Source organism: Pseudopodoces humilis, chromosome 3 (genome assembly GCF_049639895.1).
Source record: "Pseudopodoces humilis isolate 2021_Gansu_Grassland_sample_001 chromosome 3, ASM4963989v1, whole genome shotgun sequence".
In the NCBI taxonomy this organism is placed as follows: Eukaryota; Metazoa; Chordata; class Aves; order Passeriformes; family Paridae; genus Pseudopodoces; species Pseudopodoces humilis.
In genome coordinates, this window is record NC_142202.1 from 24427873 (window position 1) to 24499961 (window position 72089).

Here is a 72089-nt window from a genome sequence, read left to right on the forward strand (position 1 = left end):
GCTCTGTTTATTCACCACACATCACATTGACATCAGTGCTAGCTCCAGCTCAGGAGAGCAGCTCAGGCACATAGCCAGAGCTCTGCAGGGCAAGCCTGCTCAGCCCTTGCTTGGAGCAGCTTTAGGAGCCAGGAGCCACACCCTTGCTTCCTGTCAGAGCAGAACAAGCCTAGAAGTCACAAAACCTACCTACTGGTAACAATGCCAGAAACGTGCATGTGTGCACCCAGTCCAATAATAATTAGTCTTTCTGGCACCAAAGCCTCAATCATCTATCGCAGGCCAAACTGTACTATGGGAGTGACAGTCCTCCTGAGATACACCCAAGGTGTGAGGAAGCGCCATCAACCTTTCCCTCATCTCACCTGAGATGCTCTCCTGTTCAGAAAAGGACTGTGACTATTGCTCTCATCTTGGGCTAGGGGAGCAGTCTCAGTGAGGACTTTGGAATATTTGATCCTCCAAGACTAACAGGATTCATGAGATCTGAACCTCATGCCAGATAAAAGCTCAATGAGTCTTTTCTAATCTGTGCCCGATCTAAGCTCAAGGTTGCAATTCCTGGACAGTACCAAAAATACAACTGCAACATTTCTGAGAGCTGAGCTCATAGTGCTGGATGAAAAGCCACAAAGGCTGCAGCTTCTGTGTATGCTAAGAAAATTGTACATGAGAAGGCAATCTGAATGACAGTTTCAGCTCTCCCAACCTTCCTCCTACCAGAAAGCCCTTCAGCCCCACCAAAAGTCCATATCTCTTGCCAAAGATTAACCATCACTGTCAAAAAGACTTCCAGAGTTTTCCTGATTTAAATATCTGAAAGGCAGTAGAATCTCAGCTAATTACTCACAATTTCTATCACTATGATATCTGCATTGTATTTTTAATAACACAAGAACACTGAAATAATTATGAAGGCTACAGATAAATTGAAATCTGATATCCCTGCTGCTTGTAAATATTTCTTCACATTTATTTGTCCTTTGAAATAATTAAGCACTTAAACACTATTGTTTCCTTACATACCAGAGCACATTTCTGACATGAATAAACACAAAGTGAAAAGTAACAAACTGCTGATCAGGAAGATACATTTGTTCTGCATTTTGAAGAACATCTGTAGAATTCTGAAGGGCAGAAATCAAAACCCTGGAAGACAGTTTACCGTGGCTAATTCTTAGGAAAAAACCCAACCATTAACAGGTATTTAAGAGGGCTAGGAGATTTAATTTTTGCTATAAGCCTCAAAGATTTAATTTTCAGAAAACTCAGCTAAGGATTCTGCATTCTTAACAATTCCAAAAATTTAGGTCAAATTGCCTGAAATCAATGATTATGAAAAAATAGACCCTAAATTTTACCCAAGTTCTTTACATGAATGCCTGATATTTCCCTCTCCTTGTTTTTAATTTTAGATTCAGTCCACTGTTCGCATCTCCAGGCATTAGCAGACATTTGATTGTTATTTTTCCCTTATGTTCTAACTTTTAGGTCCTAGGCCAAGCTGTGGCTTCAGCTGTGCAAATGTAAACCAAGCAACTCTATTCACTTGAGTGAGTTTCCATTAGCAAAGGCACAAGCAAGACAAGCTCTCACACCTGATGTGCCTTACCACTTTAATAATCTCATGTTGGGATCTCAGAAAGGAGAAATACTCAAGTGTTCATAAGACTGCACTAAATATGTGTCTAGGTCTATTCTAGCTCCTGCTTTTACTGAAGCACCAATTAAGAATTGTTGGGGGGGGGGGGAGGAATGGGCTAGATTATTTGACCCAAGGTTCTAAATTTACCATTTGACTATATATTTTTCTTTAAATACACTGTGACTCAGACATGCATTCATTGAGATTTGTGTACACAGGTTTCATACACTCAGCCATGTTTGCTTTCTGTATAAAACAGAAGAGGTCACTGTATCTGAAACAAACCTGAACTTACAGCTAGAATAATAAGTAACTTGAATGCAAACAAATCAAGCAATCTTGCCCTAAAGTCAGCATGAACCAGTTGATTTTCCCTACTGAGCCCCTGCACATGAGCTAAGTGGAAGACAGAAAGCACCTACTTTAGGGAAGACAAAGAGAAGTTTTTAGTCTGATAAATGCAATCTCACACAAGAGCCACTCTGCCTGACCAGGTGACCCCACTTCTCCCTCCCCAAGGTCCGCATGCTCCAGCAAACTCTGAGTCCCTTCTCCCAGCTCTTGGAAGGAGGGGAGAAGTTTGCTATAGGGAGAAAGACTTTATAGCTCACCAGCTGTGTGAACAAACTCAGACATATTTGGCTTCTGTGAACTTGGCTAAATCAATGAAACATCAGAGCTCAAACTTGATGCTTTATTTCCTTTAGTCTGAGGTTCTGCTCGCTATAAACATGATCTGGAACAACACGTGTGAGACTGTAAAGCAAAAAAGAAATGAAAACAAAATGTGATTGTACATGAGATCAATTCCATGCTGACGTGATAATACGTTCAAAATTCTCATTTCTGTAGAAAGCTGACCACAGGCACTTCATCAATCAGTATTTCGATTTGTAATGTGTTCCGTATGGTTCTCTGTCATTACTTAATGGGGAACATCCCCTCTGAAAACATCTGACTCTGAGCTCTGCATCGAGAGAGCTGCTCGTGTTTCAACCACGTTTCCCAGAAACTGAACACTCAGCAACATATTCATTTTAGTGACAGCCACCACTAATGAGAAACAGCCATGGGTTCGCTGAAACTTTTACAAGCCAAATAAATTTATATTAGCAGCAACAGCAAAAAAAAAATAAAAATCTCAGATTCACTTACATGACAACTGAACCTCTAGAATCTCCAAAATCTTGATTTTAACACCCTAAAGCTCATACTGGGTTGGTGCTTGTACTTCTTTATTTTTTATTTTATAGTTTATGTCTCTAGTTTTTGGGGGGTTTTGTTGTTGTTGTTGTTTTGGGTTTTTTTTCCCTCTTTTAATTTCCAGCTAAGCCAGTTCTTCAGGAACAGGAAGCTGGGACAAGAACTGGAGAGTTTATCACAAGCTGAGAGGTAGTGGGGAAAAAAAATAAGTACATCAGAAGTAAAAAGGTCATACAACACTCAGTGATGGCATTAGATTGGGAGGACCTAAAGAAAGCAATTAGAAAATCTGTGGCATTTTGTTGGAGAGCTATATTATTTTCCAGCATCAGTTATCTTTGCTCAGAATGTCAGGGAATTACTAATCTCAAAATTTCTTGTGCTTTGTTGTTTTTGTTTTAGGTTTGGGATTTTTTTGGGAATTGGCTTTTTGGGGTGGGTAGACATTTGTTTGATTTTTTAATAAAGAGGAGCAGCTGTGAAAAATTTTGATTTGCCAACATATGAAACTTTTAAAAAATTACCGGACCCACAAGACATGCAAATTGTGAGGAAACTAAAATCTCAGACTACATGAAAACAACAACTTTTTCAGAAGACTGGAGGGAACAAGTGTCATACCTTTATTTAGAAGGGTCTCTACTGGCTGTTAAAGGCATCACTTTGAAATAGTCATTAAAAACAAAATAACAAAATGACTGGATGTTCAGGATGCCACAGAGTCAAATCAGCAAAGTTTCTACAGAGAAAACTGTGTCTCACTAATCTTCTAAGACTTATTTAAATCTACCAACAAGACATTGACAAATGATAATTTATTTCCATTGTGAGCCTGACAGGCACAAAGCAGGATAGCAGGCAAGATACAGCTATGGTAAGAATAAGATTAGCAGCTCTCCCAGATTGTCCTTTACTCACAGGGACTTCAGCAGGATTTGTTCCAAGAGTAAATGCTTAGAAAGAGAAGGAAGAGTTTTACAACTGCCCAAATTTATGTTATGATCTTTGTCAAGGCACTGTACAAAGAATTTCTAAAAAAATTAAAATAGTATCATAATTAATAGTATTTTGACAGCTATTCAAATCAAAGTCAGAGATGAAAAGTCAACTCATATACTAAGTTCAAAGCTCATTCAAGTCTCATTTTTTTTAAATATACTTCAAATAAATGCATTATGTTTCATCACACTAAGAAAGTTTACATTTGTCTTCTAAATTCACTGCTTTTAAAACAGTGGTCCCCCCTGGATCCCAGTTTAAATCCAATAGCAATATTTCCATCTTCACTATAGATACCAATAATGTTCTGGGTTGTTTGTAAATAAAGAAAGAAATGAAGTCCCAACCTCTCAAGTGACAGCAAGGCCACCTAACTTTTTTTAGACTACTTACCAGACTCAAATGGAAGAGTCAAGAATTCCATCTGTCAGGGCAGTAACCACCAAAATAAAAAAAACTCTTAGAAAAACATGGTGTGAGAAGCTGAGTCTCTGAAAAAGCATATCTGAGCAAGGACTTTTATAGAAAATCATAATGTTTCAAGCACTTTGAAATATAAGAGAGAATGAAATTAGAAAGTATAAATCAAAAATCTTGCTTGCTAAAGAAAATCATTTGAGACAAAAGATGAGGAAAATACTAAAGTTAGAAATTAAAAAAAAATAATTCAGAGAAAGATGTTAAACAGAGACCAAAGCATTTGGATGAGCATTTGCAGGTTTACATAAAAACATTAACTGACCTTCAAGACATAAGCAGTATTATTTTACAGAAGAAAAAATGACAGACAATGAAAAACAAACAAAAAGAATTTACAGGTTTGTTGATAGATTTCTGGAAGCAAAGCCAAGGAAAAGGGAATACAATGTTGTAATGTGCAATTAAATCATGCAGGGCCCTAAGCCCAAGCACCAAGGCTAGGCATCAACAGAGCATCAGAAAAAGGAGAGCAGACTCTCAGGGTACATGTTAAGTATCAGGCTAGTCCAGATAACCAGCTTGCAGGTGCAAAAAATACAGTTGAAGTGATGTTTTCTCAGAACAAGCAGCTGATTGGAAGCACACCTGAAGCTGACTTTTGGTGTGTGCCTCACCAGCTTGCTGATCACTCACATTATTTTCCTGATTCTCTTGATCTTTCGGTTGCCTTCATTCAGAAAGTTCATGTCTGTTGAACTAGGTCTCCTTTCTTTGATTTCATCTCTTAGCTGTCACAGAATGACTTTTCCACCTGTTAAAGAGCTTGCAGGCTTTATGCATTCCTTGTTCCTATGGGGTGTTTCAGTGTGTTTCCCAAAGATGTCATCAGAGGTAAACTTCAACAACGGCTTGTGTTCAGGAGTATTTTCTTCTAAGCACTCACATGTTTACCTCTGAAAAACAGATTATGCCATATTTGATGCTGGCTAAATTTTGAACTTTGAAACTTTCAGAGATGTTCCATTTTTTAATTTTTTTTTTAATAGGTTAAACCTCTCAGGGATGCACCCAGCACATTTCAGCTTTTTGGAACCCAAAATCTGCAGCAGTGGTAGTAAAAGGTCTGCTGTTACCAATGTCCTACCTGATCTGGCGCAAAGAGAAGAATTATCCCAATCCTCCTGCAGTGATAGGGAGCAAGGTAGAAGTGTTGGGCCATGCATATGCATAGTACTTGTCTGTCAGAGAGAAATTATTCAGTGTTTAGTATACAAAAAGGTAAAAGTGAGATGAACCACGAATTATAATAGTAAATGTTAAGCTAGCTTGCTCAGATATAATCCTGTTCCCATTTCTTTTGAGAAAATTAGAAAGGCTACATATATATATGCAAGTATTTCTAAATAACAGCAGCAGTTAATAGCAATCCCTTGGTACCAGAAAATGTGCAAAACATGTTGTTTTGTTTTTCTTTGGATTATTGCATTTGTATCAAAAGTCATAACACTGCCATCCTTGTAAGAAGTGAACAAATTGAGAGAGCCAAACTCCGGCTAGTTGCTTGTGAGCACAATTTCAGAAAACTGATCTTTGGATACTCTACCTACCCAAAACTGTCTTCCTGATTTTAGGCAGAAGGTACAGAAGGTACGGTTCAGAACTTTATTTCTTGCAGGGAAAGATAAAAACCTGATGTTGGAGTAGGTAGGCACACTGATACAACCAATATGAATGGGAACAGCATTAGGCTTGAATTTGGAGAAATGGATTTCCGTTGTTTGTTCTTTAAATTAGTTCAAGGCTTCTTACCACAGGTAGAGAAGAAGAGCTTGCAAGGACCCATTTTCAATTTAATGCTGAACTGAATGGAAGTTCACATTGCTCCTGAACATGACCATGTTCCAGAAAAATACCTGTGAGTTACTGACAAACAAGGGAAAAATGGGTAGAAGGAAGTCTTTATAATCCCTTCAGCAAGTAGTTCCCTTGTTCTGTTTCATACCTCTCACTGAAGCCTGGTGAGGAGAGGAAACATGGTGTGTGCCTACCACATTTCATTTGCCAGGTACCTGCAGGGCACCAGCCTTGGGCTCCTGCTGCTACCACAGGCTTCCCATTGCTGATAATTAATTATTTATAACTAACAAGCACTGTCCCTATGTTTCCATTACTTATTAGGTTTATTGTTGTGACTACACTGTTGCAGAAGGCTAAAACCCAGCTCCAAGTTGGTTTTTATTCACACAGAATTACTCTTAGTAGGTAAAACCTGACTTTGGCATGATTATTTGATCAGCATTACTCTTTCATTTCCAGAGCTATGTGGCTACACCATTCCATCCACCACCAGTAATAAAATTACCTAGTTATTTAAGCAAGGACAGATAGGCTGCCACTCTCTTCCTTCAATCTGAGGATAGAGAAAGTAATTTCCAATCATATTATTGTTTTGGTTTGGTTTTTCTTCATTCAAGAGCGAGGGAGAGGGTGACTCACATTCTGTTTGCAGTGCAGCAGCTGCCTCCTACTGTCCCCCTGAATCATCAGTTTGGTTGCAGCATTTCTGCCTTGGTCTTTATTGTTTGCAGAAAGGGCCTGATTAACCAGCCCTGGGTTTCATAGCCTAATAAAACATTCTTGCACAATTGGGCCAGACGGCTTTTGTTAAGAAGAGATGCAATGAAATCTAAGAATTGGATTGTGAGGGGAATTTGCACTGTCAAAAGGAATTTAATCACAATTATTATTTTCACTCATTTTGGCACTGATTTAAGTACTTGCTTTGATATAAGGTTAGTATAGGAAAGGAGAACAGTCATTTTTAAAGAGATGTTTCTGCAGCCATAGCTGAATATTTTAAATATCTGCCATCAATGACATGTCAGACTCTTTGGTACTCTGAACTTTCACTTAGTGTAGTTCTTAAAGATCAGTATATACCTGTTGTGCTCAATATTAATAAAAAAGTGGCATAAAAAGTAGATGTATAAACAATGAAAATTTGAAAACTTTGAAACAAATTTTTGAAATGTCAATTGAAAACTATCAAAAGATTGATTCAAAATTTCAGGTATGGCCTCCTGTCACAGTCTTATTTTCCATGGTATCACCAACAAGGAATCCCTGCAAACGGTTGCTGATGACACAGACGAATCAGAACATCAGAAGCGTGGGTTTAGGTCCCACATGTGAGATTACAGAATGTAATTTTGATCTTCTTTTCATTAAGTGTATTGACAAGAACCTCCTAAGCACTTCTGGGTCCTATCCCAAGCTAAACTTTGTGAATGTAGCTTTGAGTGCATAAAGTGATTTAGAAACTTAGTAAAGACATCCTGATTTTCAATACATTAGATTCACTGTGGGGATCTGAGACTTATGCCCCATTATTAAGCCTGACCTTTAGCATTCCCTGATGTTCAGCATCCTTCAGTAACTTTGAGAAGGAATTTATGCCATACTGCTTTCCATGTGTGACTAACATAGCAATGGGTTGATTTTCAGTTCTTGTTATGTGACCTCTCCTTGAAATGTGCTCTTCATCAACAGCTATTAGTGACAAAAATAATTATCACCACCCTAATTTATGTTATTAGTCACATGGAATTACAGGACATAATTTAACATTGCCTCTCCCCATAAAAATTGCAATCGTCCCCCAAAATACAAATTAATTTTATGTCTAAGGAAGATTGCTAAGCAACAATAAAAAATGCCATATTTATTAGGATTAGCCCACTTAAAGGGAATATGTGAAGTTTCATAAATCTTATATTGCTTATGCAATATGTGAACACTAGTTTTATATCAAATATGTGATTTGACATTAACAAGCTTTTCAATGTGTCAAAGTAGGTGTCACTATGAAAGAGAAATTACTGAATATATTCCTCAAAATATGAGAAACAGAAAACCTTAACTTGGTAAGATACAGATAAATGTCTTCTTGGCTTGCATTGTTCTACTGATTTGACACTAATTCCAAAAATACATAAAAACTTTTGCCATGGTATATAAATATAATATATCAGAATTATACAAGTATAGCTGCTTCTTATTTAATATTGTCCTTCCACAGGCAGTAAAAGCAGAAAAGTGTACAGATCTCTATTCCTGCTTATAGAGTTCAGCATAAGATAACCAAACTTTGATGAAAAGCACTCTTGTGCTTGATCAACATGGCATATTTTAATATATAGGCATCATGGTACTTATGACATCTTTTAATCATACTGCTCTCTGTTTTCAAAATATTTAGATATTTTTGAAATATGGTGTCAGGTGCTTTAGTTAGACTGATGCCACCTAATAAGTTTCACTGGAATTCAAAACATCGCTTTTTCTTGTATCTTTAATCATTCCCTGGGTACAACACACATATTAATACCTTTTTACAATAAATGAAGGAAATAATTTTCCAACATGGAGCATATTTATTCAGGATTCACAATCCCTTCCATTAATAACTGTAAGTATATTTCTCTGAATTTGTATTGGAGAAGTTAATGGCCCAAAATCAGCATTTTCCACAGCAGTCCCATGGATGGTGCTCAGCCAAAGGCACAGCTGTTTGAGCAGCTCTTTGTGTGGGTTACCAGGGAATGACCACAGAAAAGCCTGTTTGTGTGCTTCTCTGGGGGAAGGGCTTCTGCACATGCAATGAAATGTATTTTCTACTCATGTTGTACAATCTCGTTCCAAGTTTTGAATCTCCTGGCACATTTTTATACTTCCTGATGACCTCATCATCATCATATAAAACATGACTTGAAGAAAGAGAAAACAGGTGGGGGCTCAATTTCAGTGCTTCCCATTCTGCCCTCACTGCTCCTTCTCACCAGGCTGCCCTCCTTTTCCTCCTCCCTCCCCACTTTGGTTACCCAACAAAAACCAACAAGTGAAAAACTAACCAAGGAAATGTTTCATAAGAAAAAATTCCACGGCACCCTCTCCCTGACACACACGCACACACAAAAGGCAGCTTTAGTAATAACCACAGCCATCCAGTAAATCCAAAAAAGCCAACATAATGAACATACAAAAGTGTGAACTGTTAGATTGTGATATTCAGTTAGCTCTTGGCAGAACTGTTTTAAAATAAGTAGGGTTGACACTTGATTAGAAAGACAGTTTTTCTTTTTCTTTCTTTTTCTTTCTCTTTCTCTTTTTTCCCTTTCCCCCCTTTTTGTTTTCTTTTTTTTTTTTTTTTACAAACATGAATTATATTTGAAGCTCACTGAAGCACAGATAAATGTGAGCTAACATGTTTTTAACTTGATTACATTCTGCAGTGATATATAGAGGCACATAGCTACAGTAAGTGATTCCATGGAGAGAGAGGGGGAGGGAGAGAGGGAGGGAGGGAAAAGCCCTCTGCGAATATGATAAGGAAAGCTGGGATGAATTGTGGTCTCTGTTCTCTGTTATCCAAGGGTGGCTAGCTGCTGCTGCACTAAAGGCCTTTATTCCCTGCCTGTGGGAAAGTGGTGGGCGAAGGCTGCATTCTCAGTTACACTGCACATGCAGATTTTAATTAGCTGGATTAAAAACAAGACCGTATCATGTCCTTTAGCAGTATTCTATCTAGAAACAAAAGATTTTCTTTCCTGGCTTCTGCAAGCAGCACAGTAAAGCATTAATAAAAAAAAAGGTCATGGCAGTTCAAGATGAAAGGTCACACACGATAGAAACTCTATGTGAGGGGGACATCATGTTTATCTCTGTGATAAAGGAGCTCTGTCCAGGCAGGTCAGCATGCCGTGCTTCAGCAATAGGAAAATATAAACATATGGAGTGGATAGATGATGGAATGGGGAGTTTGGAAAAGTGAATTCAGTTGTGGAAGTAGAGAAGGGGTGGGAGGTAGGGGGGAGGAGAGCGGATTGTTTGAGAGAGAATATAAGCTGAAAGGATCCAGCTTTAAAACAGCCAGAGAGGGTCAAAAAGAGCCTGAGATGAAGCCTGGGGTGATGGCTGCAGAGCACAGCTCAGAGCCTTTCATTCAGGGTGAATGAGCATTGATCCAGCAGGCAGACACTACCAGCCCAGACCGCTGGGCTACGTCTTTGCACACCAAAGCCCACTTAAGCATGGCCAGAACCTGCACCTTTATTCCACGAAGAGACCATGGACTCATCCCTGGGTCGAGCTTCAAGCCCCTAATTCCAAAGCCTCTCCAGACTGATTTCTTGGACTGAGACTGGGGTTTTTATGTTTTATTTGGACCACCACAACTATTGTGTTGGGACTTTATATCTGTTGTCTTCTTTTTCTTTAGTGGGGAGCCAGGCTTTCCCCCAGTGAAGGCCAAAGGAATCTGCATGTACTTCCAAAGGAGAGTTAGCAGCTCTCTAACCCGCAGGCTTTGCCCTGGAATGCACTGAGCTCTTTCAACACCACCGTTATCAGTAGGAGGGAAAAGCAATACCTCCTCAGCTTCTCACAAGATCAGACTGCAAAAATAAACACATTTTGGCCTTACAAGCCTTAACTGATGCACTGGTCTCAGTAGGTCTGAGTAGAGCCACTGCCATATGCAAGCATCCATGGGAGAGTGCTTGAAGATTGAGGGGAAAGACAGAAAAGGGAAGGAAAAGGGAGGCAAAATTAGATAAATGTTAGATAAATGTTCCTCCTCTGCTTTACCATACTTCCTGCTTGTCAAAATCCAACTCAGAGGAAAAAAAAATACAAATTTCTGAGTATATAATTCTGGGCAACAACTTGATTCTTTACTTCATAACATTTTCATTAAATAAGATTTGCACAGCATGGGCCAGGTGTGACTATGCTCATGTAGGGCTCTACAACCTGCATTGTGTGACTGATCCATGAATAGGTCAATTATGAAACAGACTTTTTACCCAAAAAAGAAACACTGGGTGAAAGCATACAATCAAGTTCTAATAGTTCAACAAAGCGCTGTACATCAAATGACCACATTAATTAAGAGCACACTCACCCTGTAGCAAACCTGAGGCAAAATATGCATTGCTTTAAATGTTGTTGAATTCAGTACCTGTCAGCTTCAGAAATTTAAACATATGCCTGAGGTCTAAGAAATGTGAGGGCTAGTGCTGGAAGTTAACTAAGGGCTAGTTTCTGGATAAAACAATACCAATTTTTTCATTCTGGGCAGCAATTCAGGATAGTAGTTACCTACCAAACAATGCAATGATTAAATTGTCCTGGTTCTGCTGTTGCTGCTAAGATCACTGGAAAATCATGGTTTAATTCAATACACATAGGCAATTTTCTGTAATCTCAGTAATACAGAATAGCCTAATATAATAATTTTGTACTATGAGCTTTTTAAAACTACTTGGCCTTCACTGCTATTTATCTTCAGAATAGAGAAAAAGATTCAGGCATGAATTGCCTGATTCTGATTTATATTGCTGCAGGCAGAAGTATAGCACTGTGAAGTACAGTGTTCCATGGGATAATTGGGGTACCACTGCACAGATTTAACTCTAGAAACACAGAGCGTGATGTCTCCAAACTACCTCACACACGCTATGTGAAAGACATATCAGGCTTATCCAAACCCAGCCCCAGAGCTCTGACTTCGAAAAGATCCTGATGTAACAACATACTCATGTCCTTTTTACCAGGTTTTAAATAAATTGCCTTCCCAGACACGTGAAATAAGTTGCCACAGAAATCAAGGGGAGTTTTATGTTCGCATCAGTTTAGCATGTGTATGTGACCTCAAGCACCTGGTGTGTTTCTATCTCAATACCTCATTGCTTTTTACCCCTATATCCAAACAGGGTGCTGGTCACAGAAGCTCTCAGCAAATTGCTCAAAGCCATAGGACATCCTTCATCAGGGAGGAGAGCTGAAGCTGGCTTTTCCAGAAGCTCAGCTTGTGTGAGAAATCTCTTGGTAGTTCAAAACTAACAAGTTTTGTAAAATTTTAGGACTCTATGAGATTTCAGAAATTTTCAGTGCTCATTTGGTACAAAGTGAAATGAGGAAAAGGAATCCAAATGTGAAGAAGGTGACCAACCTAATGATTATACTTCTCAGCAGCTTCTGGTCACTGAGGCCAGAAAGGGTTTCCTGTTGATTCCTGGCAGAATTACTGAGGTTTCCCTCTGATGCTAAATAAACTAAACAAGACCAGCAAGGCATGGGCCCGAAACCATCCGTACGCTAAACTGGTCCCTGGCATGGTTTTGGTGCAAGCCTGTTCATGCTCTTCCAGACAATGCCAAAGCACAGCTTGGGTATTGGCCCAGTTCAGGCATCATCACCAATAGATATTTTGGATGTGGCCACCGTGATTTGGAGGGCAAGAGAGTTTAGCTGCGTGGATTCAAGTTCTTTCATGCCAGTTGGTCTGCAGGAAAATTCTCTGACTAATTTTTTTAGTAGTTTAGATGTAGCCAATGTGTCCATGTCTTCCTTTCCTTCCATTCTTGCAGAAGCCAGCAGTCAGTGCTTCTGAGCATTGGCAGTGTGATGTGGCATTCAGCAGGGTGACAGAAGTGATATGAGTTGACCGTGCAGCTCTCTGAAACGCAACAAAGTTCATGTATTTTAGAGAAAAGCATTATAATTGAGGGAGTGGGTCGAAATAGATCCACTAGAAGTAATAAAGAAACCAAAACAGAAAATGACACAAACAATTGAAAAATGAATAGGCCAATTAATTTCAATTAATTCAGAGCTAGTTCTCCACTATGATAAAGCTGTCTGCACAAAAAAAAAACCAAAACAAAAAAAAACATACCTACATACATATATACATAAATACATAAATACATAAACAGTATTTTTTTATAAATACAAACTGTGATATGCAAAATCCAGGCACACTGTTAACAATAAAAATAGAAAGCATTGCTTTAAGTATGACACAACCTGGTAGATTCTAGATGGAAGAAAACATTTTTAAACAAAGACCTTCTAGTTTAAGGCAATAATCATCAACATGAGGCTTATATATAGAATGTGGCAGCTGTAACAACATTCATATCTCAGAGTGCCTGGTCTCAGGCAAAGCAAGGGAAGTGCTGAAAACAGTAGCATTCCTCATGGATCTGCTCCAGATCCCACAGAAGTCGGAGAGAATCTACACTCTATGCTTGCTTTCACACTTGGGCAGCACAGCTAATGTTGAGCAAACAGGCCACAGCTATGTGGCTCTCCCAGCAAGCCAGGCACATAAGAAAAAAATATCTGCTCCCTCCCTAAAGTCAGGATTTGGGTGAGGGGGAGGAAGAGAAACACAGAAGTGGCACTACAGGTACCTGTTTCTTTCAACAGAGTCTGTCTTGTACTGACCCTGACAACCGTAAAAGCTTAGAACCCCCCCAAGACCCATTGGGTAAATAACCACAGTGGAAGTTGTTTTTGGAGGAGAAAAGGGAGTACAGTTTTATTTATTATTATCGTTAATATGATGTTGCAAAACATTGTCCCTGCTAAAAATGATTGTAACAAAATATCAAATCATCAAAATGAACATGAGTCTTGTGCTCAGCTGGCTTACATGTTCTGGAAAGGTCATTAGTTTAAAGTTTCTGCTGCTGGGAACTGAGAAACAATACCATCTCTCAGGAAACAAATCCTTCTTTTTAATGCAGCTCTGCCCTCCTGATGTTCCTACCACACTTCAGATTGTGTTAAGAGAGCTGATCTCTTCTCCAAAGAGCATGGCCATTGCACTGGATAAGAAGACAAGGGCCGGCTCATAAGGAAGATCATTCTACAGCTTCCCAGTGACAGACTAAGGACTGTGAAAAGTGAACTCTGGCAATTGAAGCAGTACACCAGAGAGACATCAAAAGCATATATGTTCTTCTATACCCTCAACCTACATGAGCTAAAGATCCTAAAGGAGAACTCCAGCAGGCAAGGTTGTATCTACCTAGCAGAGAAGCAGACTGAAAATTTATTGTGTTCAGCTTGCTCAGCTTTCCCACAGTATTTTGTCTCAACATGAGTCAAGCTAAGAGCACAGATTCTCACTGCTCAATCAGATGTATTCACTCAGATGTTTTTTCCTGCCTGCTGTACACTAGGAAGTCAATATGAGGTAAGAAGCAGCACAGGAGACCTCCTATGGTGGTGTGCATTAAATTGAAGAAATGGTAGTCCATTGTGTGCAAACTTACAATCACACTTAGAAAAGCTGACAGGAGGTAAACTAATTTCCAAGTCATGCCTAAAATTACTAATTTTATCTTTTCAATTGCTGAGCTCCTGTTTTTAAATTTAACAACATTTTTTAGGTTTAATTTCATTTTGATGGTATCTGTTCCAACCAAAATTAGGGACAAATATGGACTTTGTAAACCTCTGACCTATATTTCTGATCTGAAACCCCAGGATTACCTCAGTAAGTGACAAATCATTGGAGAAAAAAAAAACAACAAACCTCATAACCAATATTAAATTATAAAATAATGTCACAAATGAGAAACCAAAATAATGTTGGCAAAATGTGTTCTTTATGGATCTAGATTTAATAAAGATTTTCTACATGGCTTCAGAACTGATACTACTGTGGCAAGCACCATGCGAAGACACTTTGCTCCCAAGGACCTGACACCAGCACTGCTATTGTGTAGCACAGCTTCAAACCTGCACTGAAGCAATGTTGTAAATCAGGACTCATTCCACCAAAGTCAATGGAGCTAAATCACCGTAAAACTGGTATGAGAGAGAAATCAGGTTGTTAACCTCTAAGGAGAGTTTGCGCTTGTCTCACAACCTGTGTTTGGTCAGGCTGTATTTTATTCATTCAGAGCATAAAATGAGAGCCTCAAACTAGGAAATAAATATTTGATTGTAGCTGAGCTATGCTTGATATAATTTCATGATGCTAAACTTCCAGCATTAACTTTTTGGCCCATATCCAATAATTGCCTGAATCTGAATGGAGGTGTCTGATTTTAACCTCAAACAGTAACTTCCACCGTCTTCTGACTGCAGTCTAATGACATGAAAACCCAAAAGCAACTACAATACTATAATCATAAAAGTTAGGAAGACTTACTGGGAGGACTAGGACTTGCTGGACTGGGAAGACTAAGGAACAAACTGTTTTGTTTTATACAGACACTCAGTGTTGTAAACGCCAAAACTGTAAAAACCCAAACAAAATATGGTCAGATGTACTCTAAAAACAAGGACCCATGAGGGGATACTGACCATGGAGTTATGGATTCCTTCACTCTTCCTTCCTTTGAATGTATTTTGATGATGGGATCACTTCCCTCTGCCGAGATTCCAAAGTTCATATCATTTGATTAACTTTTTTTTAAAATTACTTAGTGTTCCCCACTGTCCAAGTTATATATTAAGATACCAGTTTTATGTATATATTCAATGGAAAAATTATTAACTATATATTAAGAAACTGGCACACCCAGATCTGGATTTCAATGGTCAGACATATCTGGAACATATTTAATGATTTGTGTTATTAGCTTTACGTTGTGTAGTAATTTAATACATATCAGGGAGTATGTGCAAAAATTGTTCAGCATGGAGCTCCTGATTTCTGATTTCCAGCTCCATTGTAATTTTAAGGCATTTATTCACGCACTTTGGTTTTGGCCCTTGTGTGGGCAGTGGAAAATTGTGGTAAAAGAGCCATCTTTTAAATTTGAAGAAAGAATCAAGGAAAATACACTTGGGGTTTTTTTTTGTTTGTTTGTTTTTTTTCTTTTCTTTTTTCTTCAGTCAGTGATCGTAAAGAGCAAAGGTAAGCCCCAAGTTTTTACAACTCCAGCTCATAAGCCTCTGTCACTGTACAAAGGGGAGTAAGATGTTGGAGAGGAAAAGGAATAAGCCCATGCCTGAGTCAAGCAGGTGCATTTCAAGGGTTTCACTGAGCTTGCACCATGGCTGCCAGGCTACCCTTGCACCAAATGCCCTTTCCACCCTGTTTCAGTTTCTGTTTTCTCCAGGTGTTAAGGAGCTTTCTGTTTTATCACAGGGTAAACCTGGGTTTGGCAGATACAGAAATAAATAAATACATAAAATAAACGTGCATTTCATTTTCTCTGGCAAATGTAAACAGCATCCACCCAGCTAGCACTACCAGTTAGTGTAACAGCAGAGAAAGCTCTGGTTGAAATCTGGATTTCACCTCCTGAGTGGCACATACAGATGAAAAAAGTAAAATAATTACTTTGAAAAGGCTCATCCATTTCTCTTGCTGGCACAAAGACCTCCTTTACTTTACTTTATGGGATCTTAAGCATCTTGATTCCCCTTTTCGATTATGTAAAAAAAAAAAAAAAGATGCTACTATGTAAAAAAAAAGCAGCAAACTCTAAAAGCATTCAGAGAGGGGGCAGTAGCTTTAGCCTTCTGTTTGTGCAATTCCAATAGGTGTATTTAAATGTAAATGTTACCCTTTCACCCTTGAGCCACCTATTCTTGCAGCCAGCAGAAAGAGAGCATTCATGGTATAATGTCTTTATGAGGACAGATCTTATACTTAATTTCTCATGTGAATCCAACTCTTTTATAACACATTTTTGTGAGATTAAAAGAACAATATTAGTCTAGTGGCTCAGCAGCCAGATCACTGCTCTGTCACATGGGAGACGTGGGTTCAAAGGGATGGCAGGCAACTGTGCTGGGAAGTGCTTGATGGAAACTGCAGCCACGGAAAGATTCAGTCCTCCACTCTCACAGAATTGTTTAACTGCACATTATCTCCTCCCTCGGGCCAGACAGAGCCTCTCTCCCTCCAGCTCCTTATTGGAAACCACCCAGCTGCTGCTCCCTTACTCAGAACTATTGGAAGGGTATGAGACCCCAGCTCTCTAAACCATTTTCATTAGCCTGCATTTGCACAGTAGGGAGGATTTTCAAGAAGGAGAAGGGACTTTCTGAGGATGCATTTCCAGACTAAGTCCCTTTGCCTGCCCAGTTTCACTCAGTGCCCGTGAGTGACAATGTGTCAGGGTTATCCGTGCTTGGCATGGCTGCACTGCACAGCTCATGAGCACGATGGGCTGATAAGAGAGACAGCGCAGCTCGAATCCTGATGTGTCAGGGCAGAACATAAGTGCTCTGCATTAGGAGATTTATTTCTCGAGTGGGGAAAAGCCTCAGTCTCTTTTGGCTAAGCAAGCTAAAAAATAAATTATTCAAGCAGAGGCCAAGAAAACTGTATCTTACTTTGTCCTTACTGGATCAAAATAAGGCATACTTTTTTTTCCCGAATAATCTTTTTGCCTCAGTCTGTAACCTGGTTACATGTGACAGACATCAGACTTTGGCTTCATGACACCTCCATGCAAGAATAAATACATTTTGGAGCATGGCCTAAGGCAGCTGCAAGGCAGCTGTACTGTGCACCGGTGTATGCCCAGCCCTTCTGATTAGTACAATTATTATTCTTTTTTGTGATGCTTCTCAGAGGACACAGTGATAAGGGGTCTTTGTGCAGAGTGACATTCACATGCTTAACAATATGATATTTTTTTCCTTGGACCTTTTAGCCCAAGTAAAAGCCATGTTATTTTCTTCGTCTTTAGCAGCTCTGTGACGCAAGACAGAGAGGTCTGTGTATGCCGCAAGCACCAGCACCAATGTCAGGCATCCCACTTACTTCCCTCACTTCCCCTTCCCTTGATACAGAGCATATGTTTCATTGTGGCACCAAGCACAGGAAAACTGAGGGGAAATAGCCTATTATTTTAGGAGGTGCAGGACCAAGCACCTGGAACAGTGAAATACTTGGAAAGCAGTTCTGTAAATGTTTTAGGCTGTAATATATTAAACAATTAAGAGGTGTTGGTATTTCTCTGCTCAAGGGCATTTAAACAGGGAAGTTCCCTTTAAAAGCACTAGAGCAGAATGTGTATGGTCATGCTCTTTAAAACAAAAACTACCTGTTTTTTCTCCCCCTTTCAGCAAAATGTCCAAATTTCAGCTAACTTGCTCCTTCAGCAGAGGAAATTCAGCCAGATTATTTTAATGCTGCTTTAGATTGCTAACTCCTCAAAAAAAAAAAAAAAAATGGAAGGGGGAGGTGGGGGGAGGGCAGGGTTGGGGGGGCAGGAAAAAAAGGCCAAATAATAGAATTAGTTACCTTGAAAGCTCCAATCAGGTAATTTAGAAAATTGTTTTGCTAATAACCTTAATGCATTGCTTGTGTACCCAGGACTGTCAGCAGTACAGGTTACTACAGGTTAGTCAGTATACCAGCTACAACCAACCTTTAAGAAATCCTGTATCTCTTATGTCTTTGCTTCTATTTTCCTGACAATGCATGAGTCGCTATGCAACACCAAATTAGCATGAAAGAATAAGAACTTAATACTGACATTTCTTAGCCAAGAACACAGTCAAAATTAAGTGCAGTTAATGAATGCTTAGTTAATTCTTAGAAAGCTCTTCTTCATCCCCTTTATAGCACAGTGAAATGCAAGTTCTTTTAGACAGGTACTCAGAGAGAGACATGCTTTCACACACACATACGTGCCCCGCGCATAGGTAGCCTACATACACATATACACATTTAGATAAATTCTAAATAGACAAGCTCTAGGAAGCTTTGTAAAAGAAACAAGAAAAAAATTACCTACTGGTCTCTATAACACCAAGTCTCTGGAAAAACTTCAGAATTGCCTGTTCAAATATTTTCTAAGATTATGTTAGCAATAATTTTCACCAAAATATTTTTCTGACCAAAAAGAAAAAAAATATGACTTGATAGAACCTAAAAATTATTAACAGTGGAAAATGCCTGCTTCAAGTTTCTTGTAAGAAAACAAATACAGGAATTGGCAACTTCTGTGCAGTTTTAGCTCCGAAGAAATTATGTCAGGCTTTTTGCTTTAATCACTTATCTCAGGGCAGCCCATCAGATTAAGAAGAAAAAAAAAATATTAAAACTTAGTGAGTTACTGGAATCTTCTGGAACTGAGAACTATACAGATGGTCTGCAACATATTTGTATAGAAGATGCTTAATTGTTGATGGGTTCCCAACTATTATAGTGGCATGGTAAGGAGGCAGATACTGGGCAGTGAGCACTGAGCAACTGTTGTCACTGAGCCTTCCCCTCTTGGCTGCATCCCCACTTGCCCAACGAGTAGTTTTGGTCTCCCAGAGCAGAGACAAAGGTTGCTTTGGAGAAGCCGGGAAGCCTAAGAACACCATGTAGATTTAGGACTGGATAGGAGGTATTGTGCGGAGGCCATGCCCATTACTCATCCGCTGGCAACGGGCTCTCTTCCTTTTGTCTGGAAAGACGGTAAACTTTCAATGCCATCTGAAAACAGAAGGCCTTTCACAGAGTGCAAGAACTCTGCCATCTCAATCATGTGAAAATATTGTAAACACTTTCCCAGCCCCCATTCAGCTGTCCAAAAAGCAGAGTTAGAAAACACAAAACAAAACAGGAAGGAAAGAAAAGGGTGTGCATTGCGCACTTTGGTTTAATTTATATTTTTTACTCTGAATAGGAATTTTTCTTGGAATTTTCCTTTTTTTTTTTCCTTAATGTTAGTGAACAGGGTTAAGTAGCTATTATGGAGAAAAGGCAGTTAAAAGCCTATTCTATGTTTTATTTAGAGGAGAAAGAAAAAGAGTTCAGTGCCCAGCAGTTTCTCTCCAGCACAACAGCTCTCGTATTTCCTTACAGCCCCTGGAAGAATAGATTTCAAATGTGCTATGGGACTTGAATTTCTCTTTCAGTACTTAGGTTGACCCACCCCTGTGAACTTTTTCCAGGAGGGTCTTCTCCCCAAACATTTAAACGTCACTAGTGTTGTATTACTGAAATACCACAATGTGTACAGAGTGGGAAGGGGTTCACATTCACAAAGAAGAACATGTTCAGAAAATACCTGCATGTGTGTACATATATATGCTTACATGTGTATCAAACATAAAACATATGAAAAAGTATACATGTCATTTGCACAAAATTCTTAAACTACTGGTTTGCTTGATGACACCTTTCCTGAACGTTGTGTTCTCGCACCATACCCTTAACTCTGGGACAGTTGTTTCCACAGATATTTTCAGCACATCACTTAGTTATATGACAGTGATTTTAGTTATATGATTCAGTTATATGATCAGTTATATGAAAGCTGTTCATTGCTCAGAAAAGGTTGTGTTTATTCCACTGAAGCCAGGGACTACTTGAAATTTGCCGTAACTTTGAACCATGGTAACACATTAGCACCACAATTCTTCACTATTTGAAGTATGAGGTTTTCATTTAGATTGGTCAACTTAACACCAGAGAGGGGCAAAGAAAAGCAACTCTGCTGGTGTGAAATATCCTTTGTTCCTTTTTGTCCTGTTTGGTCCATGAGTCAATTCTGAACAGAGCACAAGTAGGTAAGCCTGGATGTATTCCTGCTCCCTCAAAGGCAAACGCTCTGCTCCTAACCTAGTAAAGGGTTAGCTGTCATCCGTGACTTCCAGAGGGGTATATCGCTCCTACCTTACTTCTTATGAGTACTCAACAAAAAGTGCACACTGATGGAAATGAGTCCCCAAAAGGACAGTGAGAACTGACAGCTGCAAAAGCACAACATGTACAGGGGAGGCTCTTTTACCTGATTTCCCTTCACTTTCTGCAAATGCAGACAGTTGGATAAGTAAGATAAGATGACTTCCTTACTTACATAGACTGATGTGACATGTCTCCAAATGCACTATGAGAACACTTGGCTCATAGGTTAGAGAGTTAGGAAAAGTAGTTGCCAATAACTGAAGCAGGGGTTGATAAACTGCCCAACATTATAAATCCTCAAATGCATTCCTTGGTACTGCCTTGCACGTGCTATCTCAGTACTCCCCTCCTCCCTTCTCCATTTTATAAAAAGAAGTGGCAGTAAATTAGAATTTTATGAGACTCCAAATAAAAACCTTCACTAAAATTGAAAACAAGACATGGATGTAGAAGCATATGGAAGGTTTATGAGAGCAGAGGAAAAAAAGAATTATCCCAAAGCAATAAAAAAACCTGTCTTCACAAACCAAGAATTGCTAGACAGATGAAGAAGTTTTGAACAATACAGTACTGGTACATCTTCCAGCAAAGAGACATTCTAGTTTTTATTTATTCTTCTGCTGCAAGGCAGCCTGGCAAGAACTACTTTAAGGCACATTTTCTGAATTTATTTATAAAATACTTCAAAGTTATATATGGAAATAAGATACCTTTCTGCTTTGATGCTTGGTATAAGGCTAACCAAGCAGAAGTGGCTTCCTGGCCTTTCATACAGTTTTCTTGGGAGCTAAACACTGCACCCTCTGAATTCATGCATTAGCATTTTAAGTATTTTATGGGATAAAGGCAGTTTTGTTTAATTTATATTTTCTTCTTTGTTCCAAACCTCAGAGTGATTAATTCTGGCCACTGTATATACTGTTTTACTCCTATTTTTTTTTTCCCCACAACTTCCCCCATCCTCACTACTCCCTGCTTCCAGAATAGTGGGGGTATGGGATTTTGTTTAGCTAAATGATAGAGTGGCTATTAAGAATTGGTTTGCTTTATTTTTAAATACAATACTCCACATTCCAGACATTTCTCCCAGACACAGAGATTTGAAAATGAAGAATTGTGCAAGTGATGAAATTTGGGCCTGGTTCTAAATTGACAAAGAATACTCTAAGAATTTTTAGATTTTTCCTCTCTAAAGTGACTGAAATGTGGGGGCTAAGTTGTGGGCACCTTATGTTAGAAGTGAAAATCCTGTAGTGCATTTTGTTCTTTGAAAATAAATGAAGGTTGTATTCAGTACCCAGATAAAGTCTCTGAACTTCTATTTATGCAGGATACTGACCCATAACAAACAATATTTTATTGACTTAGAAATGTACTGATTTTACACTCCTGCTGAGCTGTGAAATGGTTAAAAGTTGTTAAATTATCCTTGTTTCTGATACCCAGTTAAAAATTAATTCAAAGTGTGTTCAAGTGTGTGCAATGGATGGCAAGGATTGCTCATCATGCCACATCCATCAGCTGCCAAAGGCAAATAAATTCTGGAAAGAAGGTGAGAAAACAAAGTTGAGGACATGACGTATCAGAGTGGGAGAAGTGTTTTTACAGAACAGACAAGGTCAAGGTGTGGGGAGATGGTGTTTCTACAGAGAAACTGTAGAAGCTGCCCAGGGCTCTGTGCTCTTGAGATTCACTCCATCTTGGAAATAAGAATGTACCTAAACATCATAGAAACACATATCTGAGGGTACCTGAAACCTTCCTTTGGATACAATCTTACTCAAACTCAGGAATTCTCTTATCAATGCTGTGATTTAAGCAAGCACCACTGAAATATCATTCTCTCAAAAGAAAACAAAACAATATTGTGACACACAATTCATTAAGAGCCCTTGTTTGTATGGAACCTTACAGAAGTTGAGAAGAATTAAGATTCTTGGGTCTTCTTCTGCATTAGAGAGGAGAGATGATGAGAGAGGAGAGACAATATATTCAGAACTTGAATAGGATTGTGCTGATTTCTATTTAATTAGTTTTGAATGTCTTTATTTCTTTCTTTTTTTTGTTTTATTTTGTTTTGTTTTGTTTTAATTTCAGCCCAGTCTCTAGTTTCCAGTGTGCAGTCCCACTAAGTCATTCAAGACATCTCCTCTGGTATCTGCAGAGATGGCAGAATATCAAAATTTTCAGATATTGAACAAGATATCCATAATTATTCAAAGATGGGCCCATAAACTCAGCTACTGAATAAAAACAAACTATACACTTTTCTTTACGCCATTAAGGATGAACTTACACAATTCTACAAGAATTGATGTTAGAGATTTGAGAGCAATGACAAAAAGGTTTTTTTCATTTATTAAATAGCTGTAACAAATTCTTTTTTTTTTTCAGAGATCATTCCTAATAATTATTCTTTCATTCTAATTATTTTGCTACACAAAATACTCATACCTGAACACTGCAAAAATTAAGAGCACTACAGGGAAAATCAAGCAGTGCTGGGGGTCAATGAAGATCTTGTGGATGCCAACCCCAAGCAAAGGCAGGAAGCCCTGTGGAGCATGGTGCCTAGCTAGGGTGGCAAGTGGCCTCGAGTCACTCCCTGAGACACACAGCTCTGGGTGGGGCACAAGCAACCAGCGCACCATTCATGTCTAAGGAGTCTCCCCAAAGGAGGGTGGCTCAAGTTCATCATTGTGGACCAATTCCACACTTTCCCAAGGCAAATCTTGGCTCTATTCCCTCCACACAGTTCACGTTGCCTGGTGCCCCAAACATTTCTATTTCCCCTGCTCTGTACGAGAGCTGTAAGACCAGTCTAAACACAGCTGTCAAGTTCTAAAACCAGCATCAAAGCTCAGTAAAAGCAAGAGGGAAAAACAATATGCTTTGTTAAACAATACTGCCTCAGATCTCAAAGGGTTATACAATGAAAGTAATACCCCCTTGAGTTCTGTATGTGGCAAGCATTACCTAAGATCCTCAGTCAGAACCCCACTGTTTATGAGGTGATGAGAAAAGAATACAGCTCCCTCTTGTCAGTAGGACATCTCCACTGCCCTGCAGGAAATTCTCTTGCTATATTTCAGATGTATTGAATCTTCTAGACATTAGAAATGCAAAATATGCACTGTGCACTCTGGAGCCATCACCTCTCTTGGTCAGTTCATAGGTTTGTCAAGGTCATAGCAAACAGTCTTTTACATCATAAGTCTTACCTTTAGGCTATTTTACTCCTCCCCAGGACCCCAAAAGGATTAAAACAGGTTTAACAAACCAGAAATAGAAATATTTATGTTTGGAAACATTTGTATTTCTAAACATTTCTCATTTCTTCCCTTTCCCACTGATACCAATTCCCAGTCTTTGAGCCATGTGAAGTGGCTTAAAAGTTACTTCTCAGGGAAAAAAAAAGTTTGTCTGCTAAATCACTCCACACACATAATTAAGGCTTTCTGTTGCACTACAGGTATTACAACTACCACTGTGTATGTCTATACATAAGATATATTTATATATTTGTGTGTTACATATTCATTTTGTGCTATATGTCAGCTTTCTTTTTTTATAGTTTTATATACATCCATTATTATGCTTAGCATGAATCCTTATGATCCTAGTATGATCATCCGTTTAATGTAAGTTACCGAATTCATCAGTTTGTTGACACCTTAATATCAGAATATTTCTTTAAACTCTAGTAAAAATGCAGTAAGTCACCTGAACAGCTTTAATTGGCAAAATCCATTTCTCCTCTCAGCTGAGCAGGGAAGGAAGCTTAGAGCTGACATCAGAGATACTCAGTGCCTGCTTTTCTGGAATCTGAGGTGAGCATGGTTCTCTTCACAGCCTCCCCAATGCTTTTCTGGGAAAGATCCTGACCCACTGTATTGGCCCAGAGGCAACAGGTTCAGGAAAAAAAAAAATATATATATATATATATTGAATGGCACACGAGTTTTTTAAACACCCAAATGAACAGGTGAGTTGCACAACTTTTGGTCTTAAAGGATCTGTAATTGGGAAAATCAACCCCAACATTTGCCTGTGCAGCAAGATGTATGCAGCCATGGGAGGAGTGAGAGACATTTTAGGGTTCAGGAAGGAAGAATGTTAGGATTTTAGCTGGTCTTCAAGAAAACAAAAGTGGAGGAATAAGGGGAAAGGGATCGCTTTTCTCTTGGTACAAAATAGCTACTGTGTGGTGTCACATTTCAAAGTCTACCCTAAATGAGTATCCCAGGTCATCAGCCAAATAAATATGTGATCTGTGTATTCCAGAAATACATACACTTTCACCAAAATTATTCTTACCATTCATTCCATCTCCAGTTTCTTCACCAGAGAGGGGTTATGAAACTATGAGCTCTCTGGGACTATTTCCCCATCTGTGACATCATATCACAAAGCCCCTTATCTCTGCAAAATGCCTGGAGGTCTGCAGAGGAAAAAAGAAAACACATACACCACCCTCCCCTCCTCCTCCCAGTGCTTGGGCAGGCTTCTAGCTCTCAGCCTGGCTTTTGCTGTTATGCCCAGTTTGAGCCCAAGGAAATTCCAATGCACTCCTCTTCCTGAGGCTCCCATTTATTTAAACAGGTGGGGACCAGGATTGCTGTGCTTCCCAAAGTGCTGCCGCAGCTGAACCAGCAGCTACAGGTATCAATTAAGAATGTGCAATGGGACAAGAGAAACACAGCAGCCCTTTCTAGAGCTTAAGCACTGGCAAAGTCAAAAACATCGCTCAGATACTCTATAACTTTCTTAACTCAGAAAACTATTAGCTGGCATTGCTGCATAAAATCAACAACAACCTTTTCTTTAAGGCCATCCCACCATTCTATTATGTGTCATTAATTTTCCATATGTTCCCCTCACCACTGCTCTTAGGCTGAGTTCAGTTTACAGGGTTGGATCAGATTTCTTTACAAGCCAGGACATTTGCTGGCTTGCTTACTAGCTTGAGGCCAGTTATGTTTGAGTGAGGCCCAAGCAGAACAAGTGAGATTTGGTGACGTTCCAGTGAATAGGCACCAAATCTACATGATCCAAGGTTGTTGTTTTTTAAAAGTTTTCAATTTTTTAAGTAGAAGCTTTTCCATTATTTCAGATTTAATTTTTTGTTTTTCAGGGTTTTTTAAACAGCTTATACTTACTCAAATGTTGCAGCATCCCTCTTCTAATAATAAAGCAGAACATTATTTTCTGTTTTCTTTGCACTAACCATAAGGCAAAAGTTTCTCAGTTATCTGTACTTTTGATCACAGATGGGAAAATGCATCAGTATACTTGGAAAAAAGTAGCTGACGAGAAGATGATGAGTAAACCGTTTTGTTTCTAGTCTTTCTACAGGATAATGAAGTCTAGTGTTTGCAACCCTTTCTTTCAAAAACAAAATTCATGTGAAACCCTCCAATTCAAATCTGATTTCTAGAAACACTCCTTACACTGTCACAATGTAAGTCAATAAAAAAGAATTAAAAGTGAAGTGTCCTTCCATCCAAGCCTTAAAAATAAATTAAAGTGTACCCATATAATCACTGATACACTAACTATATCCTGGATTATTTAATTCCTTTTTTCTCCCTTCTTCTAGATTTATTATTCTCAGAACATATGAAATGTATTTTAAATGCTTTGGGACCAGGACTATTGTAAACTGCCAAGAATACTTGGGGGCCCTTTCGAAGTGCTGAAGTAGTATTCCAAAAGTAATTTGACACTGAAGGACCTCCAGACCTTCGAAAATCCCTAGTTTTATATTCCCCACTGCATAGGCACAGAACCAGAGTACAGTTCAAATGTGAGACAAAATGAAAATGCCAGTATTATATCCTGTGTTTCAGGTTGAGTCAAACACAGGGTGTTGTGCTAGTAAGCAGCAGTCTGAAAGTATCCTGAATGCAAAGGGGTTATTTCAAAAGTATATGTCCTGTCTGTCCCTAGCTGGTGCAAAGACATTCCCCATGGTTTTGCTCCATAAATTCCAGCATGGTGTTATAGATGTTTTAACAGATGTTATATGAATGCTGCACATAAATGTCACAATGTCCATATTGTTATTTTTAGCAGCACTTATCAAGGTAAGCAAGCACAGACCCTGTAAAGCTAAGCATTTACATAAATACAGATAAATATTATGTTCTGGACACAAGCAATGTTTAGGCCCTACATCACCAAAAACCACAGCTCCTGACTTCCAGGAGTGTGCTTGGATGCTGGGATCCAGAGATTTGGGAAGCAGACAATACAAACATCCCAAACAGAAGACTGAGCAGGAGCTGCTCAAGTGGGCCATTAGGAAATGCAGAAGGTATTAGAATTAGCTTAAGCCTCTCTGGAATTTGGTCACCTATCTCAATGCAGGGATTACCATCCTCCTCCACTGCTATCCAGACTTCCTCCACCAAAACAGTAAAATGGGTGCTGTTGCTGCCAGACTTGCTTTCAGCAATTTAGTTACAACCAGAGCACTCCCTCAGACTGCAGGAGAGCTGGGCTCACTTCTCTCCAGGCATCTGAATCTGTATTTTCCCCACATGTACTGACAAGTATCCCACTATAGGTTATCCTGCCGTAGAGTTCCTCCTGTTCCTTCTCTTTTGCATGCTTAGAGACCAAACCAAACCAACTTTCTTGTTTTCCTCCTTTACATTTGATATTCTTAGAGGGACACTTCACTATATGAGGTTATTTACAAAATAACAGCAAGTACTTCTTTAAATAGTAATATCCTAATTGCATGCATTTCCCCACAAAGCAAATTAAGGTTTGATAAAGGAAAGGTTAAATAAATAATCCAGCATAGAGATGAGAGAGTAACTACCATGATCAGCCCTCTCAGGGACTAGAAGTATTCTGCACAGCCCAGTAGCTGGCCTCACCACACCACAGAGACATCCCTTTTTCTTATGTTTGCTTTATGACTTTCACATGTGAAAATGTATACACATGTGCTACACAGGGAAGAAGAGAAGGAAACTGGAAGAGCCTCAGTGATGAAACTAAACAGATTATATAGAAAAAGGCAAGTTTGCAAGTCATTGGCAAAAGTGCAGTTTTTTGATTATTATGTATGTTGGACAGAGAGAATAAAGGGAGGAGAGTCCACATACTGATCTCACTGAAATCCCTGCAGAGATCAGAACTACTGTGGAACCACCAAAAAACACCATCAACCACTAAATGTGGAGCTGAACAAGAAAAGAGAAAATTAGAGGGAATAGCTGGGAAAGAGCAGTCACTGAAGCTAGGAAAGGGCAAGAATTAAAGGAGCTGGTAGGGTGAACAGAGAGAGCAAGTGATAGGTAAAGAAAGATGAGGTTGCAGAATAGACCTGTGGCTGGATCAGGAAAATCCCAGTGAGGGATTAACTACACACTAGGGGTTTCTGTACTTAGGTACAAAAAGCTTTACAAGCCAGATTTTTGGCAAAACTTCACGAGTCCCACACTGGAATAATTAAAATAAAAGCTGTTCACTGAAGTTATTTTTGGTGGGCATGTTTGGATCAGAGAGTGGAGTTGTTGAGCACAGTATAATACATGCCAAAAGCCCTATTATGTGCCTGCCACTGAACCCTGCCATACTTGGAAATGTGTTCAAAAACTGTGGTAGAGAGTCTTTACTGGCTTCACACTTGAAGGACAAACCAATGCTACACATTTGCTTGGAGGTCGCGGCATGGGTCCCGGGACACTTCTGCTGGAGGTGGGGGTCCTCTCGGGGTTGAGTCTGAGCAGGAAGACACTTTCCCTGCAGCAGACCTTGGAGGGAGCAAGGGAATAGTCTAAACAGGCTATTCCTAATCAAAATTCATATATATATATATTCTAGAGAGACAGGGGCATAGAAGTCTATGAAAGTTTGTATATACCATGTGTTGTTATACCATGTGGTGACCCTCCTAGGTGATGAAATGGGGTGCTTATGCCAAACATCCCTCCACAGCTGAAAAAGGCTGGCAAATCAGATGGCAAAGCATTAAGACCCATTAGAAAAATATCACTCCATTCAGTATAACATTTTTGTTTTCTTGCACTGGAGTTCCTTAAAGGGTCCTGCAAAGAAGCTGGGTGCTTCTGAATGTTCCTTCACCATCGGCTTTTTTTTCCTTGAAAAACCACATAGTACAGAAGTTCCTGTAACTAGAGACCAACAGGATACAAAACAATTCCTGAGAAAACAGCTGTGAACCAGAAATTTCAGAAGAGTTCACAGAAAGTACCTTTGGATTAAGGATGTACCTGACCCAGCACCTAACCACTGTTTGCATGGAAAAGTTGTAGACTTGTAAGCAAATTCAAATTCTTTAAACCCAAGCACTAGCTATAGGGCTTGAAGTGGTTAAAGCAACCTGAAACTTTGCAACAAACAAGTGCCACTAGCAACCTACCAGGGACTACAGCCTCCTGAAAACAGAAAAACAGGGTACATACTGAATTTCCTAGTGGAACCATACCCCCAGTACAGTACTGCTTCTACCCTGCAGTTGGCCCATGCCAGAAGCTTTTTCCTCAAGAATGTCTCCTTCCTTCAGCACCTAGCTCCTGATGACTCAAAAGAGCAAACTGCCTTCCATTTCTGTGAAGATATTTTTTATCCTCAACACTGGACAATGCAGGTTGACTTGCTTTATGCAAATACAGCCTCTAGAAAATAACTTTCTAAATCAGGCTTTTACTGAAAGAGAAAAATAATCTGAGCAGATTCTTAAAAAAGAACGAGAAGAGTTACATATATACTTACATATATTTATCTGTTCAGTGGAGGGGGTGGGATATGGTAGTGGTTGTAATTTATCAAATTCTTATTTAAGCGAATTGGAGTCTCCTAGCATTTAACTCAGCCATGCATGTGTTAACTAGAATGTATGAGGCCTGAGTTTTTGTGAACTGTTGTATTTCTGTCATCTGAAAGCTAAACACTACATTAAGAAAGTCCAAATTGTGGCTTTATCCTCAAAATGACAGCAGAAAGAAAAATATTTGTACTTTTTCCCGTCTAAGGAGAGGATTGGAAGGGAGAAGTTCTCTCAAGACACTCCTTTATTCTCTTGACAGCAAGAGCTGTACTGTTGAGGCTGCCTCCAGTCACATATTACTAATACACCAGCTTCTCCTGTCTGAAGCCCACGCTGCAAATATTGTTTTTCCCAGAAATCGCAATGTTCGTTGGCTTTATTTTGTGAACACCAGACTCCCTCTGCTCCATAACCCAGAAAAATCTCAGGTTACTGTTGTTCAAAGCTCAGAAGCTCAGAAGCTATACAGCAGGGTTGTCAAAGTTGGGATTTGTCTAGAGTTAGCAAACCAGAGCCAAAGTCTTCCTCCAGCTGCACCATATAGTTCTGATATGCCCTCCGTTGTCATGGAGGTTATTTTGTAGATCAGAAAAAACAATCATCTCAATAACCTCCACTGATCTTTTTTTCTGTCCAACAACTGAATCTGAGACTTCTGGGGCCAATTATATCTTCCTAAAAATGCAGTCTGGATTCAGACAAACTGTTTTTTCTGACACTGATTCTCACTATTTTTAAAAAGTAGAAAAACATCTATACAAATAAACTCATTTCACTCTTTCAAACCTTACCTTGAAATACTCATTTTCTGCAACACCCACTTGCAATCTTAACTGATGGCTTAGGCTGTGCTGATCCATTGTGCTCTGTTGGTACTCCTGCCTCTTATCTGTGTTCATCTCCTGACTCCTTTTGTATGTTCAGACTGTGAGTTCTTTAGCACAGAGATTGCTTTTACATTTTTTCTCTGTTTGGACAGGGACTAGCACCATCAATGTTAAGCACTAAGCTCATAAAAAGAATCAACCGTGAAGACAGTTTTGCTTTGTTTATGAATGGCTGGTCTTTTCATGATATGTTGAAGTTCATTGTGTGCAGATAGGAAGAATATTATTTGTACAATAGACATTAAACATCAATCTGAATTTTAATCTCCAATGCTCAAAATTAGAAATTTGATCTCTTGCTAAAATTTGGGACACCTTAAGAACAATCTTCTTTAAATGCTTTTGACATAGGGTAAGTCATAAATACCACTTCCAAATAGATAATTTCCATTTCTCTTTATTCAGCTTCTCCTGTCTGGAAAGAAGTATTGATTTTGAAAGATTCAGGGACCCCAAACATGGGCCAGATTCTGTTCTCTTTGGCAGGTCTGTAAACCCTAGCAAGTCCACTGACCCCAGCTGAGCCCTGGGAGGAGATAACAGCATTGAACACTTCTGTTGGTGCCATGTTTTGTTATATTCTCACCTCTCTCCACAACCTCCTTAAAACACAAGAAAAAACAGAATACCTGGCAGTGTCTGAGCACCATGAACAGCAGGTGCTTCCATCAGCTCCCTCACACTTCCAAGGGGCTGTCCACAGGAACGGCACAGCAGCTCCAACACTGGGCCTGTCTGATTTGGCAAAGTTGCCTGAGCTAGACTCCCTGCTGCCTTACTTATTTTCATGGTGCAAGAATATGAGTTACTGTGGTAAAACTTTCCACTGAGTGGGAGATTCCCAAGCTGGGTCTTAATAGGTTTTCTTTTCTTGCTAGCAGGACCTGGGTGCAGTTTACACAGACTGGCTGATGGGCTCCCACATTGAAACCAGTCAGCCAGTTTGCACAAGTCTCTCTTTCTAAAATATGTGTAATTTACTTGAGCTGATAGAAAGGATAAGAATCAACTGTCTGTTTCCCAGTTAATAAAAAACATACAATGAGAGCAGAACTCTGCCAGCATATCTTGTTTACCCAAAAATGTTTGGCATTAAATGTGAAATCGGAAATGAACTCATTATCTGATTATTTTCATTTTGAAGAATTAACTGCTTTGGGGGAAAGGCTTGTCTTAAACAGTCCCCTCGTATGGATGACTAATTGCAAGTACATATCTCTGAAGAACACAGCAAATGCTCGTGACTCCCAGGGCAGGACGTAGCACTATCAATTTGGCCAAGAACATTAGGAGTATCCTCTCACATGGCTTATTTCAAAACAGAAGTAAATACATTTAAGCTAGCAGCATCATGCCCAAGCAGGTGAGAAGAGTTTCAAAAGAGGCCATGCTCTGAAATTCTTATCCAGGAAATACAGATAAGAAGTGCTTAACCATTCCTTGTAGTGGATTTGCCCTTTCCCTGCCAAAAATAAAACTATGTACCAGTATGGATAGTTATAACTTCTAAGAGGTAAAATTATGTTGTAAACAAGTTCTCTCAGTAACACAAATGAACACATCTCAGTAAAAATTGAGAAAATGAAATCAAATACCCATTCAGGGCTAATAATATTTTGGGAAAACATCCCAATTTTAGGGCAAAACCCAGGTTACTATGGATTAAGAGAACTGAGTTCAAGGCAGTGCATTGGGCTACATCCCCTTGTTTGTCTCCTGCTGTTTCTTTGATTCATTCTCATTTGTTTGATCTCAGCATTCAGTGTTTTCTGGTTAGCCCTTTCTGTAGCTGGTTCAACAGCTGCTGCTTCTTCTAGGGTTGCTGAGTGCTTCCTCTGTACTCAAAATCTGTACTTTCTTTTCTTACTGAGGACGGGAGTGAATTTTAGAAAGGGTACTGTGGAGCCCTCCACTGTCTGTCAGCACAGTGCAAGCTAAACAAGCATGTGTTCCCCATTGAACATTTGGCTCTTCTTTCCTTATTCCAACTGAAATATTCCCATCCTCACATGCCCTGAGAACCTATCTGCAATAGCACCATGTGAACATCTTAAACTTTCCATTCTTCTTAGCTAAATCTGACTTTTCTTTCTTTTTTTCTTTTTTTTTTTTCTAACCAAACAATCCAGAGGCAAAACTAGAGGAAAGCAGCAAAAGTCCCAAGATGATTCTGGGCTGCCCAGCAAGCCAACACATTCCTTCACAGGCTTCATGCAGCCCATGGACTGTGTGTAGTGCTGTCAGGGACAGCCCTGGTGTCTTCCCTTCAACTCAGCCAGTACAGAAAGTAGGTATCCAGCAATTAGTCAGTGGAATCACTACACACTTGGTTCCTATCACTCAGGTCAGATCCAGTTATGAGTGAGAAGTTACCCTGTCTGGGCCACCAAAATGCTACAAGTCCTGTTTGTGATTCATTCTTAGTCTATATTCTTCATTAGTTGAAGTGGAAAGGGAGATACCAACTCTCCAGAGCACTCCTTTAAACTTCCTGAGGAATTTTAAAGGACAGATCCATCAACTGCAATACTCACTCTCTGTGATCACGATACAGGAAAGTGCACAAATATAGGTAGAATTCTAGAGGACAAATAATGTATCATTGCAGATAAAGACGACAAAACAACCTTAAGGAAAAGAAATTAACTCTGGAAACATTACATTCCCACTAGGAAAGACACACATTTCCAGCCTAATGCTGATTTTACAATTTTCATGTACTCTTGTTCCTTTTTCAAGTAACAATGCATACTCCAGTGCCTGCCTCCTTCTCTCCAGCTGGTCTAAGGCAGCAAAGGGTCACTGTTATCTTTCAATTCCTGGAGGCTCCCTGCTCTGGCAACTTCCTGAGCAGCTCTGTCTTGCTCTAGAAGTTGTAGAAATATTCCTTAGTTGAACTGTTAAACTTTCATTTCCTATCTGATCTTGTATTAGCATGAGCAGATCTTTAAAGTCTATTTTGGTGTTTGGTCTTTTTTTTTTTTAAATCTCTGAAAGATCCTACTTTGGATTGAATGCTAGATATAATCATTAACTTGATGAGTTCTTTGGTACAGCAAATGTAAGCTTTTTAAAACAAAGAATTTGAGATTTTCTTTCCTTAAACTTAGAAGGCAATTAACAGGGAAGTGTAAACAGCAAATGTGAATGTAACAGAAGAGGCTGTTTGACTCTTTTATTCCAAATGAAATGGAAAAGAGGAAGAGTAATAACTGTCTTAAAGGAATTTGTCACGTGTTGTTTGTACTTATCTTTCACATCTTGTTCTTTCACAGCCTATTAGATACTGGAAGAGAAGCTGCCCTCTTCAACTTCCTGCAGTAATTCAGACCAAACTGTGTCACCCATAGCTGTATTTTTATCTCCTTGAACACTGAAGTTTTCACTGGTTTGAATGTTTGGTAGGTTTTTTAATTGTTCTTAGTATGACTTCTAAAACAATTTCTAAAAAGTTGAAAGTCATATCTGTCCCCCCACCTTACCAGAAAACATACAATGGTACTGGTTTCCTTCACTCTTGATGTTGCTGTTACTGACAGCTTTCATCACCTCTAATAGTCTAAGGACTTATCTCATTAAAGAAATGCAATCAGGATATAATGACAATCACGTCATCTCCATCACCATAGCTGGTTAAAAAAAACAGCCTGTTGATCAATATTCATGCACAGAGAAGAGCAAATGTACCCTAAATTTTTCCTGGACGCAATGCAACCTGGAGTGTTCCTAGAGTTTTTGAATTTTAAATTGTTTCTCTCAAATTAATTTGCTTTAATCCAATTTTGTATTGAGACTGCTACATTGAGGTGGTCCTGTCCCCTGCTCCCTTCACCCATGGAGAACCTGAAGCTGAAGACCCAGTGTGGCTTTGGTTGGCACTGATCAGAGGCCCTTGGTAACTTCAATCCTCAGCAAAGCAGTTGATTTATTTCTAACACACTGTACTGTGTCACGTAGGCACATGCAGCGTGAGGCCATTTCCTTCCCCTGCCTAACCCTGGAGCTGAATGGGTGGGGATGTAAACAGCAGGTGGGAGGAGGCTGTGATCCCCCTGAGGAGTAGCTGCTCGATTAGTCCTGCAGCAGCTGCCATAAAAGACACTCACATACACAGCCAGCCATGGGGAACTGGGGACTCACTCACTGATGGTTTTAGTTATACTGAAAAAACTTAGTTTGAAATGCTGAATGACTCAAAACCAAACTGGTCTGTCTACAGTAGGTGTATATTTTCATCTGTAAGTTTTGTACATCTCTGCAGGGGCTTTGGCTTGTCCTAAGTGGTAATGTCGACAATATATTCTGTTTCAAAGAAGCTGGAGTCATTGAGAAAAGCTACCTTCCTTTGCTACTTCATAGTTAAAAGTTCTGAATCACAATGTTCCTCTGTCAAAGCAGTTTCCCTCTTACCAAAAAGCTGGGTCATCAGAAATACAGACACCTATATAACAAAACAAAATAAAACAAAACAAAACAAAAAATCCATTGAAGGCAGTAGGAATCCAGCTTTTTTTTTTTTTTTTGGTGCTTAGGTCTGCATCCCAACCTCATTTTCAGAGTGTTCTCCTTTCTTTTACAGGGCACAAGCAGCATGCTCTCCATGTGGATGCCTGGTCAGTAACAACTGGAACAGTTGGCATCGCAGCCTGAATAACAGAGCAGATCTAGTGGGTCAATAAGTTGCACATCTACTGCTTTTCCTGTCTGTCTTCAAGGAGTCATGAAGTGGTGGGAGAGGAGTTTTCAGTCCTCTCTCTTACAGGCTGATCTCTTTGTTGCCCCGCAGTGTTGTTCTTCATGAAGCTTTGTTCTCAAATATTTGATTTTGCTTTCCTGATAAAAATATGGTCAAGAGAATCATCTGTTAGCACCTGGCATAGTCAGTGGACAGATTCTAAATATCCTAGAGTGGTTTTGTTTGCCAAATTTTTGGGCTAGGGAGAATTGTATGAGTCAGCTTTTCCATCAATATAATTTGCCACATCTTCTGGAACTGCTCAGTGAGTTTGGGTACATGGGTTGGTTTCCACACTGCTCCTATTGTTTTTCAGGTTTTCTCTGATTCTTTACTCATAACTGAATGCCACATGCCTAGCAAACAGGGCGAAGACATCAAACCAAAGATCAGGCGCACAGGCCATCTCTCACAAGATTTTTCAGGTTTTTTCTGCTGACTTTTTCCCTGTCAAGTGGCACACAAATGTGCCATTGAGGTTTTTTTGCACATATTCTCTGTTCTTAATTAACCAGCTCCTTAGGGAGTCAGTTTTATTCAAAATACAAAGCAGACACTACTATGACAGCCAAATATATTGTCTCGGAGAAGTAGCAAATAAATAGATCCCATTTGTCTTCAGGTTAACATGGAAGATGAGGATATGTAGCAGAAAACACATCAAGTCCTATTGCAAGCTCTTGGGAAAGTTATGTTATATTAACCCAGTTCCATCTGCAGCTCTGGAACTTGAGAGCAGCAGCAGAAATGGCCAAGTAGCTTCCAGCTGAGTAAGCACACATTTTATATAGCAGCTTGTTTTAATAAAGCATTGTTCTCTCCTATATTGAGGGTCCTAGGGCTGTAAGCAGCACAAAATCAAAAGAGTCTGTGGAAAGTTTAAGACTCAAGAAGAACAATCATATTTATTACTGTCAGAATTTACCAACAATGTTTGCAAAGGCACTTAAAATGGAAATCTGCCTGTCTCATGCTGAAGCATCACAAATGAAACAAAATACCAAACAACTTTTCAGTCTGACTAGGACATCTGCTAATTCTACCTCCTAGTCAATCTCTGAGGATAGTATTAAATAGTGAATGAGTTGAATTTTAGTCTGCTGCTGAGGTGCAAGGTTAAGAGCATATGAAAAAGATTTAAGTATTATTAAGAGAAATTACAATACACATAATTTCTTTTGTATTTCTCAAGAAACCTAAATGACATTTAAAAAGAACTTCAAAAATATTCTGGAAATATCCACATGCAAGGAAGATTGAAACCACATGAGATGTGGGCATTGACATAGGTCAAGGACACCTTCTGAAAGCATGTAATGTAATAAGGATATTCTCATTAGCCTTGACAAGATGAAGTGCATCAGATAAATTCACAAAAGCAAGTCCTATCAGTGGCATTTGTGTTGCATAGATGACATCTGTCATAAACAGCTCAGTTTTGTGAAAGGCTTGTTTTATGAAGCTTTAGTATTAGACCAGATGACAACAGGTTCCAGCCTAGGTGGCTGTGGTGACTCAGACACATTTACAACATTGACCTAGTCTGTACATCACATGTCCATTTTTCCATTCTCCATATCATTGTGCTACAGGACATAAGGGGTTGATACCCTCAGCTCCTTCCAGTCCCATCCAGTCTGAATTTAGAGCTGCCCTAGAACTGGTTTCTTGTTTCCAAGATACACCATCTTCTCGTTCTATCCGTACTTTTTTTAAATAGCAAAAGGTTTTCCCCACGCTTTGCATGGATTTTTGTACATTGGTAATTCTTAACATTTTTAAGCCTATCTGCCACTGCCCTGAGTGAACTCCTGAAATGACAGCATGACTATTCTGCAGAGAAGCCACACGGAGCTGCACGATGCTGATTAGAGGAGGCCCTCCCACCCAAGCGCCGTCTTTGGCAAGGCGCTGCAGCCCGCTCTGTCTCGTAATGACTGTTCTCTCATTGCTGCCTCAAAGCACTCATGTTCCCAGGTCAGGCATGAAAATGAACGACTAGCATTTCTTCTGCAGGGTAGATGCAATGCTAGAACTGCGTGAATAGTACCTTGTAGCCACCCTAGCCCAACGTGGGGCCTCTGTCAGATTTTCTGAACAGAAGAGGGTTGGGTCTGGCTGATAATTTGGGAAAAAGATGAGAGGGGAAACCCCCAGCACAGCAGGAACTGAAGTTAGTGAAACAATAGCTGGAACTCTGACTCATTGCTGAAGCAATGTCCAAACATGAGCATCAGAGGACATGTTGTACTGCAGAAAGAGCCAGCTTCTGTATAAGCTGCACACCAGGAGACCTAAAAAATTCTTAATTTTGAAAAAGTCAAAAATCCCTCTAGACATTTTTCAAGAGTGAGATCATTATTCCCCAGGTGGTTTTAGATTTGGTAAATACATTTTGCCAGACTCCAGCAATTTAAACTGTGTTTTAGCCCGTTCTTTCCTTTTCTGTTTCCTACAATGGTAGAATACTGCGCCATGAGCAGTATTAACAAGTCTCTGTATTCACTTACCATACAGTTAGTAAATGAGTGCTTTAAAAGTATATCCTGACTTAAGCTATATGCAGAAAGCTATATCATGCAGAAAGTTTGAAAAGTCTGCTGAGTTCAAGAGCTCTTGGATTTGTTGAAATGCCATAAAGGAATGCTCTGTTTGGGGCAAGCAGACAGTCCAATCATGTGCGTAGTATGATCACAAAGCCAGGAGGAAAACAGAAAAAAGTGAGCTCACCTGTTTGCCTAAGGCAAACCTTTTTGTTTCTTAATCCAGCTCTTGCTCTCACTACCTGAATGAAATCATACTTGGAGGAAGCTTGTCCTCTGGGTCAGAGGTGCAATCACAAGACTGCCTTTTCTCTTTTGCCACCAGTTTTGCATTTCAGGAGTTGATTAAATAATTCCTGCATAAGGTAAACAGGACTCAGTTCAGCTGAATAGAACAGATTTACCCAAGATTTCAAGAGAACACTAAGAAATGCAAAACAGTTTAGGCAACAAGCTCAGTTTCAGAGGAAGATATTCACTGCAGATTCTTAAGAATGAAAACACCAGCTGAGTCAAACTATTTCAAAGCCAGAATATTTTATATACTATCAGCTTAATAAATGGAAAAATGTGTAAATCTGCTCCTTCCAGAGCATTATAAAATGGCATTACATAGGAGATTGATTTCCAGAGCTCCCAGGAGTATGCACTCTTTTCCTGATGCACATGTCTAAGCACCATTAACACAGTTACCAGGGGGACAATATACATGTCAGTATAAAATACATGATCAGAACCTTCTGAATTACAACTCCCTAATTAGTGTCCCTGTGTCAATTATCCCATTCAGGATGTCAAATATTTCATGAGGATTAAATTTCAAAATACACAGTCTCTCTGACATATAAAATCCCAAAAGGCTGCTCAAACATATATCAATGTTATTGTATCACATACAGCAGGTGAAAGATTAAACTGTCTGCCACATAGATCTACAACTTTAAAGCTACCATGCTTTTGATACCATTTAATTCGGCTCTGCAGCTTCATCCATATACTTCTACTTTTGGGGATACACACTGTGCCAAACAGGAGGGAAAAAAAATAAAAAAGGATTCAGGTTTTCAGTCAACATTCTCTCTTCCAAAATAGTGCCAGCATTGTAATTCAATACCCAAATTGAACCTCTCTGACCCCTCAATCCAAAAAGAAAGGGCAGGGCAGAGAAGGAGAGGAAGAAGAAAAAGGGGCTCTACAATGCCAACGTCTGAGAAATCTTTGCTTCTTGGCATTCTCTTTGCTGCCAGGAATGCATGCAGCTGGGACATGAGCATATCCAGTTAGAAACATTTAGGCTTTCAGATTAAATCAAACTTCCTCTAAGAAATCTGGTAACACATTAATATTCAAGTTTTAAAACAAACTTGGACTCCTCTATTAGAGGAAGTAGATCTCTGGGTGAGCAAAATAACACTGGGCTGATTCTACAGGGCAGATGAAAAGTCAAATTAAAATCTCTCTATAGTCCTCAAACTGAAGTGTTTCCAGAATGAAGATGAACTGGTGAATTAAGACCTAAAATATTTTACACCAGGGACAGTTCTAATGCCTCAAAATTTGAAATTTTTTAAAGTTTAATGTTTGGTTTAACTTGTTAACCTTTCCCTGTCACTTTTCCACAGATGTCTCGATCAAAATGTGGTTACATAAAAACACTCTAATGAGCAAATTTACTGACTGAAACTAGAACAAAGAATCCTAATTGATTATTCAAGCAAATGCACAGAAAGCAGAGGTTATAATTGTAAATATTGTGTCAGAAACTCAGCCCTCACAATGACACTCATCAATTTGAGATAGAAGCAAGTACCAGCAAGTCTAATCTGCTCATTGTCATTAGAGAACACAATAGACTACTCTTGGACAAGCAACAACTCAAATATTAGTTCCAGAAATAATTAAGGAAATCATTTAAAATATCAAAGGAAAGAGAATTATGTTTGGCTACCAAGAGGCAAAATACAGCAAAGAAGTTGTCTATTGCAAAGAAGTTTTCTATGACAAAGAAATATCCAGTCCCAGTCAAGGGTTTCTTGTACTCCATTTGTGCTGTAATAGTATATTGAGACATGCAAAGATAAGAGATTAGAAAGAACCAAATGTTGTGAAAATTCAATGTTCTAAATTGTAGCAGCTTTTAAGATCTCAGGCCTTTTCTATTAGTGAAATTAAAAAAAAAATTAAAAAAAAAAAAAAAGTAAATGAAACCAGAATGCCTCAAAATGCCTGGAAGAGCTTTATGCATCCATGAACTACATTTTACCAAGCAATTTCAAGGATATTTCAAAGTCCTGGAGTAAAGCTCCTGCCCTCAGAGCTCTCTGTAAGCAGGACATTCCTTTTTCCCACCCCTGTGGGAGCTGTGAACCACTGAAGACAAGGACCCTTATTAGACACACACAGAGCAAAAAGTGCAGTGTGGTTCCTCCCTGTGCTCTCATCTCAAAGCAGATCCTGAACACAATTCCAGCAGAAATAATACCAACAACTAGTGACAGACAAGTACTTTCCCTTTAAAATGTATCCCTTTTCCAAATTACATTTTTCTTACATCTGCTGTTTCATACCAACTCTATTAATAAAGGCAGACATCATTTTCATCCTGTATTATCCTTTGCAGCAGTGCCCAAGTTCACCAGTTCATCAGTGTGTACTATGCTTTAATAAGACGGGGTCAACCTAATTTCCTCCTCCTTGTGCACTCTCCCCACAGCTTCTTCACATGTTTCAGCTTTACTTTGAAGTGACTTCCTCGCCTGGCATGCTAAAATCCAGAAACAGAGTGCCTATCATTATGACTGCAGTTCATGCCCTGACTAGTCACAGCAGAAGGAGAATTAGACTATAATCTCCTAAACAATGTAGAATCTGTAAATCAAAATCAACCAGCTCTTTTTGGCATGTAGATCAATGAACTCATGTGGGGGTATGAAAATCCAAGAAACTCTTCTAAGGTAAAGTCAGCCTCAGTGTATGAATTTGTTCAGCTTGGATTTTTTCCTATCCTCTGCCCCTTTATGCCCTCAAAAGAAGATTTCGGAAAACGGTTTTTATTGCATCCTGGAAAACAGCAGCTTCTGCTGGATCAGGGGACAAAACAGGCACACACAAGTTTAGAATACAAACAGTACAGAGAATCAAAACAACCTACCTTCAGTGCTACCCCACCTGACGGTAAGGATGTTTGCATTTCTTTGCTCTAAATATAAAAACAAACAATAGTGGCTGTTCTAATCAAAGGAGTATTAACATGTTGCCAAGAAAATTTACAATGCATTAAAACATTTATACAAACCCTAGAGTTATTTCACTCAAGAAACACAAACTACCATAGCCATTTACAAAAAATATTTGGACAGAGTCAGAGGAATGGACATGAACCCGATAGAGTAACACACAGTTTTTTGGCATGGAATAATAATTTCCACAGCACAGTGTATGATGGGTTTCTACTTGCAGAAGTGAAGCCCTATCAGGCTGACTGATACGTCGTCATGCACAGAACTTAACTGGGATAGCCCAAGTCCCACTGACACTTTACAAGTTACTTAGAATCTCACAGGGAACTCACTTCCAGTAGCACAAGGGAGCCTTAATACAATCCTTCAAATAAGTGTCCATAATGACCAAATTTTTCCTAATGAAAAATGTTGAATCAAATGCTTATGGAAAAGAGATTTAAAGTAAATTTTTTTCTTTGTAGTCCTCTTTGGTTTCTCAGCTTTGATGTTTGCCAGGTTCCTCAGACTTTCTGGGTTTTTTCCCTAATGGCTGCAATGCTCCAGGAAAGGAGAAGGTGACAGAGGCCAATCTGCTGACCACATACACCCAATATGTGCTTCCTAAGTCTTCCTCTTAGTGACATTTCCAAAATGGAAAATTAACAACTACCATAAACAAAAGAAAACCTGTAATCTTAACTCCTCTTTCCACTCAATTTTTCATGCCAAAGTGGACCAGTGTGGAGAGAGAGGGCCTCCAGAGTATCAGCTTTAGTAAATGGGGACACACAGGATAGCGTGAAACAGTTGGAAGGCCAGGTTTAAACATGTAACCTGAAACACTGGAAACTAGAACTCACAGTGGGTCTTAGCAACAAAATCAACAATATAGGCAGCGCATGACATGTGATCACCAAAGCAGAAGCAAGGTTGCTTAAATATAGCCTCTGTAGGTATTAGAATATTTCTGAGAAGTACACATCAAGTGCGAGACAGATGCTACTAATAAGTAGAGCTTTAGACATTTATTTTTGTATTTAAATATCCAGCTATATTTATCCGAAAGACATAACCATACCATTCTTGACAGAAAGGTATGCAAGTTACTTACTGCTGTCTAGACAAAAAGATTTAAAACTGGAAAAGATAAAACCTTTGTAAAGGAACATGGAAAAGTGCTTTAAGAATCCATGAGAAGGTCAGTATCTCTGCATTTGAGTCCCCAGAGCTCTGGTTTTAAGAGCTTTCTCTGTTGGGGAATTTAGTATATTCACTATTTCATAAACAGTTTCCTAATGCTTGTTCTTGAACCTAAATTGTTTGGGTTTAGGGGCAGAGGTTAGTAAGTTATGAAAACTCTAGAAAGCTGGGAAAATCAATCAATCTTACAGGCAGGAGTGTTGTCTGATGATCATCTGACACTTTTGAAGTTGTGGCCACAGTGTGGTGAACCACTTCAAACTAGGATATAAAGATATGAATCATGTACAGTGAGTAAGCTGTCCCGCTTCCAAATTTCCTGAAAAAAAAAAAAAATCCAGACTACCTGGACACTCACCCTAAGTGTTTGGACAGCTTTAAATGATCCTGTGATCTCAGTGAAGAAAATGGTCTTGAAATGAGTTACATGTTTCACCTCTATTTATAGCATAACCATAAACCAGACCTGCTAAACAGAGGTTTCCCAATCTCTGCTACAGATATTTGGTACCATGTGGTACATAAAGCTGGAAGGAAGTAGCATACAAAAGAGTTACCACAGACTTCAAGGAGCAGAAAGGTATGAAGAATTTCACAAACTTCCCTAAATATTAAGAAACCAATATTTTTTTTGGACAGGGTAAATATTTCTCCACCACTACACCCCTTAAGATTTTAATCACCAGCCCAAACAGACTGCAAGCAGTGCTCAACACTTCAGAACATCAAGTCCCTATCAAGAGAGAGCTCTGGATAGGCACAGGAAAGAAATTGTTACAGTTCATTCCTTGATCACCACATTTGCACTGCACAGAAGGAATAACTAACCAAAGAGAAAGCCCAGGGGACAAAAACTCAGTGTGCTGGCCTTTATAAAAGTCATGTCTCCCATTCTGCAGGAAGCAGAAGTTCAGGTCATGGACAAAGTGCACAGCAGTGCCCAGAACACAGCCAGAACCTGTGGGCCTCTTCCAGCCACAAGCTAGAGAGCTGCAGTCCACACAGCAGGAGTACACATAAAGGTGACGTGGTTCAGTCATCTCTCTTTTCCAAAAACTTTCCATAGGCAATTGAATAAGAACTCACGTTGCTGAATACTCGCCCTTATTCCCTGAGTAGATGAAATCACATCAGAAGCTACAATTTATGTTATTGCACTCATTCTACCTTGAAATAGTGATCCTAAAATACTTCCTAGTATCAGTCAATATAAGTTTAACAAAATCCACACAGCATGAATGCTAAACAATAACTTCACAAAATCAAGTTCTTGTGCACAAGTACTGCTCTCATTGACAAGGAATTTTTTTCCTGTGATTTACTAAATCTCTTCATGGAACTATGTGCAATTTGAGATAAGCAAAGGTGCAAAACTTATTTCTGTCTTGATACAAAATTATAGAAGTTGAGCCAGAAAGTACTTTTAAAGGTCATTTTGTTTGTCCTCAAGCCAGAATCAATCCTTGCGTCACTTGTTACAAGTGTACATTCTCAATGATTGTGGCTTCATCACCTCTCCAGGCTTGGCCATGTTTATGTTTACAAAGCTTTTCCTAATAACTATCCTGACTCTCCCCTTGTTCTTTCTTATTATGTCTGCCATGAACAAAAAAGAACATATTACTCCTTCCCTCATTACAACAGTATGGTTCTTTTGTATCTTAATTACTGCCCTTCCATCTTCTTTTTGGAGTGCTTAATAACTACAATTTTTCAAGTTCTCCTTGGCTACAGTGCTCCAGAGTCCTTTCCAGTATAAATTCCTAGAAGATTACTTCTGCAGGCTGCATTCTGTTTTTCATATACATTCTAGCTGGTCACTTAGCTTTTTAATAATTCATCAATTTATGTTTAATTTGATTCACATTCCCAGCTCTTTTCCAGAGAACTGATGTCTATTGTATTACCCCGTCCTGTATCTGTGCAGATTACTTCTGCCTAACACTTTGCATTTGTCCCTATTGAACTTAATCCTATTTTTTTCAGATGATGTCTTCAATTTGTCAAAATCATTTGGGATTCTAATTCTGCTTTCCACATGTTCAGAATCACCCCCATCTCCTGTCATATGCAAATTTACTGCATAAAATATTATTCATTTATTCAGATAATTCATGAGAATATTTAACAATATTTAATTGAGAACAAGCCCCTGTAGAAATTCCTCAGTATATTTCAATTAAACAATATAATCAGGTCGCTATTATCTAGTTTCTCTTTTAATCCAGCTTTGCATTTACTCACAAGACTTCATTTCCTTAGCTTTCTGGTGGGAGAATCATTTAAAAGAGTCTAAAAATTTAAGTGACATAGGAACTGGAGTCTTAGTCTTTCCTGAGGACCCGTTACCTCATCAGAGCAGGAAGCTTGCTGTAATTTAAGAAGTTGTAAGATATTCCCCCTGTCCATGCTGTGTTGAATTTACTTGGGAACGTTTAGAACGTTTTGAATTTTTTCATAGGGATGTTGGTGATTTTCTCATTGAGTATGAACTGACAATCAAATATTGGCATGGAATATCATGCAAATTGATTTTATGCAGAAATCAAAAGCACTTTTGAATTCCTTGTCAGCAAAATATATTCTTCAAATTCTCACTATTATGGGGGCAGCATCTGTAAGAGGTCTTGAGTAGGCATAGAACCATGAATCTCATATAAATGATGTATCTCATTGATCAGCATAGCAGAAACATCCCCGTGTGCTGATTTATGTCTCAATGCCTCAATGTGGGATAAAGGCCCCCACAAAGTATATGGATACCATGTGGTAGTGAATCAGTTATGCTCATTCGGATCACACTCAAAGCACTTATGTCATATTGTTGACTCTTCAGCCACCTGCTCTTGACAAGGAGGTCTGGCACACAGTGTTTGGAGCATACTTGATTTGCTCCAGTCATGCCCTGTTCTGGCTATAAAATAAATTGTCATCGTTTTCATATTAATATCTTTTGAATACAGCCATTTTTCTGTACATATGCATAAATGAGATGGAAAAGGTGCAAGAGACACATGGTTTCTTTGGAGGAATAAGTTTTGTGCATCAGTCAGATGCTATAGGCTATCTAAATACACATCTGTCAAATGAAAATTGAGTTAAAAATGAAGTGGCACAACATCCCTGATCAGATTTACTACTAAAATAGATGATGTACTTTTTATCTGATGATAAGTCGTGTGGAAGACGAACAGGCATTCAGATGTAAGAATCTGATAGAATTACCCTTGAAAATAAAGAGGTTGAATTATTAGATTTTATGCAAAATAAAATACAAATGCACGATATGCATAAACAACTCCTGCTTCAACTCCATATGTAACAATTAAAACAAAATCCTCACTAATCCTAACAATGGTTTCTCTAGTCACTCTATGTCTAGGTGTGGGGAGTTTCTGCATTAATAGGTGGGAAAAAAACATAAAAATTAATTGTTTTAATGAGCCACATGAGAATATGAATCTAATTGTAGATCAGTACTTACTAGATCTATTTGGCCAAGAATATTACTGAAGTTTTCTGTTCACAGATGATTTTGTGCAAAATGTGTTGCTGGAAGAGCATCTTCACTTTTGAAATGATGCTTAAAAAAGAGAAAATAGAATTTCACAAGTTGTTTAGGGAAAGATTTTCTTTCAAGTAACCTAATTTAAAATTGAGTTATTCCAGATTTATATTAAATAGCTCAAGCATAGCATGAAGCTCTTGCTGGTCATTAACTTCTGGTGTCATTTATGATGTCTCTGCAAAGAATTAGATATTTATGTGGTTCTCTACTTGAAAATTTATCCAGAGTTTCAATTTTTCCTTTAAAAATATAACATATTATTAATGAATTTGCAGTAATAGGGAAAAAAAGAAAATAAAAAAAGGAAAAGAGTAATTTCATTTGAAACTGGAATTGACCAAACAGTCATCTGCAGGACTGTTTTGTTGAACATGTATGAATTTCAAAATTCAATAAATATGGACCTGGAGAGAGAAACAGCTCAAGCCACAAATAAAAACTACTGAGGTCTTTAAGAAATATTAGACCTGGCCTACGGGACTATCAGTTGCTTCACTGAAGACCAGGAGGAGTTGTCCTGTCAGAAGCAGTGACAGCACAAAAGGAAAATAATCTCTGTACTATTACCAGCCCCAGGGATTAAAGTGAACTATATTTCCATGTAGCTATAATTAATCAATATTAATACAGCTAATATTCCTGTCTTTGTCTAATAAAATTTGGCAACTAGCAAAACTAGAAAATTGTAAAGAGATAATTTATTACTATCCCTTCCCTCTTTTTACCCCATTATTGTCTACCTGTAAAAGGTTAAGATACAGTGGTCTGTGTGAACTTCTTGAAGATGACATCCTACTGAACAATAAATGGAAAAGAATTGGCAGATAAAAAAATTGCATACCTATTCCTTAGTAACTGTCTAGAGCTACAGTGGAACAGGGCAACTGCATTTTTCCCTCACTCCCACCCCCACCTGCAAATCAAACCAAGCCTTAAGGCAATTTCCTGAAATGACACTTTTAGCTAATGGGAAAGCATATTATAGGATGCAGAGAGAACCTATAAATGGTAACAAGGCTAAATTCCTCAGCTCTGGACCCCCATAACCTGTTGTTAATCTAGACACTGAGGAAATGGCGGCATGATGATAATTACTTCTCTGTTCCTCCAAAGGAAGTGCTGCACAGAATACTTTAAATAGAAGGAAAGAATATTGTCTTTTTAGTATTTTTATCATGCATTGTTAAGACACTGCATTCCTGGGGTGCATCCAACTGTGATGAAGCCAAGGGCACTGTCTACCTGATGAATTTTAAGTGGGCAGCAATTTACAGTACATGGAACTGATGAAATTTATTCCAGTGTAGGTACCACTGGTTCCTGCTGTATTCCAAATACTTGCAACAAGAAAAAATACACCTCTCCAAAAAATATCAAAACTGCAAAAATTTTTCCAAGACTGGCTTTCCATTGATTTCAGCAGGCAATGGGAAATGATCTAGGAGATGTTATTAAACAGCAAAATTTCACTCCATACCTTTGGGAAAAAAAACTCTTATCAACAGCTGAAAAGCCCAGAGGTTTACTGAGACCAGAAAAGGAAGACTCGCATAAAATGGGGATAGAAAGGACTTCACATGACCCATGCTGTGTGAAAAGACATTGAAACTCACTGCTTGCAGCCCCCCTAATGTTGTTTCTTCTCCCAATAGGATTTGAAAAAAATGAACGTATTTTTAGCGTACTTCTACTGAAAGATTTCAGCCAAACAGCATTCTAAGCATCTTTCTTTTAAAATAAAGTATTAAATATATAGACAAAGGCACTGTTAATGTAGGTCAGGATAAGCCTAAATTAACTACGATGCAGATTCCAAATATGACCAGCAGTCACAGAAATGCACTGAACTCAAGTCTTGCATAGTTTATAATCATGTTTGTCCAGTACAGAAAGCATTCATGCTGTGAGGTCATACAAGCCTTGACCAACAACAAGTCACAGTGCAATAAGGCTGCTCTGCTTTGGTTGTGCCTTGAGCTGTTCAAATTTGTCTGTAGTGAGAGCATGGTGGGGTGTGTCAGAAGACTGGAGAAGCTTTACTTCACAGGAGCAGTGGAAAATTTTACTGCCTGCAGTGCATATGTGGCTTGTAAGCACAAATGCCTTTGCCCACTTTTCTATGAAGACTCCTGCAAACAGTGAGATGAAAACAATACAAGGTCACAAAGGACACACAGATGCCTACTTTCCACTTGTCTGCCTTCCAGTAGGGTGACCCAAGTCCTCTTCAAGGTGAGTCTTGAGTCATGTCTAGAAGCTTTTCTTCATTTTGTGAGATTACGTCTTACCCTTAGCCAACAAGCTTCTAGAAGCATCTTTGATCCAGAGGGTGAACTACAAATCCTGGAAGATCAAAGTTACTCTTGAGATTTGAGTAGCTTGTTTCTTCCCCGTGAATCAAAACACTGGAAAATAGTTAATTCCTCTTTTTGCTCCTGTAAATTTGCTTCTTCCCATGGAAACAGATGAGGTGGCTGCAGACTGAATTAGACAGTCAAATGTTTTGAATGTGGTTTGTGCAGCCAGCTCTGCTCTCAGGAATCCAGGGCAGCTAATCTTGAAAGGAAAATGAGCGCATCCTTCAGAATCAAATACCTGGCATGAGTTGTGCAGTTTAAGCTATCTGCCATTAGTTCCAGCCTTAATAAACTAATCTAGAAAACAGCTTGCTTTCCCAAACTTGCTGCTTCTCTCAGTCTTTTTGGTTGAAGAGCTGTAACACATAGTGGGGACTCAATTGTGAATTCATCATAGATTTAGGAGATGGGAATTCCTAAAATCAAACTTTTAATCATAAAGGTTTAATCAAAAATTAACTTAGTTTAAAAATTAACTAAATTTTAAAAATAATTTCTTTTCTACCAAGTATTTAGTCTCATTATGTTTTACAGTTTTATAAATACCATATACACTATTAAAAATAACAGAGAGAGACTATGCTTAAGAGGTTGCCTGCAGGTGGCTACCATGTGAGCAATAGACACATTATTGAAGCAATTCCTTTTTGCAAATCTATGTCAGAACAAGAATCATTAGAATATTTAGATTCTTTTGTTGGCTAAAATCCTCTGACGTATCCAGCTCTCCAGTTGCAGATCTTTAGTGAAGATGAGTTACTGTCTTCTAAAATTTTTATGGGATACAAGCTGTCTCTCAGGACAAACAGTTCCTTTTGCAGGTCAGAATCAAAACCTGTTGCATTAAATTTTACTTGCTGTTGCCATGCCAACATGCTCTCTTTGCTCACACTTCATTTTGCACTCTGAATGGCATGCCTAATAAAAAATCAGGACTTTCCATTTTAGCCATCTCAAATGTACATCTGGACTCCATCCCAGACTGTAGGTTCCTTTAGGAAATATTCTAACTCCAGTTAAAAATACAGTTCTTAACTATTTAAAGATGGCTAGGCATAGTCTCACAGCAGGACTGAATTTTAACACAAAACACTTTGATAGGAAACTAGTATTCATATTTTCTGTTATTGTGGAGTTTGGTAAATCACTAGGGTAGAACATGAAGTTGTTTTCCATCATGAAGGTTGCCTATAAAAACTTTAGGTAAATTGTGGGTAAAAAAGAAAGAATCCTGTATCTAGCAAAGAATCTAAAGAAAATTATGAACTATGCAGACAGCATGGGAGCACTGGAGAGCTGTACAATTTTTTTGTATGTGAAAAATGTCTGAAGTTTGCCTCAGTTGATGGTGTAAAACCTTATCCAGCTGATTTCACCATGGGCAGCCTGTGATGGTGTCATACCACAGACACAAGCTGGGCTCTCTGTTCCCACTTCATTCTTGGTGTAGGAAGCAGGGCTGAGGCACAGGAATGCTGCCCAGAGCATTCCAGTGGGCAGGAGGCACTTTGCTTTGTCCCTCACCAAGCTTTACCCCAACCAAAGAAAACAAAGAGCAGGTTCTGAAGACACTGTAAACTTTGCCCTCACAGCTGAAGGCAGAGTGAAGCAGTGGCAGCCAGCAATAAGGGACAGGAGAGAAGAAAACAAAAAGTGATGGAGAGAGACAGCCACAGCACAAAGGATTCATTCTGTACCTCTAATAAGAAGTCTGGAAGTCCCCTACTGGGGAAAATAAACCATTAAAATGTTCATTAGAAAGAATATTACCTTGGGCATTTATTATTTATTGCAAGTCTTTATAAGCTGTTACTCTTGGGATGTATTCCAGTAAGTCCCCACGTACTCCCTGTCCTGCTCCAGTCTGTCAGCAGACTAAACATCCCACAGCAAGTGCCAGTGATGCTCTGTGGCATTGGGATGCTCAGTTTACAAGGGGGTTTCTTTTACATACACAGCTATTTGAGCTTCTGTCACTGAATCCACAGAGTACTTAATTTTAGATTATCTAAAGGAAAACGTTACGATCAAAAGTGATTGTACTCCACACAGTTTGTTCAGCAGTGACGGTGGTTTTAAGAAGAATAAAATAACATTGGAAATGTTGGTCATGTACCCAGTACCCAACACACAGCTCCAGCTATGTGCCTGCAGTAGCTTCTCAGCCCCATAATATGAAATCCTCTACTTGGTTGACCTCTAGCATTTGCTTGTTTTGTTTTTATCTTCTTCAGAATTTGTCTGTAACACAATTCTTCATTCACCATTTGAAATACAGAGTAGGTTGCAAAATTACATATTAAGGTTATATAGTTCTACCTGCACAACATGAAAGGCAAATACAAAAGTCTGCCATGAGGTTTGACATGTACCCCTACTTTCTCATTTCTTACTGGAAGTAGATACCAACTTAGCATACAAAGCATATGAAGTTTCCTATTGTTTATTGATTTGTGTGTTTCTTAAGCCAAACACACCACCATTCTCCCCATATCCTCTCAGATCCTACTGTAGGGAGCATGGCCTGCTGGAGCATGACTTTTCCAAAGGTTCTCTGTGCTCAGTATATAACCATAGGTCTGCCACACTGCTACAGCTGAGTCTGCCATTAGCTGATGAAGGCTCCCTTAGAGAGGAAATGCTGCCAGAGTGCCCATCTGAATTGGAACAGGAACAGCTTTAGAAATTTCTCACCCCTATTTATTATGTCACTCTGCAATTACAGAAATATTCCTACCAGCTGGCATTCATTTGAATGAAGACTTAGAGTCAGGATAACTTAGAGGTGAAAAATAACTTCATATTCTATAAAGAAGAGAACCTTCCAAAGACTTTTCACTTGGTCAGACTATCACTTGTGACATGCACTTTCCAGAAAGTTAGGTTTAACCACTTACTAGACTCTGTAAATGGACTAATTCAACTCTAAAGATATTAGAAAGGTAGCAGACTGCTTAGAGAAAATAAAACCAGTGTACCTAAATCTAAAGCACTTGTTACAAAATCTCTATGCATTTGATATCCTGATCTTCCTAAATTAAGAAGATTGAAGACACCAATATCAGAGAGACAACAGCTCACATAAATCAAATCTCCTCTACTGATCTAATTCTGTTGCTTTCCCAGAAGTATTCCTGCACTCAGGAGTTCTTTAATGATGAGAATGAGAACTAGGCTGTCCAAACACATCATGTAGCCTTGACAATATACAACGAACAAGCAATAAACAAAATGTTAAACTCCGCTTTCGGTCTGGGCCAGCCAACAGAGCATTAAACCCAGCAGTGATTCATCTACCAAGCCATTGTTCAACACAGTTAACATCAAGTAAATATTGATAGAGTAAGGTGTATTTCCATGTGTTCAGTCACTTATAACATTAATATAGGGAATAAAGAAAAGATGTGCTAAAGTATGGTGGGATGAGACACACTTGTGATAAGTCATAGGTATGTTTTTCCTTTATTCATATGCTAGGGTAAATTCCAAAGAAAGTTTTTCTCAAGGTACTTTGGGGAAAAAATTCAGTGGTTTACAACTGTACCATTTTATTCAGTTTGTCTTGTACTTGGGCCCATTTAATCATAACTGTTGAGCTGACAAAATTAATTATTTTCCTTGAAATAAGAGCTATTTTCAATATTGCAAAATATAATTTTTACTGGATTTTCTTTCAAAGCACTGAACCTGATCACAATGTCCTAGGCACACAAACAAAAAGGATTGCAATTACCTGGCAATATGGCATCCACTAAGACAAAGAAGTAAATTTTCACTATAATTATAGAATAATTTAATAATTTAATAATTAAAATAATTTTAATGCTGTAATAATAAATTAATAAATAAATTTAATTAATTAAATAAATTAATTAATGTAATTTAATTATATTGTGTTGTTACAGTTTAGCTTGAGGAGTTGGGGGGAACAAATTAGCTCTTTTAATCTCTGTCATAGAAGGAATTATCTAAACAGGGTTTTTTAGCATCCTTCTTAATGAATGTGCATCTTAGAAATTCTATTTTCTTCATGCTCAAAGCATATGAAAATTTAGTCTAGGTTAAGATTTATAAAAACATCAAACTCAACAGACTGGAGAGAAAGATAATACTTTCCATTATTTCATCTTCATCATCAGACAGGACACAAGTCCTAAATTCTGGTGCTCTGTTCTCTCCATACATGTAGGTGCAGTCAGTCAGCCAAGTGCAGTTGGAGTGTACGAACTTCCCTTGACATATGTTAATTGATCTCTGTGCCTAAGAACCTAAGGATATGGTTAAGGTATGATATATGCTTCTGGTACATGAAATCAGAGTCAATGTAATATAATACTGTAATGGGAAAAGAAACAAAGAATTTCTGTTCAGTGTGTGATTCTTCAAGTTACTATTTGCAACTTGCCCACTGTTAAAATCTGGCCTTCCCATGTTTTTTAAAAAGAGGAGTGACTGCACAAAGGTCCCTCACTCTCTGCAATAATCCCACAGTATTCAGAGGTTTATTCAGTTGTAAAACATTAGTTATATAGTAGATATCTATCACTTCTGTGTGCCACAGGAATCCCTGGCTAGAGACAGATGTCTACTCTGTGTTTTCAATAGATTTCCTCTATTACACCTCCTGAAGTTACTTGAAAGAATTTAATATTTTCACTTCCTCCTAGGTAAATCAATCCTGTGTTTTTCCTCCTGGAGTTTATTGTCTTTTTCTGTATTCTGTTTAGATTGAGGTCAATGTTTCTGGTCTCTGTTTCCTCCCCAGCTACCCCAACTCACTGCCACTTTTCCAGGCAGGAAAATCCCAAGGGACAGTCAGCAGCAAAGTGAAGGTCAGAGATTTCCCTGGCTGTCCTTCGACACCTTCCCGCAGCAGCCTGAGTCAGCAGTCAGCTTCTCACGGATTAGATCTGCCTGGTCTCTTGAGAGCACACACAAAAAAATAAAACTTCAAGACTGATGACTCCTTCATGAGGAATCCAGTCATTTCCAATTCAGTCTTTCACCCTAGCAGAATTTTTTCTTCACAACTGTTAAATGATTTTCTCTTTAATCTGGTTCATATCCTATCCCAGGATAGGATGTGAGCCAGCTGAAGTCTGAACAGAAATTTATATCCATTTCACTTCAGTTAAATTCCTATGTGGATAGCAAACAAGTAGAATGCTATGCACTTTTAACAGTTGGTCTTTTCCTTCAATCTTTTAGCGTATCCTTAAAAATTCTGAGTCAATCCACATTTCATAAGAGTTTCTGTTGTTCTTAGACACAATTTTTAATTAAGACTCCTTCCACATGAAATATTTTTCTGGAAGTGGGAAGATTTGTTTTAAAACTAAATCTAAACTTTCAAAACTGAGTATTGTTTCTCATTTCCGATTATCTAACACAAGTCAGTTTACAGCCTTCAAAAATGTGTCTTCAGTATTCTCTGATGTTCAGTGGAGTTACTGGTGACAACAGGATATAAGCTTTGACCAATAGAGCAGTCTTAGTCCAAATCCTGTCTTGAAGCAGTTTTTTTATGGCTACCCAGTAATAAATATGAGATGCAAATATAGCTCAATTATAAGGGGAAGGCTGGCTGACAAAATAAGTAAAATGCAGAGTCTTGCTGCAAGGGGTGGTTGATTCTCATGCAAGGTCAATAGATGGAGAACACAAAGGTTTCTGCAGCATTTTTCTGGAATTTCCTTGTTTGCTAGCACAAATTCAACTAAGACAGACAAGCATCATCACTTCAAAGCACCATTTTTTATTTACAGCAACAGGATGTACCCTGGAGTATACAGCCTCATGGTCCAGGCACTACTGAGGACACCAGACACTTGCCTTCCATTTCCCTGGGTCAATGCTGCTTGCATTTCAGTGGGACTCATGGTCATGTTATGCTCACTTCTGCTGTCAGGCTGGTCTGCCACAGCAAGCCTCAGCCCAGGTGGCAACTCCTGTGTGATCACAGGTGCAATGGAGATGGGATTCCCAGCAGCCAGGGGCTGCCTCAGCTAGTCAAGCTCCTGAAGGAAACACTGAATGGAGGAGCGTGTCAGGAAATCATCATTTCTCTAAGCCACAGATCTTCTTTAAACTCACTGCTCATCACAGGAAATACTTATCAACCCTTTCTGTGTCCAGGGCCTTCACACATCCCTTTGTGTGAGGATGTTTAGGTCAAGCTCACTTCTTTGTTCCAAGAAACCAGTGTTAATACCACCATCCACCTTAAGCTTTAGCACAGAGGACAGAAGACTTCTGAAGGAAACAGCAATCAGAACCTGACACCCACAGCACCCTTAGGATCCCAAATCCATATACATCTCACTCAGCAGAAAACCCCAGAGTATTTCCAGGTAAGCCTCAGTTGTTCTTATCTGAGGTGAACGGTACAGCTCTGAACATTTAGGTGACAGCTCTGACACACAGCACAGTGTTGCACCACCAGCACTCTCCACACTTCTAAATGGAAGGAGCCACAGCTGCTCATTTCTGTGCTCAAGCCACCTCTGTCACCATGAACAGAACTACCAAACCCAAACCTTCAGGAGATGTCAAATCAGGGAAGCCCATTTTGTGACTTCTGATGGTGCTTTCACCATGCCAGGACATTCAGTCTTGCCAAAATGGTATTACTTCTGAGCATTTAAGTACTTTAAATAGTACTTATAAAGAAATTACTTACAAAATTGTGTCTCTGGCCTTTCAGAAGCCATGATGACTAGAGATAGCCTTGCAAACTTTCACCCTGAACTGAAATTTAGGCATCCAAGTCTCACTTAAGGGCTTGAATCTTCCCTTTACCCAGTACTGATGAGCCTGTTTATGGCTGAGAATTGTACATAGCCTTGTAGATTAAGCAATGTCAAATTTCTTCCCTATCAAAGTGGTGGAGCAGCCCTAACACAGATAAAATGTGGGTCAGCTAGCATTTGGGAGAGTGCCAGGTTGCATATAATTCCTAGACAGCTCAGAAATTAGTTAGCATAGGCCAGAAACTGCTTCCAAAAGTGAGTTTGGGAGTTTTGAGTGGAAAAGGGTTCAATAGTATGGCCATAGGTCCTGCCAGTTGCAAATGTACTTAGAGCTAAGCCCTCACACATGGCATTGAGGGACAGACACAGAAATCCTTTTGTATCTCAGCAACTATGTCCCACAGTCTAATTCAGCAAAGCAAAGAGAAAGAAGGATACAAAGAAAAGAGAAAAAGTACATGTGTATTAATTGCACAAACGAGGTTTGTCCTATGCTGGGAACTTTCTGTTCTTGGAGAAAAAAAATTTTAAAATTCTGCTAACAACAGGACATACCATGTTCTTAAGTTATAGGGTTGCACTTGTAAAATGGAAACACAGGCTCACAGCTGATAAATAGCCAGAGAGAGCATTCACCAAGCTGATTATAAATATGTGCTCAGATAGCTCAGGGACTCTGAGGATTGAAATCATGAGATACTCCACATGGCAATACAGTTATTTAAATACCTCCTCTTCCACGGGGAGTTCAACCATTATTCAAAGAGAGGAAGCATATTCACTCCTGAGTGCTCCAGACATGGGACAGTTATGAAAAGCTTTCTGAACAAATGAAGCAAATTTGGTATCCTTCAGGGAGACCAAACAGCTTCTGTCCCAGCCTCAAAACTGACTCTACCTGAATGAACAGACTGGAAGGTAACTGGGTTCATGGACAGCAGCATTTGTTGAAGCCTGTCACTCCCTATTCAAGGGTTACTTATGAAAGTTAACAACTTTATACAATGGCAATAAATACAGCTGACAGCAAGAAAACAATTAGATTAACATAAACAGTTGAGGCTATAATGCTATTAAAAGGGACGCTCAAGGAAACTGCAGCCATTTCTACAGCTGTTTTGGAAAGTCTCTGGCAAAACATGCTGGATTGTCATTCTAAATGTCTGTGCTTCCCATGCTGGTTTCCTGAGGAAGGGTTTGTGGACGGACTTGTTTATTTATGACTTTTTTTTTTACCCCTCTTAGCTGTAGCTGTGGATTCCCCAGCCTTGTGAAAGTAGTCATTAGTTGCCTTTTTTGGCTTGGAGAAATCAGTGAAGAAACTGGCTCTTGTCCAGAGGGTTCCTGGAATTTTCTACCAATCTTGTGTAAGAGCTTAATAAAGTCAAATTCAATTTTATGTAAGATTTGTTCCAAGGCCATAGGTGTTTTGTGAGAACAAAGAGAAAAAGGACTGAAACTATATTTGCTGCTCTGAAGTAAATCATACCAAATGAAATTCACATGGAACTCGGTAAGGTGATCGTCCTCCAAGTGGAGGAAGACCACAGGTATCGGACTCTGTCATTTTAAATGAGAAGCAAAAGAAATCAGCATCACCTACTTAAACATACCCTGAGGCTATTTTGAAGACAAGTTCCTTGGCTGTGCCAGCCTAAAGCAGCAATAAACTCCCACAAAAACAATGGACAATCACAGCACTTATGACCTTCTGTCCCTCTAGTGTTGACCTTTTTTTCTCTGGGAAACAGAGAGCCACCTTTTCTTTTATGTTTTAAAAACAAACACTTCATCGCAAATGCCTCCCCCTCTGGAGGAAGGCATACAGAGCAAACACCTAATGGATTTTAGTCACGTTATTTAATATGCTACTAGAAAAAGAACAGATGCTACAGAAAAAGTGCATTCTGAACCCAGCATAACAGCATAAAATGTAGTAAAATATTAGCTCTTCAGAAGACATTTATGCACTTGGCACTGAACACATGAAACTGAACAAAATACTGTCTTACGCAGAGTGTAAGTCCTATTTATAGAAGTTATGTTCCTAACAAAAGCATCCATCATTTTCTGAAGTCTGCAATTCTGTGGTGATTTTCAGTCACATCCATAATGTGAACAATTGGTCACTCACACAGTACTGTACGCAGCACAACCGCCTCAATGCTGTTGTTCTGATCACTGATTACTGAGTTTGGCCTCTATTATTACATACTTATTGGGTGAGAGCCATGCAAAGAGTTTATTTCTCATTTCAGCTGGCTGGAAGGACTTGCCCATTCCTGACAATCATCTGCTTGGACTAAATTACAAACCCTCCTCATGCTTCAGGACATCTCGAGCTGTGTAAAGGTTGCCCATCTCCTGAAGGAACCAGAACGACAAGTTGACGTCAGCCCAGCTCCCCAGTGCTTCTTGCTGTGGAGTGTTCACATGCTGGCTGATACCAGATTCAATTTAAGATCTTGATCTTCAGATCAAGGACTGGGCCTCGTATATCTCATGTACTACCTTGCTTGACAGCTTACCATGACCTAGCATGACAGCTGTGGTCACTGGTAATCACTGCCAAAAGGGAGGATCATAGGAGTGGGTGGAAAGGAAATCAGACATTCCTGGCAGCTGGCCTGCAGCTCTGAAGCTTCCTTTCACCAAACATCAGACTGAAAACAGAGCTCTGCTTGCTGAAGAAAAAGTATGGGCTTCCACTTTTCAATCACTTTTCCTTAGTGCAACATAAAAATGGTTTCCTTTCTCTGAAAAGACAAGAGGAAAGGCAAAAAATGCATGTGTTCACTCGGTAGCGTGAAAACAAAGGGCCAGAGAAGGCTGTTCTTCCCTGGGTTGTTACTGTCATTTTTGTTAGCAACAGTAGATTAGGCAGGCAGGGAATGATGGTCCTTGGAAAGCAAAACAGAGAAATGTTTAGCATATAAACAGGGAATTACACAACACAGAAAAGTTTTAACTTGTATTTTGATGAGCATACTCATACACAGAAAATGATATATTACAGTAGAACTTAATAGGTTACTGTTAAATTTTCACAGATTCAGTAAATACCTACAATGCAGTTCCCCTCAAGGGCCCAACAGAATTGCCTCTACCTCCAAGGAAAATAACCAAAGTTTTTTCTCATAAATAATCCATCTGAACCCAAGGAAATTCTATGCTGTTTAGTCCCATAAACACTTCTCTCAGTAATGTGGAAGAGTTTCTGCTTGCTTGGCTAAAATTTCATCTTTTTTTAGGGCAGATGGAAGAGAAAGTAAGAAAGAGGAACAACAACTGACAGCAGTTGTGAAATCACACAGTCCACAAACCCATTGATTTGAAAACAAATAAGTAAGATTTAGTAGCTATGTCCACCATGGTAAACCCCCAAAATTCAAGAATTTCCCCAGCTTGTGGGCCTGCCAATAATTTCAGAACAATATTGTGAAATCCTACAGCTCTTTGTTCCAGCTGAGCTGGCTTAATTGGAATTCCTCAGCATTTAGACATATTTCCTTAACAGCATATGATACAAATAATCACTTCAGGAGACAGTCGAACATATAACACAGGCTCTTTTAAAAAAAAATATTGTTGTTATAAAAGACAATAAGCAAGACAGTTCCCCAACAGATTTTTGTCAAACCAAATGTGATCAAAACCATCCCAAAGTTTTTGAGGTTGTACACACTGACAGATTAAAAGCCTTTCTCTAATCCCATGGCCACAACTCTTTCAAGTGAACAAACATGCAAAGACATTTCAAGCACTATGGCAATGTTGACTCGGAGCATTGTTAACTCCTACCAAAAGGCTGTGGGAAACAGAGAAAAATGATAGAAGGTTTCGTTTATTAATCTGTGATGAAAACCAGGCTTCTGTTGATGAAGGGGGCAGGGGGAAGGGCAAAGATAGGCTTGTCTGCTTAATGTTTGGCCCAGTTATAGGTGATTTTTTTTTTTTAAAAAAAAAGCAAGCAGCTGAGCACATTGCTTCTGGCTGCGTCTTTCTGTAGGTTGCCAGTTGCCAGCACTCACAAAGCACAAGTTATGTAATGAGCTCCTATCAGGAATCCAAGTTCAAAAACATTTCATGAACCCCCATGCTGTTCTTGCTGGAGCAAATGTTTCTGATAATGAAAAGTCAGTATCGCCCTGATTCAGCTGTCTTGGCCCTCTCCAATGGCAGCACTTTTTGCTTCCCCTCAATCTCTTCTCCCTTCCTCACAACAATCCCTGCTTTTTTCTTAAAGGGACTCTTCCCTGTGCCCCTTCACTGGCTTGTGCTAGAGGAGAAGAAAAACAGAGGAGGAAGCATTTTTGCCCCTCCCATACCTCTGAAACAAGCTGGTTTTCCCTGCTTATTGTTTGGAAATACCTCATTTCTTTAGCAAGTGCAAAAGAAACACTGGGTTTACAACCAAAATATATTCATCACAAGGCAATATTGATAGAATAGCTTTTCTGATTTAATTTTGAGAATAAATACCTAAATTTCAGAGCAATCTTTCTCCCAGAAATGTGTTTACTTCTGATGGAATTATTTAGAGCGCTTTTCAGGAAAATTTTGCAATTTTTTACTGAAATAATTATTGGGTGACTTCCTGAGTGAGGAATTTCATTTGCAACCACTCTGCCACTTTCGTATCATTAAAATCAATCAGGGTAGCATAGGAGCATGTAATCAAGCAGGGTAGCATAGGTAGATAAGAGCATGTAAGTATTAAGGGATCTAAATTAGAGTGCATAAAGAGGAAATAATGCAGAACAGCTCTTTCAGTCTGGATTCATTGGGAGTTTTATGCCAGTATCTGAATGTATAAATATTAGTCAATATATTTCATCAGGTAAATAAAAAATAATCTACTTCCTTGGTTAAATTGAAATAGAAGAAACAAATTTAAATAAAATTGCAATAGAATCAAAATTAGTGTAAAATATCTGTACATTTTAGAGATATGTAAAAATATCTCATCAAAATGGAAGCTTGAATTCAAAACACTATTAAATTGTGATTCCTTATGATTCTGTTCCCAGTGTAGTTACTAATATACTTAACAAACAGCTCATTCTTTAAGAAAGAATGAAAAAATATTCCTATCATTGTGTCTAAGTAAATACAAAATTTAGGCCAAAGTATCTTTGGGAGGTTTTATCCATGACAGTCGGTGAAAAAATTCCCATGTCTTTCAAGCAGACTTCAACACAGATACTTAGAGTCAGGATATCTGGACAAAATGTATTTAAAAGATTTGTAAGGTACTGGAAAAGTATATTGATAGGAACTTTCAGAGTACAATTGGTTTAACTAATAAAACATCCATATTTAATTCTCAATGCAATTCATCACATCTTGAAATAAATGAGATGAAAATTGAAGAATATAAAAGTTATTTCTAAAATACCAACAGAAAGTTCTATTACTATATCAGACACAGTAATTTTCAAATAATTACTTAACATTTACAAAGAATTTTTTCTTTATTTTACCTTAAATTTCAGGGATTTTGTTTATTTGTCAGTTCCGGTTTCCTCAAATTGAAATGATGAATCCTAGAAAGAAGGGAATAAAAGTTATCAGGCAGAGTTTGTTTTTAAAAAATCAGTCTTCCATTGTGCTAGCCAAAGATCACAAGTACTTCTGCTCCATTAATTTGTGGTTTAACAAGTTGCTTAAGCTGTATGTGTGGAGGAAGAATACCCTTTGTGTCAGTAGAAAGAACAGGTAATGTTACTAATTTTAAACATGGATGGATAATTTATAATGAAGGCTCTTTTCACTTTAGTAACTCCAAACAGTAGTTATTTCTTTCAGTGAAGCAAACATCAATTAATTTATACCACTTTGAGGCACAGAAACATTGACCATCTTCCCAAGTCAATGAGAGAATCAGCAACAGCAGCCAAGTGCTACAGGTTTAAGATGCAGCTATAAGAATACTTTAGAAATAATACCTTAGAAATCAAACAAAACACAAGAACTGCCTATGATGACTCAGACCTCAGACCCCACAACCACTTCAGAAACCTCATGAGTTCTGTTTCCATGAGTTCCCAGTGAAAACCAGGCAATACTGTTTAACTGACTGCAGGTCACAAAGCTATACAAGACCTGCTTCAGTTTTTATATCTCTAAAATAGGGCTAATCGTACTAACATCTCTAAAAAAGGCTTTGCATTCTTTCACATCAAAACATGGAGCTATACTCATTTTGGACCTTCATCTACAGAAATCAAACATAGCTCACAGATTCAAATACTGCTCATAGGTTATGTCATTCCAATCTAGAACTCTGAGAAAACTGAAAATGTCACAAGTGTCAGCTTGCTGCTTCATGAAAAAGCATTGTGAATGAAACATGAAAAAGTAGCAACTGCATAAGCAAAGAACAGGAATCCTGGTTTGTAACTTACAGTCATTGAACACCATACCATAAGCAAAATAAAATATTTATTGCTCCAAGGTCTTATGTAATTTGGTTTCTTTTCTCCCTCGAATGTATTAAACTTTGAAATATTAATGACTCATTATGTTGCACATGCTTTGCAAAATAATGCAAATTAATCTACATAAAACAGCAATTTACTAAAGATTTTGTTGGTTTTGTAAAGCAAAAGAAAATACACAAACACAGTTATTTCATATGACCAACAAATTTTTGAAGTCCCAAATACAAGTTCTGGAATAAATTTTGAACAAATTGTTGATTAGTTGCAAGACTTATAATATAATGTTAGCTAATACTTGAAATCTTGCCTGGTGTGCTTGAATTTGCCTGAATTTGAACAAGACCAGTGATGATGTTCCTGGGCCTAGTGGCATTGGCACTACTACCAAACAGAAATCATGTCAGCATTGCTCTGAAGTGAGAAGAGAACAAGACCATTCATGCTTTTAAAGTACTCCTATAGAAAACAGAAATTAACCGACTTAGATGCTCATATGAGTAAGAAAGCAAGCTTATAAACCAGAGTGAAAAAAATGTTCTGAAATAAACCCTTTTCAAGAAACTGCTTTCTGACTGGTAATATTGACTTCAGCAGCAGTCATAGACAGATGGGAATCTGGACACTTGTAAAATTGTTACTGAAGGAAGAGAATTTATTTCAGTACCTAATCATCAAGACATGATTAGAACACACTCATAAGGTTTAACTTCAATTTCAGAAAATATTGCCCTACAGCCAAAAAAGATAATGGATTTCAGAAAGCTGGGTGACTGGTGGAAAGGACTGTTGTGAAAGTAGTGAAAATAGCTACTTTCACCAGTTTGCTCCACTCAGTTTTTCAGCACCGTCTGTTAAGGTTTGCTTCAAGGATTTTGATTAGGACAGATGCACAGCACAGCAACCTCCTATTCCCTGGTAAAGTTGCAGTCTTGTTTTCTGAAACAGAAATTTTCCCTAAAATGTCTCCTAAACTGAAGCTTATGCACATTCTGAAAGTAGCAATGCAAGAATTATAACCAGACTTGTGGCCCTAAGTTGTTCTACATTCCAGTCAATCACATTAATTTTGTGCAACTAGTCAATGAGTTATAAGGCATAGTTGTGCATGTACTTCTTTTGAATCAAGACGACTCATTTTTCATTCAGAGCCATATCTTTAATTAAATCCTTCTGCATTCCTTAGAAATATGTGCTGAAAAGCATGTCAGTTCATCCTTCTTTAAGTCTCACTTCTGTCAGAGTAGTAGAAGGTATTTATGTAGTAGAGTTGATATTTGTTTGAATGCTACAGCTGTCTTTGTCGTCAGATTCATCCCATCTGCTTTTACCTATGTAAAAGCTGGGTATGGCCTCTAAATCTCATCTAGGATTCCTGCACTCTATTCATCAGAAAAAAATTAGGGGCTACCAGAGATTAATTATTGCATCCTAGCTTAGGTAGTTTACATATTTCAGATTAATCACTACCTGGGCGCAGGTTTTTACTATTAATGAAAAAAGAAAACTAAAAAAGAAAATTACTCATGGACATCTAAAGTCAAATTTAGACCATTAAATGTAGGTGAAATGCATTTTGCCTTTAGTATTTGTAACTCCACTTAGGATTGGGCTATCTTAGACTTACACCATGAACCTGCCTAGGCCATGGGAAGAAAACCCATACTAAATCTCCACCCATTAGTGAGAAAAAACTTATGGATGCCAGTGACTTCTATAAAAAACTATACCGGTCCCAATGGCATAGTAATTCATGACATTGCCTTGTTTATAGCATCTGAAATAAAGGAAAATCTGTATTTTCCAAAAGAAACACTGCATAAGTGCAATATTAGAGAAGTTTATAAGATTCCAAGTAGTTAATAATAAACAGGACAAAAAAACATGTCCGTATGCTGGCAGAACACCACCCCATGAATCATGCACCTACTGTGAACAAATATTTGTTGGACAGCTTCACTGGGTTTTTTTGATGTGTCATACTGCATTCATAGGATGACATCTGAGAAGAGAGGATGAGCAATGAAGGAATAAATGTTTTGGGTTATAGTAATAGCTGTTTTTAAACCTTTGGCTAGATCTTCTCCAAGGCCTTCCAGTAGTACTCCTACAGCTCCAGTGCAGTACTCTATCCAGAAGTACTCCTAGATACAGAAAGTACCAGTTCCCATCCACAAAGACACACAAAAATAAGAGAATTATCTTAAAGCAAAATAATTATGTATTCCAATGAAATGGCAATTTAAACTCTTTATGTAGGAATTGACAAATGCACAGTAACCTCAACATGTGCCAGAAAATTTTGTGGCTAGTATCAGCCTCATTAATTGGTTTCCTAGATAATCTAATGATCTTGTGATCAGCACAGGAGAGGCACAAGCATTGTCAGGTGAAAGACTTGAGGCAACTTTCTGACTGTTGGCCAAAATCTCCCCCTCCTCTTTCCCTCCCCATAGCATTCAAAGTATTCTAACTCTCTGCAATAAGGGTATGTGATCTCAAAGAGACCTGACAGAAATGAAATGGCCATCTCAGAAGATGGACATATCAGATCTCCTAAATACTTCTTTTGTTGCCAATAACATTCCATGTTATTGGCAACAAAATGCTACAGAAGACATGTGAATCTTTAACTAAAATAAAATTTTAAATGCAATATATGTTTAAATATTTAATGAAAACAATGAAACATAAAAGCTTTTAACACAATGATGCTGCAAATACTATCTCAACAGGGTCTGAAAAGGTTGGATATGTTATAACAAAATCAGTAGCAAAAGAAATCTTTCACTTAACACAATGTCTGAAACAGAAATTATGGTTATAATGATAGCAATTGGGGAAGAAAAGGCTACCGCAGATACAGCCTGAGAAAACTGTGCACACCCAACACTAGAAAAGGATCTTTTTCTCAAGATTCTTTCTGGCCCTTCCTCACTGTGCTCCTTTCTCAATACAGCATTAGCTGCCTGTAAAAGCAGTGAACAGGCACAGTATTGCTGGGAAATAGAGAGGACAGCACAAAGCTCAATTAGAGTACATTCTGAGTAGGAATTATTTTATCTTCAAGATGGAGAAAGGAAATAGTTACTCCAGTGGCTGAGAAAATCATGAATGCTGCAGGAGGAGCTCCAGTTAAGTCAAAGACTACGAAGTCCCTACTGGTGTGGACTCTGTGCCTTCCAGGATGTGCCTACATTGAGACACCCAGTTCTGGTAACCAATGGAAAGGTACTTTGAGCAGCATGATCTGAATCTCTTTACTAGATATTCTGCTAAACCCTCATTGAAAGTATGGAGAGAAGGAAAGCCAAATTAATTCTGTGTTATAGTTCTTCCTAAAGGATGTGAGGAAGCGGAAACATTCTTTCCACAGATACTGCTGAACAAAAAAGAGGCACAGCCACTGGAAGACTGCACAAAGGTTGACTCCATCTGGAAGAATGTCCTCACGTATGTCTACAGTCAGATGAAAAATTCAAGGAATGAAGAACAAAGGACACCTAGGAGGGATTGCAGACAGGCAATAAACTACAGCTTGCAACACAGCTGCAAAGATCAATACAACTCTGTGTTGAATGCACTTATGCATCTGGAGATAGTGCACACTGGACACTTCAACAGTTAAAACAGTTCCCATATGATCCTACATGGAATACTACAGACAGCTGAGCATCAGTTTACCACAATCGTATGATGAAAAGTAGTGCAGTTTCTGAGCCAAGGAATGCTTTGTAATAGATTACTATTTAATTTTCTGTATAAACATATTTATAGCGCATCTAAGAGGTCTCAGAGAAAGGACTGTGGACAGCAGCCTGGGGTAGTATTTGCAATGTAAACACCAAGAATGAAGGGAGCAAATTACAACTCTAGGCAGAGAAAAGTAATCCATTTATAGAGAAAAAAACTATTGAACAAAAATTATCAGGCTTTGGTAAAATGTCTTAAAAATATGAGGGAATTTTCATTGCACAAAAACTAGCAGAAGACCAGATGACTTAATAAGTAATTTCAAGAATATGCTTTTCAAATTCTACCCTGTACTAGTTTTCACACTATTGATTGGAATGACATGAAAACCAAATAAATTGAGGACACTCACAAACACATTGAAGAGAATATTGAGGAACATGTCTGCAATTTTCTGTGTGGACTCCTTTGAGTGTCTGCTTGCCAGAAGAGTGCAGAGACACTGAACTCATAGTAAGAAGCGGGGCTAACTCAAGGGCTCCTCAGCAAAATCTCATTAAAAAGTTATTCTGCAGTTTCATCAGGCAATAACATCACTTCCCAGCTTTAGAATTTATTTTTTTCAAGTTCTGAATTAAAATTTTTCATTGTTTTGTGTCTTGTGGGTAAGAATTTCTCCAAGGTCTGTTTCTTTTCCTATTTTAGGTGGATAAAGCCTTAAGAAACACAGTGAGTCCCACAGAGATGTCAAAAGCAGGGGGTAGAAATCAGTCACACAGTCTTTGCCTTCAGCACATCAGCTGACTGACTTTACCTGAGGAACTGACTTACCCAGCACAGAGATTTATAGATTCTGTGTCAGAATTTAACTGTTGGCACAGCAATATATGTTGCATTATTCACTTCATCCTCTGCAAAGACATGTTTCATGCAAAGGCAAAGGCATTTACCTCTCGTTCATCTTCAAGACTACTGTTTGCAGCAACTGCTGTTTGCCTGCAGACTTCTCTAATCACTGAGCAGAGAAAAGAATTCTCCTAATTGCTGAGAGCTTTTGGTTTCCCAAAATAGCTGACCTTCTTCCTTTTTGAAGAAAAAACTTTCCTCTGCCTTTCTGCCTGCCTCCCCACCCCCTTCCTGCTGGCAGACATGAGAAGAGAACTGTGTTTGTTTTCACGGTAAATGGGAGGCCGGAGCAGTGACAAGGCTGATCTCACAGTTTCCAGCTGTAATATTTGATTTCTTTACAGCTGCACTTATGCAGAACTCAGAAACTAAATTAGTCCAGTAAGAGCAAAATGCATAAAAGTCTCTCAGCTCAAAAAAAAACCCCCCAAAAAACCCCAAAAGAACCTGAAATGTTTGAGTGGTGGCAGCATGGTTCTTGACATGAAAGCAAATACTCCAGCTAAAACGCAAGAATTATTTGGGCCAAAATTGCTGAACTGCAGCTGAGCCTCTACTTCCATAAACAGGGATATGCCAGCTTTTCAAGTGTTGAAGATCCCAGGTTTTACAGTGAAACAAGACAAAAAATGGCATTTTTAGATCACCTGAAAATGTCCTGGAAGGGCTCAGGGAAATAATTTCAAGTTCCACTTAAAAAAGAGGAAAAAAAACCCAATTACTATTATAAACTTTCATTATCTCCCACTAACAAAGACAACCATCTATCAGTCATTATGACAATGCTGGTCTGCTGCTTTTGAGTTTGTGTAATTTTAATGTACAGAATTCTTGTCTTTAACACTACTGATATTAAGGATTTACATTAGTCACTTTCAGACATTAAAAGGGCTTTTCTACTTAGTTTTTCTTTTCTTTGGACAACAAGAAGAACAACAGAAAAACATCTGAACAGAAATTCAAACCAGATAAATAGGGTTTTCAAAAGAAACTGATAATTTTTTTAAGTAATATTTTTGTGAACCCTAAAACAGGTCTGATCTTCTGCTGGAAAAACTCAAAGTTTCTCCAAATGTGTAAGAGCTGAAGTCTGAAGAGGAAAGGAATTAAATAAATTTAATATACTCACTTGAGTGTTTTTGAGAAGATTGTTCAGAATGTTTAGATAATGAGCATCCAAAGGTGAAAATCTGACACTCTACTCCTAGCCCTGGCATTAACTTCATAATCTTTTAAGTTTTTATTAATGCTAAGTTCAAGGCAGAAGAATTAATATATTTATTTTTCTTTTATTTTAATGAAAATGCTTCTCTCATGCACAGACTTTCAAACTGACATTCACCAAACAACACACTCTTCTGGAAGACTGAGAAATCCTTTCCTTTGCTCTCAGCCCAGCAGTTGGGAGGCCAACCATCCTGTGGCCCCAGGAGGTTAAGACCAAGCCTGTAGATTCACCAGCAGACACCTGGAAGCCCTGAGACCCCCTGGTTCCAAGTGAGGCTCCCAGGTTCTTAACTACAGCAGCTCTGGAGCTGACTGCAGCACAAGGCAGGCTGTGTTGCAGACCATCAGAAGGGTTTCCTTAAAAAGAGGCCCATTTCCTTTTTCACCTCTTAGCAGATCAAAGCTGACCCTTTGTCATACATTTTGTTTCATTCTGTTCAGCTTTATAACAGAAGTTGTTTTGTTGGAAAAGGCTTTGGGTAGCTCTAGCTGTCCATGTATTCTTATCCTTGAAAGAACTTTCGGTTTTGTTGTAAGATCAGTGACATGGAAAAGACTTCTTGCACACAGCATCGTAATTAGTGTGGTGAGCCCTACTGTTACTCTGCAAGTTACCAGGCAAACCTGAATTCTGTTTTTATTTTCTAGAGACCACCTAGACAGAGTTGGTGTGTGATCCAAAACCTGTGATGAGAAGGTTCAAATAGAAGATATTAAGAGCTAGAATACTTCTGCAGACCTGGGGACCTGGGTATTTCCAGCCTTGCCACTACCTTCTCTGGAGCATTTTTTCACCAAGCACTTCAAGTCCATGGGAGCTATTGTCATCCTTCCTTGGTATAGATGCTTGCAAATTAAATGATGATAGGAAACACTCACATTTTTTTCAAATCATAGAAACCTTATTTCAATTTGAATTTTGGAAAGAAACTTGGGAAGTACTAATTACTCCAGCTGGTTCATTCCAGGACAAGCAAAGAGAAGAGAAAAACAAGGCTCTTCAGCTCTTGTTGCAAAAGAGCAAAGCAGACTCAAAGCAGAAGCAAAGAAGCAGAGTTATGAGGTAAGCTCCTTGGATGTGCCTTTTCCAGACATTACAGCTCACTTCTCACTCATTCCTTCTCTCAACCAGCCCCTTTCTGACACCATGAAGTAGAGCAACTTGAGGTGACCCTGGATTAGTCCAATTGCAGGCAGCTTCTCCATAACTGCACACCAGCTGGGAACTGTTCTTACACAGCCACATACACTCTGCCCTCTCCAAGGCAAGCTATAGGAGGCCATTGCCAAAGGTGCCCATTCCTCCATTCCCTGCCAGCAGCAACAGCTTTGGGTCAACACAGCTCTCAATTAACTCCTTGCACATCTAGAGAAGCAGCATGGAGACAGTCTAGGATGAACCATGTGCCTCAAATACCGACCAAACACATTATTAATTTTCATTAATATGTGCTTGCTCTGTAAAAATGTTCCTCCTGCATAATACGTGTACCAAATTACTTCCACACTAAGCCTCTCCTTATAGGTTTTCTAGTGTGATTCGGTAAATTACTCACTCAGCCCCAAAACACTGCTATCTTTCTAAGTATGCGTTTAGCGATCTTTTTGGATGTTTACAGCTTGTAATCTTTAAATAAAAGTCTTGCACTGCAGAGTTCATTATGGTAGAGTTATTTTGCAGCATGTTACTCCATACACAGGATTTCAAGGAGATGATAAAAAAGAAAATAATCAGTTTATTTTGCTCACACTCCATCCATCCCATTTTGTTCATATCTAAAAGTACTAAGATTTTCTAGAGTAAGATGTTTCATAGCTAACCGTTTCCTTATCCCACTTTGGCCCCAGTCCCCTATCACAATAACCCACACAAAACACAATCTCCCACACTGACAGAAAGAGCCCTTATGAATACAAATGCCTGTGGACAACTTTTTATTTGCCAGCTGTACGGTATTATAGACTTATTATCCACGAAAGAGTTTTATTTTCCTCAAAATGGAATTAAAGTGCATTAAAAAACCAAGAAAAATGTTGTTATTGCACATCACACTTTAGAAAATGCCAAGAAGTAAAGGAGAAAACCATTTGCTTTTTTCCTGTACCATCAGTATCATCTGACCAACTGCTAATTGTACTGCTGAGGTTTTAAAGACCTCTATTCAGGTAAGTGCTGGCCAAAAAACAAAAAACCCTCTCATTCATCAAAGCACAAGTACTTTCAAGAGTAGCCTAGTAACACAGAAAAGACTTGAAAATCCTCAAAGTCCAGCCACCTATGGAGTGATCATGTGAAAAAATGTCAAAGAATCACTTTTGTAAACGCTTAAGACAACTGCTACTGAGTGGTAAATACAAAATACTGTTTAATTGCAATTTTAAAAAATTCTTCCTGCTTTCAGTCATTATAGGTCTGTCCCTCGGATAGAAATGGGAATTCTTTCAGTTTTCAAGCCTGTGCTCTCCTTTCATTGCAATGAGGACCTAATTCAGAGCTTTAAACTGTGTTCTGCAATGCATAATTAATCTGGCTTCATAGAGACCTGGACAAAAGACCCCATTCAATCTTCAGCTCCTTCCCCCTGAGATATTGTTATTTCTAAAAACTCCTGCCAGCTGGGCTGGAGGGAAATCTCAGCACTGTGGGAGAATGAACAAACTACAGGCCTCCAAGGGATTTGAAGTAACTATCTGACTAAATTGGATTAGAAAGTAAGGAAGGGGAGGGGAAGGAGGGCTTATTCTGAAGTCTACAAAAGCTCATAAAAAATTCTTAGAAGATTTTCATATGGTGAAGGGGAGAGAAATATGCAAGTTTTTATAACAAAACTAAGAAAGAATTTTAAAACATGCGTGAGCCAATACACTTGGGGATATTTGAAGGGATTACTGCTGGTATTATTTCAGGAAAACTGTTGTGTCTGCCTTGGAGCTTTGAAATGGCATTTCTATGCAAAATCTGGGCTGCCCTGCAATCCAAAATAGTCATACTTTCCTTCCAGGTATTTGATACATATCCTGTTTGAACTTATAATGTAACCTAACCATAAGTTGCTTTAAGTTTCCTCCAAAGCATATCGCAATTAAAAGCCTCTGCCTAGAAGGATTTCAAAGGGCTATGGAAAAACAAATTCAGTCTTGTTTAGAGAGCCAGTACCCTGCTTTTGTTCCCCCCCGCCAAGCTTATTCTCCGAAGTGTGTCAGTGACGCTCCCCAGATCACCTGGCCATCTCTCACACTTTTCACAATATTTTTAGCAGACACATACTCAGGAATATTTCCCCATTTACCAGCAGACCTTTTGGAAGACAAGGTGGAAAAAGCTCAGAGCCCTGCTGGGAGAGTGGGTGCCTGGAGGAGAAGTTACTTTGAGCTCTGTTTCCTCTGGCTGGCTCTGCTGTCCCCCCTGACAGGGACCTGCTGCTTGCAGGCTTTCTGCTCCTGCAGCAGTAATGCTCTGAAGTTATGTGGGTTTAGCCAGGACAAAACTTGGCTCACTACCTTAAGAAATATTTTCAGAAGTCAGATATTTTAGCCACCCTAACCAATGCCCCCCATATTAAAATGGGCAGCCCTTACAGCTGCAGTGACTTCTCCACAGACAAAACAAACAAAAATATTCCCTAAAAGTTGATCTACTTAGAACTCACATGTTGTTATAGACTAAAAACTGTGGTACTTTTCAGAGGTCTGGCATGCACTGAAGAGATTAGCCTGCACAATGAAAAATGCACCCTGTTGGATGATGCATCTCTGTAAAGATGGGTGCACAAAAATTACAACGAATCAGAGCAATTCTAATCAGTCCTAACCAAAGCCAAACATTTGTGTTTTTTCATTATCACCATTTGCTATTTCTAGACTTATTGTCACAAAATAATTTTCTATGATCTCCCTTTGCCCTGGGGAGGAAGTGCAGGTAGGAAAGAGGAGAGCAGGATTAAATACATTTTTTGAAAAGGACAAAACGAGATTCAGCAAAATCCTTCAAAACAGTGGAGGCTTTTTTTTTTAAGGATGTCACTTCGTAAAGAAACACTTGTATGTAACTTAGCAACAGCAACAACAAAAGTACTGGTAGCTCATGTTCCAGACAAACAGAGAAATGTTTAAAACATTAAGTTGTTATGCAAAATCCATATAGCCCCTTTCCAGTATCTTTAACTCCTGGGGCGCAGGAAAAGCAAGACATCACCGCTCTTTCTTTCCCAGCCAACATAATGAGCCACTCTGGGTTGTGTGCAACTGTTATCACAAGTTGTTGGATGTTGTCAAATCCGTATTGAGGCACTGCATCAAAAATCCTTACAACATTAATATAACAACTCTGAATAACACTGTGGCATTTCTTGAAAGGGACAATGAAAAGTTTCACATCTGTGAAAGAGAAAGCCTGGTGGAGGCAAAAAAAAATAGTAAAAAAAAAAAAGCATCATTCAGCTAAACACATCCTGAGTAGTTCTAACACAAAAGTAAAAGATATACCTAAATTAGCCCTGACTTTTCTCAACTGAGAAAAAATTTCAAGGTCTCAAAATTTGCAGTGAAGACTGCAAGGAGCAAAGGACAGTCAAGGGCAGAAAAAGTCAGTGTTAAATCCCATCCCCACACTCCTGACTCATGCATTTCACTGCTCTAAGCATGAGATTGTGCTGAGAATCTGCTGGTAGATTCTCCACTGGGGCTTACCTACCAGGGCCAGGACCTTTCCTAGCAGTGCACAAGCAGCCCCTCTCACTCCCACACTGACCCATCTTCTCCAGGCCACCCATGGAGCTGGCACTTCATGGAGAGCCTGTAGAAATTCTGAAGTGCACCAAGGACAGGAGCAGAGCCAGAGCAACCATTATGGGTGTGCAGGCAAAATCCAAATCTGTTGCTTCAGAGAAAAAAAATAACATGTTCGCTCTGCAAGGATGACAGAAGTTTGGCAGCAACACTGGGCAGGTGATGAAGAGAGAAAGGGGAGACTGGCAAGGCTGCAGATTTCTGCAAAGGGGCTGAGGCTTGCCCCTCCTGCAAGAAAGGGAAAAGGGTGTGGCT

At 38.8% G+C, this 72089-nt stretch overlaps 1 long non-coding RNA gene across 2 annotated transcripts; it reads right to left on the reverse strand.

Moving 5' to 3' along the window:
* Positions 1-4091: 4091 nt before the first annotated feature.
* On the reverse strand, positions 4092-60306 carry LOC148184608 (uncharacterized). 2 transcript variants are annotated; one of them, XR_015772215.1, is made up of 4 exons: positions 60264-60306; positions 12279-12785; positions 5412-5505; positions 4092-5220 (listed from the first exon to the last, which is right to left on the reverse strand). It is a non-coding gene; the product is annotated as an uncharacterized LOC148184608 (long non-coding RNA). The 2 variants fall into 2 exon arrangements; XR_015772214.1 differs by lacking the exon at positions 60264-60306 and adding an exon at positions 18829-18942.
* Positions 60307-72089: the final 11783 nt, after the last annotated feature.